General features: G+C 36.7%; 1 long non-coding RNA gene across 6 annotated transcripts; it reads left to right on the top strand.

Annotated features, from left to right (window-relative positions):
• Positions 1–23,067: 23,067 nt before the first annotated feature.
• Positions 23,068–67,233, top strand: LOC106895865. 6 transcript variants are annotated; one of them, XR_001413529.1, is made up of 7 exons: positions 23,068–23,194; positions 26,246–26,341; positions 42,181–42,391; positions 45,290–45,713; positions 51,567–51,738; positions 56,236–56,326; positions 64,612–67,233. It is a non-coding gene; the product is annotated as an uncharacterized LOC106895865 (long non-coding RNA). The 6 variants fall into 6 exon arrangements; XR_001413531.1 differs by lacking the exon at positions 45,290–45,713; XR_001413533.1 differs by lacking the exons at positions 45,290–45,713; positions 51,567–51,738 and adding an exon at positions 30,041–30,120.
• Positions 67,234–72,089: the final 4,856 nt, after the last annotated feature.

The raw sequence follows: 72,089 nt of genomic DNA, 5'->3' as shown, positions 1-72,089 counted from the left end.
AATATCTTATAGATAAAGGAGTAACTATCATCCTATCTCAGTTTGGAAACCACATTTCAGTGGTTTCCAGTGGTAGGATGAGGGGCAATGGGCACAAGCTGGAACATAGGAAGTTCCATTCAAATACGAGGAAAAACTTCTTTACAGTGAGGGGGACAAAAACTGGAACAGGCTGCCCAGGGAGGTCGTGGAATCCCCTTCTCAGGAGATTTTCAAGAGCCGCGTTGATGCAGTCCTGAGTGATGTGCTCTGGGCAACCCTGCTTTAGCATTGGGTTGGACTAGATGATCTCTAGAGGTCCCTTCCAACTGACAATTCCGTGATTCCGTGAAAAATTACAAAAGCCTGGTGGCAGTGAGAGAAATGCCTTAGCAGCGCTAGTTAAAGCTATAGCAGCTCTATATTTCTGAGCAATGTGATCTTCTCAGAGGGAATGGGGGCACCAGAGAAATAAGCCACTCTGCTCTTTGCTAAAACTATCAGTCTCCACATGTCTCTCCTCTCTGTTTTTGCTGTAGTTAATTCAAAACAAACACAAGAACAGCAAGTCATAGGTGAGATAGACTTTTTACAAAGCATAGATCTCTTCCAACCAAGGTGCTAGTCACTGCATTAACATTCCCCTCAAGCCAACTTTTAGAATTTGGGGTATTTTCAAAAGTAAAACACTTTAATAATTCATTGGGACTAGTAGAACAAACAAACAAACTTGGTTACTAAGGCAATTGTGCTAACTCATTGACCCTTTCTTTGTTTTCTGTAAGTATCCTGATGAAAAACTTGGCAGTTGGTGCCACTTAGGCCTGTAAAAGAAACACAAATAACTTAAACAGGCAGATCACCTGCTGTATTATGTCATCACTAAAGTACTTACATTGTACCCACAATCATAACTCAGTTGCAAGGGGAATTGACTGGCTTGGAAGTGTAAGGTTAGATGGAATTGGAAAGATTGGCTGCTGGATTTATACATGAACTTCAGCTGCTACACTGTGAGAACCAGGCCTTTTCTTCAAGACTGTCTCTATGAGACTTCTCTTCCTTCATTATTAATGCCAGGGAGCTACTCTGGTGTGATGCTCTAGCTCCCACAAGCAGCCTGGCTGAGCGCAGCCATGGGCCTGTGGCACCAGGCCTGGGGCAAATCTGCAGCTCTTGCAACGCTCAGAGCCTTGTTAGAGGCAGCCAGGAGCACACCACACATATCTGCCAGGAATTTATCACTAGCCAATTAATATTTTAACAGTATAACAGTCCACATTATCTAATTATTATGGAAAGGCCCATTAATCACCTCCTTAAATCTGTTTAAAAGAAAATCCTTCTTAGATTCTACTTTTTTTCTTCTGGTGTTACGCTCCTCTGTCAAGTCTGGCTTTTTCTGTTGACCATTTCAGCCTTCATCGGGAAGGCTGGGGTCTGGGGCACCTAGTCATGTCGCTGGTGTTCTGTGGTCTCCACTGGGATGAGTGGAGCACTTACAGCTGGTATGCCCCCCCTTGACCAGGGAAAGGGATGTTTCTTTTCTCTCCCTGCCTTCTGGAGGCCCCCTGGGGGAGATCGGCAGGTATCCATCCACACCATGACACAAAGGGCAATTGCTCCCCCTCTGCTTGTCTGCTGGCAAGAGATAATTACTCTGCCCTCCTTACCTGTCAAGACTTTTTTATGGAATAGTAAACATATCTTTCTCCGTAAGAGTCATGCCTTGCTTGTTTTCATGTAGCTTATCTGGTTAGGACTGTAATTGCATTTGTATATGCATGTATGTACTGAATCAGCCCAATAACCTATCTCCAGAAGTAACTCCTCATAGACTCCTATGAAGAGTAACAACTAGATAAACATGTGATATGGCTCCCAGTACCCTCCCCGTCTCAAACTATTTTCAGGTCTCAAATACCACCTTGAGGTTGAGGGTTGTCTTAGGCATATTAAAGCTTCTCTACAGTAACCCACATTTGATCAGTCCTTGAATACTTGTCCAGGTTTCTTGAATCTTGCAAACTTGAATCTCCAATACCACTTGGCAAAGTTCCATGGGCTATGAGCAGGCACTACCCTTCAGTATTTCTCTAGTCCTTGTTCTGGAAAAGACAAATTATCTTTTATCCACCCTCTTCATGCTACTCATTTCATAGAACTTTGTCACATGCTTCCAAAACTGGGCCACATTTGAAAATGCTAAGGAGATAGAAACTTTCTAGGTATTTAGAAACTGTTGTGCATGTAAGTCATGCCACAGCAATCCCACTAGACGACTTGCCGTATCTCGATATGCCTAAACACATAAAATCCTGCTCAAAATGTGTAGAATGATGAAAACCAAAACCATATCTCACTAGCAGTTCAGATTACTTTAAGCTATTACATTGAAAAGGATTTATATCAGCCTGACTGAATTTACAATGTCACCGAATGGTTGCTAGGATCAGAAAAACAATTATTTCCAGGAGAATACTGATAGATGCTATTTCTGAGCTTCCTTTTACTGCGGAGGCATGTTGGCTCCATATATCATTTATAAATTACATTGATTTGAAAATGAAACTGAATCATGACGACTAGGGTCTGCCATGCCTTAGTTCTCAGTGTTCCCTGACCTTCCAGTTTACCCTGCTGTCTTTCAGACATTATGAAGTGAATGAAAAACACTAATTATACGAGCATAATCATATGGGACAGAACTAACACAAGCCACTCCTGAGACATAAGCAAGTCCAAGCATAGAAGTAATCTAAAGTTTTATAAGCAAAATAAAAAAGCCTATGTAGTCCTGTATTTTCTAGTCAGTATTTCTTCATCCTAGCTATGCTTTTCTTTAATATGGTATCAACTCAGTATTTTACGGAAAAACAACTCTCTACATTCTTCATTTTAGATCATCTATGAAAAGGAGATGTGCACAAAACATAATTCAAAAAAGAGCAAAACAATTTTATTTCATAATGTAGCACACTGAGGAAGCTGAAAAATTGCACTGTAGAAGAACAATGTTACAGACCTATGAAACTACTTATTGTTAGCAGCCTAAGAATTCTGATTACTCTGGTACCATTATAAAATATAACTGATACTATTATTTTGGGGAGAAAGTGTTGTTTCATTTTTTGAACTTAGTCTGGCCAGATATTTAGATCTACACAATGCCAATACTAAGTCAAGACTCTAAATTTAATATAACTTTCTTTTCAAGACTTGTAATGGCTCTGTAGTCAGCATGTAACTTTCCCTGGGGCATCATATATCTAGAATCTGTCTTTTGTGCTTGTATGGTCCTTTGTACGGCCTTTTTTATGACTCAAATTAAGAATGACCTTATATAACCATTCCTTGTTTTCTTGAGAGTATAATGTCCCAAGTCCTACATTTTAAAGCTCCATGCACATTACCTATGCAAGTGTCATTAACCTTTCTTTCTGGGTAAGTTTTTTTTTCCATTCACTGCTTTTAGGCCTTTAATACCATGCCAAAATACTAACATCATTTCCAGTAGCAGACTTTAGTAATTGCCACAAAATTCCACATTACTTAGCTAATTGCACACTGTGGTAACCCATTTAAAATCACCCTTTTCTGTATCACAAATGTAGCTAAACCAATTTTTTAAAATCTATTTCAAGGAAACAATATCTATAGATAATGCCACTGCTTCTTTTCCTTAATTCATTTACTAAGCTTAATTGCCCTAAAATCTAAAAAAAAAAAAAAAAGAATATACAAACTGTTAAAATACATCTGTCACTTTGAATGTTTATAACCAAGTATATGGAATAACTCCAATAATATTTTCTTTTATCAGAAAGTACGTAGGCTTTTTTTACATCACTAATTAAGCATTGATAATATTTTCACTTTCCTCTTTTTTTTTAAGGAAAGCAGTGCTTAGTGCCCAAGACATTTGATCTTTATACACTCTGTCCTATCCTATGTATACAAAACAGAAGAAAATAAAACACAAGCTGAAGAAATCTGCACTGTCTGAATGAGTCAGGTGTCCAGAAAACCTGTTGGACCCCATGTGCCAAGAACGCGATCAATAGTGTAATTTCCAGATCATACTTAGTGAAAAGCAGAGTATCCAGGGGTCAATACTAGGGCCCATTTTGTTCAACATCTTTATCAGTGATCTGGACAATGATACCGAGTACAACATCAAGAAAGCTTTTAACAGCACTAAACTCTGTGAAGTGGCTTACTCAAGTGGCCATGTATCAATTCAGAGGGACCCCAGGAAGTAGAGGACTGGGCTGAGAGAAACCTCGCGAGGTTCAAGAATCATAAAATCACAGAACCATTTAGCTTAGGAGGGCTCTCTTGAAATTAGCTAGTCCAATGCCACCATTCAGGCAGAGTCAGCTAGAGGTACATCGTCTGCTGAGAAGAGTCTATCTCCCTCATCTTCATTCCCTTCTGTCAGGCATTTATACGCATGGACCAGATCTCGCCCTGACCCCTCCCTTCTCCAGGCTGAACAGTCCCAGCTTTCAGGCTCTCCTCATACAAAAGATGCTCCAGACCCTTACTCATCTTTGTGTCTCTGCTGGACTTGCTTCAGTAAGTGCATATCTTTCTTGTACTAAGGAGTCCAAAATTGGAGGCAGTACTCCCAATGCAGTGCCACCAGTGCTAAGCAGAAAAGGATTGTCTCCCCTGAACTGCTGGTAACAGTCCTCTTAATGCAGTCCAAGACACTGTTGGCCTTATTTGCTATGAGAAAGGATTTCTGGCTCGTGTTCGGCTGCTGTCCACCAGAACCCCAAAGCTCTCTGCAGAGCTGCTTTGCAGAGAGTCAGCACTCAGTATATCCCTGTGCCTGAATTCATTCATCCGAGTCACAGAACTTTGCATTGCTCTTTTTTGAGCTTCATGAGATCACCCTCAGCCCATTTCTCTAGCCTACCTAGGTCCCTCTGAATGGCAGCACAACCATCTGTCCCCCAGTTTTGTGTCATCTGTGAGAACTTGATGAGGATGCACTCTGTCCCAGCATCCTCATTAATAAAGTTATTAAATAGTATTGACCCCTGGTTTATGTCCCAGCCCCTGGGGTACACCACTAGTGACTTACCTCCAGTTGGACTTCATCATGCTGATCAAAATACAGTGGGCCTGGTCTTTCAGCCAGTTTTCAACCCACCTCAGTGTGTTGTTATGTAACTCATAGTTTGTCAGCTTAGATTTGAGGATGTTGTGGAATACAGTGCCAAACATTTTACCAAAGATGAGGTAAAATGCTGAATTTGATCTATATTGGAGACATTTCTTCTTTTCAGAGGAAACATGTCTCTCTTTAGAATTCTGGCTCTTTTATTGCCTTACACTTGCTAAATAAAAACTAAGAAACCTCAATCAGTAGGTGATGGAGAAACCTTGGCACAAGGTATTATTTTATTAGTAAAACTCTATCACAATTTGAATGTTAGTATTATAATAATAAAAAAGTATAAGGAGCACACTTTAGGAAAAAAATAGACCATTACATTTCTGCACATACGTGAATTTATCATCAATTCAAGGTGTTCATATCTCATCTATATTCAGGAAGAGTACAAGTATATTTCTTTCTCTTCATGTATGGTGTTTATGCAGGTATATGTCACTGGTCAAAGGTCCAGCTCACTAAATGTCATCCAAGAACACCAAATTCTGTGTCCAGTAAGATACACAGGATTAGATTTCTGTGCAGACAGACAGAGCTAAACATTGATTCCCTCTGAAGCTGCACACAGTGTGCAATTCATGTAGAATTCACAGTTACAGGGTGTTGTGAACTCTAAAAGTAAGGAATAAGTCGACAAATTGATGAAAGAAAAATGCAAGTGGCTATTAGGAATAGTGGGCAAAGTGCAACATCTTGCTCAGCAGCAAAACAAGAAACATTCCTCTTCCACAAGCTGGAAAGATATGTGATGTGCAGGATCAGTCTGTACATTTTGTGTTGGTTACAGTATTTTTTTAATCATCTGCTACCATCTCCAGTAACATCATTAATAACTTGAATATTAATGTTATCAGCATCCTGGCTTTATGTTAAAAGCTTAATAGAAGAGAAAACAGGTTTGAGCAATAAGAACATGAATAGTCCTGTTGAATTTAGTAGGACAACTCAATATTACAGGTTAAGAATGTCTGTAAATACTGTATTGGGTATGAGCTTTTTCTCTTGTTTGAAGTACAAGTATTTATTTGTTCAAAAGCTAGTATAAAGCAACATTTTTATAACATCAAAACCCTGTATCATAGATAGACAGTGCTCCACCTTATTTTTTTATATGAAAGTACTTTGACTTCAAATTAATATGTCTATAACTGCAGCTCAAATCACAAATTGATTATATCACATCTCTAGACAGTAAAAGAGTTTTTCAAAGACTAGTACCACAGATGGCTGAACTCCGAGTGGTTTGTACTGCTGTGTTGTAGGAATTCTGGAAACAATCATTACTTCCTGTTAACATTCTGTAACAACATTTTAGGCTGCCTTCAAGGTAAAGAATTCCATTCTCAGGAGGTGATTTGATTTCATTTACCAATTCATCTCCACATAACATTCCAATAGAAGAGTCTGTTCTAGAAAAAAAAAGTCTCCATTTTATTACTGTCATGTGCAAGATTATATACTAGATAAGGTGATATATTCTGTTTTTTAAAGAAAATTAAGAATGGTCAATGTCTTCTGCTCTATCAGCCATTAATAGAAATCTGAAATCACCATGAAGCTATATAGACTGATAAAAGAAGTGAAATTAAGTTGCAAGATTGCTTCTATTCAGATCAGGAAATCACTGAAAAATAAAACTTTAGTGTGAAAACATAAGGAAAAAATACTATAATTCTTATCTTACTATTGAAAGTGTTATTAAATGTAATTAATATGTATGTGTAATGAATATTTATTTACACTTAAGCCTACATATGTCATTTCAACTCGTTAAAATACTGGCATTATTTATATATTCATTACTGATGGTACTACTTTGGCAGAAGGAATAATAGCTGTCTATTCAAACTTCAAGTCACAGAATAGTTGGTGTGAATAATTAGTGACAAATAATTAGGCAGGTAGAGCCCTTTTTGTCTCAATGAGTCCCTTATGCTTTGATGTAACAGTTACTTTCATCATCATTAATATTATTGCAAATTTTCAGTATTCATAAATGATGAAATAATAGGAAGCTTCATTACAAAGACAATTCCAAATTATCCACCTCAGTTACTAATACATGAATGAATCATTCTTAGAGATTTTTAACTTCATGACAGATTTTTATAAGCAGAAGATCCAAATCAAAGGAGCATCAGTGCTGTCCTCTTTCTGTTGTTTACATTTTGTTCAAAAAAAGCAAACTGCAAGAATATTTTTTAAAAACAAAATGGATGGATGTTTATACGTAATTCAGTGGGCTTTGGCATGTTCAGTTTCAGCAAGAAATGTAGCTCAGCATATAGAATAAGAAAAAACAGCTTAAGGAATACATTTTCTGCCAATCAATGTGGTCACCGAAAGCTGATGGTTTATTACTATGGAAAATAAAAAAGTAATTCTTACAAATGCTCCAGAAATTGTTAAGCTTTCTATCCCGATATAAGGCTCTCCTTATCTAAACATGCATATTAATAAACAGGACACAAATAATACTGATCTTGCATATGAAACATAAATGGTCCAAGCTAATGTCTGGGCCACAGTAGCCCATTTTCCTCCTGAAATCAGGTGCAGTTTTGACTTTTTCTGTAATGCATCTAAACAGGCTCTAATCTGTCATTTTCTACAGTTCCAGAATAGCTAGAACAGTACATAAAGGTATGATTTAAGATTTGGGAGAAATAGAATAGTTTCCAAATCCCCCCCAAAAATATGTAGTTTTGCAATTGTTTATGGAGTAAGGAACATTCCTCACTACATTTACTTTTTGTCCTAACATGGGAAAAATTCAAATCATAGTTGAGAAAAATCTACCTTACACGGGTATTTCATATGTACATTTCTTTATTAAATGCTTAAAAACAGGTTTGTTTTTTTTTTTTCTCCTATCTGCAACGCTCAGATATATTCCAGTCATGTTATTTTTCGAATGCTTAAAAACAGGTTTGTTTTTTTTTTTCTCCTATCTGCAATGCTCAGATATATTCCAGTCATATTATTTTTCAAAATTATGGTAATGTCTTCCAAGCAGTTCTGAATTAAAGGAACCTTTTGTAAGATTTTGCACATAGTTTACTAGTCTGGGCAGGACTGAGTGTTGTTTCTTGGTAGAATCTTAAAAAATAAGATTGTGTGAGAGATATGCAAGAAATATGCACGTGTTTATTTAGGCCATTTAATGGGTTTGCACTTTAATTCCCTTCTGCATATCTGCTTGTGCCTCTAACACATAGCTGTAAATATTTGCCTACTGTTTTTGAACAGGATTAATTATTAACAGGAAGTCACATTACTTCTTTGCGTTCTTCATGACAGACATTGATTGTACAGAGTCCACTTACTTGGTCTTATGTTGTTTACAATTATTTCTCTGTAAGCTCTCCACATCAAAATTAAGACTTTGCTTGAAAGTGAATGTATCTAGACTCCTCTCTCCTAGATTTATTTTTTACTATAACACCTAAAAAAAAAAAATCCCAGAACAGAGCCTGCTAGAACTTTTAAGTCACTTCTCTAGCCAGTGATTGTATGCTAGGATGCTGTTTCCTGTCATACAAGTGTAACTTTTATGTTTTTCCTTGACCTAGTAGGTCATCTTTATTTTTCCAGAAGAGTCAAATAAGAGAAAAAATTCTCAATGGCATTATGAAATGGAATGTTACACGGGATTTTCATTTTAAGTATTTTTGTTTTGATCTCAATGAGACACACAAACTGCATTTCTTATTATACAGATACTAAATTAAAAATGAAGAAAAGAAAGCTCCTTGGAGCAAATATAAGAACAGTAGTTTCTTGGGTGAGTTCCTTACCTACTAGGTTATGCACAGGATTTTTCTTCTGTTCTCTTTTTATGGTCCCATCAATTTTGTATGCTCATCTACAACAGGAGAAGTATAGACAATCCTCAGTCCGTTCTTGATGATCTTCTCAGCCTAAACGGGGAGACTGTAGCCATAACCTACAGGAGGAAGGAGCAATTTAACCAGATGTTGCACTTCTACTCAAGTTGATACTAGAAAATGAAAGGAACGAAGGTATGCACTTTCCTTTTTGAAAAATGGAGAGAAAACTGTCCCTTTCTCTGCAAGAATGGTTATAACTGTTCATCATAATAAAAAGATTCAAGGTAGATTTTTCCAAATAATGTAAATGCCTAACCTTCCAGAAGAGGTAGTATTTCAAACAAACTTGCATGCTTAGCATTTCTTCTTGGCTGCCTCTAATCCACCTAATGTCTAGTATGTAGTTTGGCCAAGTCTGAGACATAAAACCCCCCCTCATGCAGTGAATTAGGCACGTAGGCAGCAGTGTTTAGACTCTGGATTATATTTTCAAAGTGTAGAAAATGAAGCACTGATTCACTGGCTTGGTGGCATCAACTTTCTCTTTTGAATGGAGCCCATGGCACGTTATAATGTTTTATCCAAATTTAATTGAATATGTTAAAGAAATCAAAGGCTACAATAGCAATTTGCATTTGTATCAAATCGTTGAATGAGATGGGGAAGAAAAACATTAAGTTAACTTTCATGATTTTTCACTTTCAGCTATATAACTATTTAGCAGCAGTGAATTATATAAGCAACATCCTCTGAAAGAGAAATGCTAATTTTCAATTTAAATGACAGAAAATCAGGATTAGATTATTTCAAATCCTGCTTTTACTTTTTTCTTATTTATATGGCCATATATCATAGCACCTTAAAAAAGTACAGTGGTCTTGGTCTCACTATTCTTTATTTTGCTTTTGAACATTTCTAGTTCCTTGCAGTTAGTTAAGCAAATCCAGAATTATTTGTGGTTCTGAGTCTCATGTAGCTGGTCTAAAAATCCTTAGTAAACTGTTTTACAAACACAGAAATGTCTGCGCTACTAAATAGTATGGGTCAGGGAGAAAGTTTGATCACTAGGCCTCTTGTCATGCATATAGCTGTTAGTCCTTGGCTGATTTAGATAAGTTATTTTGCCCCACTCAATAACTGAAAACACCTTGTGGAATTGTTCACCACAGGAAATGTTCCCAACAAGCAATAGGGATGACTCCACCAGTGCTGCTCCTAAATTGTCCTCTCACACTGATTCAACAGGCTCTCCACTCTCATGTGCTTTTACATGCCACCCTACCCCCAGAATACATAGCACATTATTTGTTTCACACTGGAGTGGGACACAGTGAAGTCCACACTTATTTTTTTTCAGCACTTGTAACTGAAAAAATAGTGATAAATAATAATTACACCTTCGGGCCATTTGGCACCTAGAAAACACCCCTAGAAAAAACTCCGAAGTTTGAATGAAACTCATCTGCTGCGTAGAGACCTAGTATTCAGTCTAGACCTTTTTGGCTGTGAGGTGAGCAATTAAACCCTCTTTTATTTACTACCATAGATGTAGCCTTCTGTGTAGTAGTATACATTGAGATCAGAACAAAGTTTTCAAGCTGAATACCCATGTATTTCTTGTGTATTAGAGCAACGATGAAAACATCATCTTCCTGACAGTTCTGCTGAGTAATTATTTGGATTACCTGCTCATTTTAATAAAATACAATAGCATAGAAGAAAGCTGAAAGGAACTGATGGTTACACACACATACATGCACAGAAGCAATAGAACATCCAGTATTTCAGGACCAACAGCAAGTAGAGTTTCAAATCTCATTCTGAATTTGGCATTAGACACTTGGGAATCAATAAGATTTTCAGTTAAAATGAAACTGACACGATCCAGTGAAATCCAGTATGAAAGCTGAAGCCTAAATCTTACAAGCTATGTAGACAGTTTCAAACAGAACTTTAAGATGTCCTATTCTTCCTCTGGAAGTTCCTCAAGTCTAACCAACTATGTCTGCTTGATTTGTTCTTATATTTTCCTGTTCCCTCTTCGACAATTTATGGCAGCCACTAGCCAGGGCATTCTTACCAGGACCCAGTGATTTTTTTTTTTCCACCCTAATCTTCTAGATAATTTTATTATGATTCCTGAAAAGTGCTCATATGCACAAGAGCTCCATCAGTTTTCAGGTGTACTGTTACGGTAGTTGCATAATTCAAATGACATTTTTATTTCTAAAATTAAAAAAAATACACACCTTCACTTCAAAGTCATCTAGTTCTTGAGGAGAAGAAACTGTGAGGAAGAACAACTGAATGAAAGGAAAACAAAAAAGTTTTCTGGTAGATTATTGCCATAGAGTAATTCAAAAAGACTTACTTTTTCTTTTTTAGTTGGTTTTATTATGTTTGATGTGTATCTCTCCTTTTCAAAAAAGAAAGTTTTTTTTTTTTCCACATCCACTTGGTTAGACGAATAGACAAAGCTTTTTTTCAAGTTTAACACTGTAACTTAGTCTTGGAATAAGGTTTTGGTTCTTTCTTTGATTCTTTGTCAGTTGTTTTCTGCATTGGTTAATGCCATGAGGAAAAGAGAAGAAAATTAAATCACCACCTGAGATAGGTTTCTGCCCAGCTGGATCTCAGATTGACCAGGGACACTGCCTATCAAAGACAAGACAGAAAAATTTGTCCTGAAACTGTCAAAAATCTTCGCATTTACAATCAGTCCTTGAGGGAGAATCCTTTTTTCTCTCTTTTAAAAATGGTTTCCTCTGGCCTTTCTTGCTAATATATGTTCTCAGATCATAGCTGACTTTGGAAATCAATTTGTAAAAAACGGTAGGAATTCCTTTTTGAGAAGGCTACGAAGAGTTTGCTGTAAGCCAGTTAACACTTCTTCCACTGAAAAAATGACTAAGAGAAAAATGTATGTTTGCTTCTATAGAAAGGAAGTTCATGAAGAGGGGTGATACTAATACTACCTGCTACAGAACAAATAGAAAATTCTTGTTGGGCAGATACTATGTGACATGATAGAGACACAAAAATAAAATTGATTGCAGCACTGTCTTAACTCAGCACTGGTGCGGCCACACCTGAAGTGCATCCTATTCTGGACTCTCCAGTAGAAAAAGAGCTATGGACCTGCTAGAGAATCCAGTGAAGGGCCACAAAGGTGATTAAGGGACTGGAGAACCTCTTCAACATGGAAAGAGTAAAAGATCTGGGACTGTTCAGCCTGGAGAACAGAAAGATCAGGGGGAATCTCATTAATGTGCACAAATACCTGAAGATAGAGCCAGGCTCTTTCCAGTGATGCCCAACAAGACGACCAGAAGAAATGAGCACAAACTGAAACACAGGAGGTTCCAGCTGAACATCATGAGACACATTTTCACGAGGAGGGTGACTGAGCACTGCCACAGGGTGCTCAGAGGGGTTCTGGAGTCTCCTTCAATGGAAATATTCAAAAGCTGTCTGGACATAGTCCTGGGCAACCAGCTCTAGGTGACTCTGCTTGAGGAGGGGAAGTTGCATCAAATGATCATTGAAGGTTTCTTCAAACCTCAACCACCCTATGATCCTGTGATTTTGTATTATTTTTGTTGTATTTCTAGAAATTTGTTTTGCCTTTCCAAGAGTTCAGACATATAGACTGAGGTGAAATGTTCTTTAAACCAGAGCTGACCAACCATAGTAGTTCAGAGGTCAGATATAGCTGTACAACAGTAGTTATCTAGTCTCAAGGAATGTGTCTCAGTTAGCTGATGCAATTGTAGATCCCAAAAACATGAATATAGAATTTCAGTGTATTATTAGCTGTACCTTTCATTTAAAATTAGTATGCCAAGAGATTCCAAAGAACTTACTTTCAAAAGCTAGGAGATATATAAAATAATATTTTAATTTACAGTAAATTTATATAAAATTATCTATTTATGTGTCACAGTTTGGGCCAGGTTGGCAAATGAAAAGATGAAAGATGTTCTCCCTCTGGAGATCTCACTCCAAGGACAGGAAGAAGAGACACAAAGAGAGTTAGGAGTTTAGGGAAAAACACTTAACTACTTTAATCAAATATTAATAATAAAATAATTTTAAAAAATAAAGAAATAGATACACTATATGCAAAATCATGTCAAGGTCCCAGGGAGATGTCACCTGCAGCCACCAGGAAAGTTCCAAACTGTCTCAGTGAACAGGAACTGGATTCCAAAACACTCCAATTAGGATCAGAGGCAGGCAAATTAGCAGAGTCCTCCTCAGCAATCAATCATCAAAACAGCCAAACCATTCCAGAGGAGTCAAACCAACCCCTTTGCTCCCTCAGCTTTTATACTGATCTTGGCAGATGGATGGAACACCCTATTGGTCAGTTTTGGTCACCTGACCTGCCCACCCCTCCCCATAGGTGCAACCCCTCCATGGGGTAAACAACCAAGTCAGCTGACCCTGGTTGCCACGGCAACGAGTGTAAGCAGGAGTCTCTCTCACTGAACAGAAAGTTGTCTCTGCTGCACCCCAAACTAGGACATTATGATAACAAAATAATTCTTCTCTTACTGAACATAAGGTAGAACAAGAGACTGCAGCGGAATATATGTATGTATATATATACACCAGTTAAGCAATTGCAGATCATTCTCATGGGAGTTTTTAGAAGACAATCAGGCAAGTTTCAAACTTTAAAACAAAACTTTATTAAATTCTCTTATTAAAAACACACTTCATTATACTGATTTTTTCTTACATGTTATTAAACATCATCTCCACATATACAAAACTCTTAGTCTCTAACAATTGTATCACAGATCACCTGTGAGTATGCGATACCACAGAGCCGATGTCATATAGTTAACCATGATGGCTATGGTCCATGGTGGGTCTTAGTAGCAGGATTCAAGGTCATCAGACCTGAGAACTCTTTAATGAGATAATTTCAAACTGAAATGGGCTTGTCTTTTTTAATTTCCATCTTCCTTGGGCCATCATTAGTATTTTATGCTTCTCACCCTCCCTCTCTCAAAGGAGCATCTCAATTGCTTGTTGTACTGATTGTCTTGCTTTCAGTTTTGCTGGTCACCCTTCTTATGTTTTCAGCACAACGTCCTGAACGTTTGCGTCACCGGTGCTTATGCCATATTCTATCTTGCAACTTTTTTTACCTGGATATCTCCCACATGCAACTACAGACTTCTTAGTTTGCCTCTGTTGTCATCACATTGCTCACATACTTACATAAAATGCTTATGGATTTTGGCTGGGTATAGCAACATTGTGCTACAAAATGCATAGCATTAGTGGCTGCACTATTTTAGTTTGCATGTAATTGTACTCAACAGAAGCTAAATTATATACTGATTAGTGCATTTTTAATTTATAGTTGACAGATGTATCTGGTTTGGCTACAAAGGAACTCATTACAATTGAGACAACTCATCCTCTACATGAGACAAAACAATAGGTTGGACAACAAAGGGATTCCTCCTCCCCATTATGTCTTCTTAGTTCAGCTGTTTTCATGATTTCTGTAAGGATGCCTAAACTCCAGTATTCTTTTCCAACTCGCCAAATCTTTTTTATTGTTCAAGACACTTAACTTAGCTCTGGGTTTACTTCCTAATGCAAGCAGGTGAGTGGGCACTTTCAAGAGGTGGCCGATTGTTGCTTCTGTTGCAGTCTTTTTGCCTGATATCTTATTCATTACCTTTCAGCCTGTCCTGAACCCCTGGAGATTCCCCAAGCCTAATATACACAGTTGCTTTCAGTTGAACTGGAAGGGGGTTCAGTTAGCCAAAAATGCAGTTTCTTAATAAAGCCAAGCAAAGTCTGAGCTTCTGTACCTTGCTATCTACCTCCCTTACACTGTCACCAGTCACCAGCACTTAAACAGTCATGAAATCCAGGAACTGACCCAGCCGAAAGTCAGCACTCCAAAAAGGTTAAAAAAAAAAGAAAAAAAAAAAGGGGGGATATTTCTTTTCATCCATAACTGATTCGGCTATCTTGCAGGCACGGAAACATTATTGTCCAAAAAAAAAGATCAGGGGCTACAGAAGGGGAAGAGGAAAGAACCACTTCTTAGCACACCAGTGCTAACCAACTGTGAAACAAAACGGCTAGTGTTATTGTAGCCACAGTGGGGCTATTCCTGTTGTAAGAAAATATGCTGTGCAATGAGCATGTAATAAGCCAGAAGCAGGGAATAAAACCTTCCATCACCATAGGAAGGACAATTTTATTACATTCCCAGACCCAAAAGAACCGTAGAGTCATGTATAGAGACATCCCAACGTGTACAGTCAGCTTCATTGTAGCAAGGCTTATTAGTTCTACCTCAGTTGCAGCTTTGCAGGGCTCAGACAGCTTCTTGCAGAGCAACTGAACTGTTTCTCCTAAGCTCCACAGAGTCAGAAGGGCTCATTATCTGGAACACTGGAAAAATACACAGACCCAGCTCTTGTGTGGTACTGTGACTGACCTAATAAGCTTGCTCAGAACTTGGTGCTCTGGAGACCATTGACAAGCACAGATAACACTGAACCAGAGCTAATAAGCTGTGCAACTTTGAAACTGATGGTGGTTTTGGATCTGTTTCTGCCATTCTTTTTCATTCTCTTCATTCTAGGAAGGCAGAAGAGTGGTATCAGTGGTTTTAGGCCTGAGCTATCTCTGGAAATAACAAATGAATAAGACATAATGAATGCATAATATGTTGCAGCTCCTTTATTAAACAGGGTAAGCACTCATTCCTGCCATTCCCAAATGCATATGCATATAGTCAAAAATGCTACGAGCTTGTTTGGTTGGTACTGTTGCTACTTCTGTGCTCTATTATACTCAGCAGTGCTCACTGCTGCAATAGCACAGTGCAGGGATACTGGAGCCAACTCTTCATTGTGAAGTTTAGGGGACGGAGGAATTATGGGCTCTCTGACATAGTATATATTGTTCCCAGTAACAACTGTTTTTACTGTCTTCCTTTCCCTTTCTATTACCTACCAGAGTGTTTTTTGCCATGTTTCTTTTGCACATTACCATTAGCCCTCTCACAGAGAAGGACAGAGGCAGGTGGAGTAACTGTCAAAAGAGGAAACACAAGAAGTTTCAGGAGATGGAAAAGGGGAAAAAATGTCAGAAAAGGGGAAGCTGAGCTGCCAAATAATTGTATCCAGAGTGAGAAACTCTGAAATTGGCATCTGACACAAGCACAAATATGTTAAAAAGGCAGTATTGGGTGACTGTAAGAGAGAAGTTAATCCCATATAATACCAATATTTCAATTAATGTGACAAGTCCTCATTAAGGTGATAATGCATTTAGCAGCTATTGTTAATTGCATGGTTTATTTTTATTTGTCTAAATACAATTTTTTAGAAGTTGCACTCATTTGTTGCACATAATCCTCTTTTCCTGGCTTTTAGAAATTTTTTTTACTAACCTTTCTTATTTGTTTTTAAACATCCTTGTTTTTATTTTAGAAATGCTCAACTGTGGCCATTCTAACTTTGTCTTTTTTTTTTTTTTTATTCCATGTTTTTATATATCAATTTCTTTTTCCCTTCTTTCTTTCCAATCATCACTTCTGGTCATCTGCCGCATCCTTTGTCCTAGTCTTCCTTCAGCCTATTGCTTAGGTCTTCTTTTTCCCTACTCCTCTTCATATTGAAAAAGGTTCAGGAATGAATTAGAATTCCTGGAAATGAGGACTTAGCATTACAAATTAAAGAACAAGGTGTTGAAACTGACACAGACATCTAAACTGACACAGATAGTTTACCTTAAAATGAGAAGCCAAAAGTATGATATCTCAGCATTCAGTATGCTACATGAAAAAAAATCCTTTGTGTAGATCCTTAGGAACTCAGAGCAGCAACCTCCCTAAACTAGCCAGTAGAGGAGTATAAATGAAAAGAAGTTATGTGAAAATGGCTGTATCTCTGCCACCTTTGTTATCACTCCTGGGCCAGGGGAACATCCAGACTCCTTAGAGTACATAAATATTCTGAGGAGTTATCATCTTCTCTTCCTCACTTATTGAACTTCCTCACTTTGTCACCACAGAAACCAGCTGGTGTGCACTAGCAGGCAGCAAGTGTGACTAACCAGTTAACTAAGTTTCAAGGGTGAAATTCAGAGAGCCGTGACTTAATATAAACATAGAGATCCCAAATTAGCTGGAAAGTCTGTGCTTATGAACTAAGGGAGTGAACATTACATACAAATATGTCAGTGACATTTTTGGCAATCTAGCAGCCCTGTCAAAAACCTTCCCACTGCTCTCTATGAGCTTTAAGTCAGGCCTCATAGAGTCAGTCTACCAAATGTACAGAAAAAGGCCAGAAGGAAAATGGTTATTCTGTAATGAAGCATGTTTAGGAAAAAAAAGTTTGGTATTTGAGAGTTCTTTGATCTAGAAGACAAAAGCAGAGCCAAATCCTGTGGCCAGCTGTCACTACTGAACTTGTTTGTCCTTGACATGAGTTATTTCAATCTTCATCAAACTTTGGTTCCAAGACTTAAGTATGTGACTGTGCACTAGATTACACTATGTAAGCTGTGACTTTTGGGTTGAAAGGAAGTATCACTGAATGGGAACACACCTGGGTCCAGAACTTGATGGACCCCTGGAGAATTATGAAATTCCAGGAAGATGCTTTTCTTTTGGAAATAGCTCACAGATAGCATCAAATAATGCCGTGCCATGTTCCCAGTGGGATATATTGTCTCCCTTTAGGTTATTCTATATTTCTGAAAACAGATATCAAATAAAGAAGCAAGCGTAACTGAAAATTGCTAAATGGAAAATTCCATGCCATTTATAAACACCTGAATAAGCTGAATTTAAATTTTATAATTTTCTATTTTCAAAGACAATAAGCAATTAAGTTTAAGAAGAATCAACACGAAGTTCATAAAAGAAGTGTTTCACATTTAGCATAGTATTAACCATAACAGAAGTAAAAGGAAGTAGGAATATATAGGAAAAAATTATTATAGTATACAGTCTAGGGAAAAAAAAAAAAGATACCTATAGTAATTAATTTACGCTATTATGGTCAAGTTAGATAAAGATATCAGCCAGGCTAAACACTGCCAGTGAGACTTACAAGGTGCTTAAGATGATGTAAAATGATCCCAGGGTCAATGGGATCGGGAGAAGATGTTAAATTGAGTAAAATGAGCCATGAAAGGACACTGTTAACAGCCTGAAGATGAAGGACGTTGCAAATGTTTTCAAGGGCAATGTTGGCAGAGCACTCCTTTTTTAAATTAGTGTTATTATCAGGAGATAGTAGGTATGGAAGTGAATCCCTAGCTGTATCATAAAAACTTTTTCTCAGTACCTCTGTAGGAAAATTAATCAATTCTGCTTACTGATAAGTCTTGAAATTATTAAATAGATTGTAATCCTTAAATTTCAAAGGTTAATGTAACTATAAATCTATATGGTATCACCCCCACTAACAGAAAAATAAAAATTAACACATTTCAAAGTAAAGATTAGACAAAATAAGATAAAATCAAGAGCAAATGATAACATCACATATTAGAAATACAGGAAACTTTCTACATCCATAAAATGGCTTGAAATAATATTATAGAGTGCTGTTGCAAGGAAAAAATAGATTTACCTTAGAAATGCCAAAAAAAATGTAATAGTAAATGAATGTTTTAGCATTGCTAATGGCTTTTTGTGGATGAAAAAAATTTATATGGGATATAATCTATTTCCTAATAGTTAATTAAATAATACAATCTGTTTTAGTTGTCACTGATTGCAGCAACATGGATGATATTTCCACAAAAGCCACAGTAATTACCAATATTCTTGCACAGTAATTTAAAAGATTAAATAGGTCCACACAAAGGTCATACTCTTAGACATATCTTGATTTAAATGGGTCAAATTATACCTGTGTTGTCACTGTGAGTGTTTATAATTAGGAGTTTCCATTGATCTAGAGCTCTCCCAGTGGAAAGATGAAGAATCAGGGATTTTATCAGAATTTAAGCCATCTGAGCTGACTACACAGGGAACATTGTACTTGTGCACAATCTAGGCACTTCAGTCAGGTGCTAGCGTCTGGTGTCATGAGCCTTATCTCAACTGTTCAGGGCAGTATTACAATCTGAAAACAATAGTTTTTACAGTGAGAACAGTCATTCACTGGAACAGCAACTATTGAGGCTTGTTTTATAGTCCAATTATTGGTTATAATGATCCCGTGCACATAAGGCCAAATTAGGAAGTAGCACTGGCATTCAAATTAAAATAAGAAAACCTTCTCTTTAAAACTGTGCTAATAGATATGAGGGAAAGACCCTGAGGAAGTAATGACCTTCAGCTCCTGCTCCTGTAGTTTCTACATACAATGGGAACAAAACCAGCTACCTTGGAAATTTTGTGTAAATAAATATTTACCATAATAATACTTTTATATTGTACACTTTCAAATATAGGTGCTTTATATACCTCATACCCTAGGACATGATAAATATGCCTTTTCCAGATAAACATCAACAGTGTTGGCTTTTCTTAATGATGACTTAGTTTACAGGACATTCATGCTTTGTTTAAACAGGAACAGCAATTTATATCGCTCTCTATCACTGAAATCTGCCTTACAAACTTTTATCCAGGTACCTAATTTTACCAGTGATAAGAGCGTTGTTAGATAATAAAGATCAGTAAACGTTAAAATGACTGCAAGACCAGGCCTGCCGTACAGATTTTAACTTACAGTAGGTAGAAGTCAATACAGAATACATATAGCAAGTTTCTGGGCTTTCTCTCAGTCAATATTGGTTTACTTATGTTAGCTATAATAACGAGTAACTGTGAGATTAGAACAATTGTGTATTTTGTCTCCATTGTTCTTTGTGAGAAAACGTAATAGTATTTTTGGTGAGTAATGATTTCGTAACAATAATTTTATGATTTTGTTATCTATCAATTTAATATCAGAATCAATTTACCAGTTGTTATGCTTTTTGCTCTGTCTTAATAAGCTACATCTCAGCTGATATCCTCAGTTCTTTGTATCAAGCTGAAAGAATAAGAAAAACATCAAATACAGGGTTTATAGCAGAAATGCTGACAAGCCATTGAGTACAGTGGTGCTGTTGGGCATCTCTCTTTTAGAGTTGCTCAGTAATAATTTGTCCTGTGCCAAACAGTATATAACAAAAACTAAATTTATTCAATCTGAAATGTGTCTGTTCTGATTTCAAAAGAGAATTTGATATCAAGACTGCAAAGGAAGCAAATTAAACCAAAAGATCACATCAAGGCAACTGGTTTGCTGTCCTTTCTACTTTTATACTGTTTGATGTTATATATAAGCCCAAAGCAATATTATAAATTGGAACAAACTAAGAGCTTTGTGGGTGTTTAGACTTTGGAATAAGTACATCTCAACAGTCTCCAGTTATTTTGTTTCACATTTTAAGATCTGAAAGACCTTTGGAGGTAGAAATTCATTATCCAAACCTTCCTTGAATCAGGCAGAGCCACTAAAGAACTGGTACTAGAACAGAATGAATAGGAGTCAGAAAGGTCTGAACAATTTTTGTCATTTCCTACTGGTCATAATCCCTTCAGCTGTCACTTTCTGATAGAATTTTTTTGTATAATTTTGAAATCCTCTTCATAAAGCAATGATGTGCTGCACTTCATGCTGTGATTCCACATATGCTACACCGCCAGCCCCATTAATCTGTCATCACTCCAGGTCTTCCTTACCCTTACCCTTTCCTATGCACTACTATTATTTCCTGATGCAGCTCAAGCTGGACTTCCTCCAGCCTGTGCATGTTCAGTGCACAAAGCACAACTTTTTCCTGGGTACCTGTACAGAAACACCAGGAAACCGAAAGACAATGCACCAAACAATAAACTTTTTTCTTTTTCTCTCATGGAGTCATATAGTTAGTGTCAGATTTTCCGACTCCTTAGACATGAAACACTAGTCACAGTAACAGCTACAATAGTATGCAAGCATCATAACAAGAGTTAATGAATTCTATTGCATGTATAAAGGAAACCTTGAAAACCATGTTAGTGTGCGATTTGAAGGTATTATTCCTATTTGTGGAAAGCAGTTTATTATGATTTTTGGACTAAGCTGGTAGAATTTCACTGACCTGAGGGACCTTCATTTCATTCATCTGAAGAACGGTTTGAAAGAACAATTTATTTACCAAATGATTTTTTTCTTCCTTCATAATGATGTCAAAAAGATAATAATTTTACACACATGGGAGCAGTATTATGCCTTATACTTTTCTTCTGAGCATGCATGTTATTATCATGAATCATCCTACACAATAGTTTTTTTATAGTCCAACCTCCTGGAATTTTAAGGGAATTAAAGCTCTTCTGCACTTATTTATTTATTTCTAAAGGAATAGCTGCGAAAGATATGCTGGGGGGAAAAAAGAGCTCTCAAGCATCTCAAATATTAGCAATTTAAAGAAAAAAAAAAACCAAACCACAACAACCAAATCTCAGAAATTAGACACTTCTTAATATTCTTACTATTTGATATTTTCAATCATATAGTTAAATACATCTCAAGTACTAAATCAAAATTTGGGAACATGTCTGGAAAGCAAAAATTATAGGCATGGGTTATCAAAATATTTTCATTATTTATTTTTCTTCATTTAATGTAGTTTGACATATGCAGTCATGTACGTTTCATATGTATTACTGGCCATTGTTGGAGTTATTCTTGAAATGATCTGATGTGGTTGCTTCCTTAAAATGCATTAGAAATTAAAGATTTCCTGTGACTCTTTAATAAAGATTTGATTTTAATTATATTCACTTACTATGTAAATTAGTTCCAAATTACTCAGTTTATTAATAACATATCTGGAGTTTCAAAATAAATGTCATTTAAATTCCATTAAACATGCTTGCAATTTTGAGCTGTTACAGAATATCCATACTTAATTATGTGACAAATTAACAGATTGTTTTACTGGTTAAAACAATGTTTCTTGTTAGCTGATTTAAAGATTTGCAAATGGGGTACAGATGTAGGCTTTTTTTTCTCAAAGCTAATAGGAAAAAAAGTCCAAGAAGTTCATTTTCACTTCAAAATGCAAATTAGCTTACTCTAATTTCCCCCATGCATTTGAATGTCACCATATGAAATTTATATTATGTTCCTTCATACTTTTCTGAACTACATTTTCTGATGCAAACTGCTGCTTCTAGTGTGTGAATCAACAGTTTCTAACATATTTGCATATTTGCAAAATAATATTTACATATTATTTTGACTTTTTAGAATATTTAGGACTGAATTTATTCAGACCTTCAGAACATTTGAGTTACGTGTCAAGATTTGAAAATGAGGACAAATTATATGCCAATGATGTAATACATACAATTCAAAATGAGAAGTAAATTGCATTTACTTATTGTAATCATGGAAAGAGGACAGTAATTCTTCTTAATTCCTAAAAATTGCCACCATTGTAGTTTCTTTTTAAAAATTTGAAAGTGCTCAATAAATATTAAGTAAACCTTTTGGTTATATTCCTGTTTTCAAAAGCCAGAAAATATGCTGAGAGAGGTTAAGAAATCACAGCCAACTACTATTAGAACTGACCATAAAATGTCCAAGCTCTTTGATCATTAAGTCATACAAATGTTCCCCCCAAAACAGCACAACTTTCTTCTGGTATACACAGACAAGGCTGCGCTTTACATGTTTGAATCTGTTCCAGAAATAAATGTAAATATTTTGTATATTTTCCCTTAACCCTTATTCTGTCTGTAATGTGGAAGATCTGAATCCTGCAAAAATTTTGTGGCAGGTGCACCCAACCTGATTAAATACCAGGGGTTTTAGGACTGCTGCATCCTCACTTTCTGCACCCTTGTTTTTCATGCCATTACATTATGGTCATGTACACCCCTCAGGCAATCATCACCTACTCATCTTGCTTCAGTGACTATGGTCATGAATACACCTCGGTCAAGGGACAAGGAAGGGATTGGCCCTCAGCCAATGGGAGCTGACATGACCATATACAACCACAGTTCAGATTTAACTTTGGTATGAATGGACCCCTGCCGGAGGGCAAATTGGTTTGATCCTCCTTGAAGCAGTAGATCTGCAGCTGGGGACTCTTTCCTTGAGATGCCACCCAAGCAAACTCCTCAGTGTTGAGAGCCCTCATCTTATAGGTGAGTGTCTGCACACGTTTTGGATCCTCATTTCTAAAGCTTAGGAATTCTTGAATTGATTGTGCAGTATTAATTCCTCATACAAACTGAACCTGTGTTTTACTAATGTTGTCGGAGTGTTGAATGGTTTTGATAAATCTAATTTTTAGTTGGTTCTCTGCTAAACAATTTTGCTTAAAGTTTATTTTGAGTTTATCACTTGTCTAATTTGATTTTGAAAGCCTCCATGACAGATTTCCATAAGGTTCTACACAGCAGGAAGGTTCTACTGCAGGAAGTTACTGGAGCAGCTGACAAATAAAGCTCAACATATACAACTCTTTTGTAATTAAAGCCATAGTTTTAGAACCCCTGTCTTCTTCTGTGTTTTCCAAATGACTTTTTTGCTGCTTTTTACAAAGAGGTTTTCAGGAAGTAGCTATATTATATTGAAATGATATTTAATATTTAATTAATTTCATTTAATTTGGAATTAAAGTTAAAAGTCTATTATATGTACCTGCATTAAATCAAATTAGATCATCATGATAAGTACTATTACAACACATGACTAACGAAAGTAGAATTAGAAGAGAGAGTGAAATTCTGGTAAAGTTTTATTTCCACTTTCAAAGCAAATGGAAGAGGCCTTAGGAAGGTTTTGTATCTCCATTACTAATATTAGCACAGAAGTGATAAGAAGTATTCAGCTATTATTCTGGAGCAGGAAGGTGACAGAGAAAAGCAGCTTTTCTCCTATCTCACAAAATACATCCCAGTCCCCAAATCCTCCCATTTCTAAAAGCTCTCTAGTCCTTTGATGTATGTGTGATTCTGTTGAGATAAAGGAAAGTTCAGTCAGGGCATGTCTGCCTAAAGTTCACCTAGTGTCAAACAGCTATTCAGTCTGCCTGCTTTTTCAGGTCAGCTAACTCTGTTAATTCCCCCTCTTTAGCTAAAAGCTAATTGTGTCACTCGGCATGATCAGACCTGCTTGTTCTGAGGAGATTGAACAGCTGCCTCTTGAAGAGAGCAGCACTGAAATTCATGTTTAGGAAAGCAGACACCTATTTTATGGGCTGTGATTTAGAAAAATAGTCTCATGGTAACACTGTTGATCCACAATGTGGGAAAACCTGAGTTTTCCCCCTGAGTTTTAGAGAGCCCGAAGACACATAGCAGAATAGTGACCTGGAGTTCTCAACAGCTCTCCCCTGAATGCATGTTACATTAGATGAATCTTGAAAAAGAGAAAAAAAACATTATCAGGAGTGAAACAGAGACTTAGACCTCTTTGACCACCCAAACAATTAACACTAAAAATTTTTGGTATGGAACTCCTGTATGAAACTAACGTAAGTATCAATAGCCTGGATTTCTATCTGTGTATCTGTTTTGTGTAATTGATATTGTTAAGCATGCTTTAGCTGCCAGGTGACAGCATGCTCAGGAATGGCTGCTGTCCTTTTCAAAATGGAGATTTACATTAATACGTCTTTGCTGAATGTCTTTCTCTTCCAACTTTCTTCTTCACAGTTCTGTTTTCCTGAAAGCAAGATCAGATGAAAGAAAAAAAAAATGTATCCATCTTAACAGTTGTGAAATTCCTTCATAAAAAGATTCTGGAAAAGATTTAGAAAGAAAATCGGGGTTTTCTATTTAGATTTACCAGATATAATTATTTCAGTTTTAACAACTAAACTAGTCAAACAATTTAAGAAGTTAAAGGAGCCATGACTGTCAGTATTAGTACAGCTCTAGGTTCTACACTGGAAAGTACCTTTCAAGCCACCAATAGAAAAAAATCTTGTGGCACAGCATATTATTAAGAAGTCTTTCAGTTGCTAAGACTGCTAATTTGCTACATATGCTACATTAGAAATAACTAATGTTAGAGCTGATTTTTTATTATTATTTTTTTAAAAAATTATAGCATCGGTAGCTTTCTGTTTATAGTTTGTGTGGAGTATGCTTTTTTAATTATTTAATATTTAATATCCTTAAATATTCTTAAAAAAGAAAACAGAAGTATTTTACATCATTACGGGTTAACAAATCTGATTACATACATGCAAATACCAACAAAAAGTATTTGCAACCAAACATTTCCTTGTCAAACTACTATTAAGCAGCTGTCATAAATAGACTTTTGAACTTATATAATTACATGTATATGTTATAATACTATATTCAACAAGTGCCAGGCCAGAGAATTCTTTATGCCTTAAATTGCATTTCTTGGACAGGTTATCAAAATAATTATATTCCATTAGGAACTCATAATCGGAATCAACACAAGTAAAATGCCCTCTATAGAGTTGAAGAGAGTTACTGTTTTCACTTCTGAAATTAGTCTTGCTCACTGTTAGACTGCTTATGGCATGTGCCCTTAGTCACTGACGCAGAACCTCTGCACAGACTTATCATTTGAAAGTGTTATATGAGAAGCAGGATGAGAGTAGATTACCATGAAAGGATGGCATAGCAGTGTCTTCTGAATATAAGCATATCAATTCTGAAAGGACAAAGCTGTGACCTAAAAATAACGTTAGAGGCATCAGGGAAGGAAACTCATTTATAATCTTTCTCAAAATGGGCAACCCCAAAGGGAAGGCTACAGAATGTGGATCTTCTTTGGCTTCTGTCACTTCATTCATTCAAAATAACCATCATTATCACACAATAAGGCACAGGAGAAATCCCTGCGCCTGTGAATTTGTAGATGATGCGGCTGCTCTTACACTAGTCCTGAAAATTATGGCATAAGGGACAAAGTCAGAGACTGGGCAAGGAGTTTAATGCAGTTGACTTCAACTGCTCTACAATGACTGGGATATAAAATGATCTATAACTGAACCCTGAAAAGCATAAACATAATATAAAATATTTATTTTGGTTTTTTGAGGGGTTTGCTTATTTGCTGGCTTACTTGTTTGCTTTTTAAATCAAATTCTGTCTTAGTTACTGTATAGGCTCTAGCACTCTGAGTGTAGTACACAACACTCTGTGTTGTAACTAGTTTGGTACAAAGATTAAGATGTTATTTTTCTGTTATTTTTCATTTACACACAGAGCTTCACAGCTTATTTGAAGTAGTCACTCATTACTTCTCCAGCACAGATGCAGGTTTTACAGCCCCACCTGGGACACCATTCTGCAATATTACAGGTATCCAAGCTATGCCCTTCATATCCTTTTAAACATTTCTTTCCACTCCCTGGTTTCCTCTCTTCATTCTAACACAAAAGCTCAGTTAGCTCAAGGGACTGGTCCTGAAATATAGAATCATATGTTTTCAAATGGCCTTCTTGCTGTTCAGTGATCTGTGTGAAGCAAACCAGTGGCTGAAATTCAATTCCTATAGCCCGAGTGCTCCATAAAAAGTAAAACTGTCATTAATTTCATCAGAGGGATTAGGCATACCCTTACAGCTGGTTTTAGCCCTGACATATCCTTCTGTTAAGCAACTCGCAATACTATTTGCTCTTTTTTTTTTCCACTACAGCCATGGATATTGCCAATCTGTCAACCTACAGAAGCACTACAGTAACTTTTTAATTATTATATGTCTAATATTAATAATCAGACAGCCTGATCAATATTTGCATGCATGAAACTGAGAGAGAACCTAAAGAATGCCACCAGGTTAATTTCTATGTTTTTATTGCCAAAATTACTTTTAGCATTATCCTTTGGGACACCAACAGTTCCAAAGACAGAGCCTGGGTCCCTCCTTCAGAGCCAGTTATAAGTCTTAGGAGCAGTGAAGCTACTGCTCCCCTTGTTGGAGTTTCAATAGGCATGCTTCTTCTCTGAGAACTCTGCCTTGCAGGGGTTCCTCTGGCACAGCCAAGGTTTGCTGTCTCCATCACGACACTGGGCCCTAAGGATGCTACTAGAGTGGTTCCATCATCTAACCAGAGTTTTTTGATATAGCTGTCCAAAGGTCTCCACGCACTTGGCTGCCCAGCTAGCTGCTACTTTGGAAGGGTGTGGAGTCTCCTGTAGATCCATATTATCTCCATGTGGATCCCTCAGAGATCTTAGACATTTAGAATAACGTTCAAAACAACCATTTTTAAGTAGCGTCTCACCTGGGTCTACTTTTTCATCTGAAATTTTTGAAAAAAGTTATTTTTATTTGGAGCTTTCTTTGCCATCTCTCTGCTTTTATGTTTTTCTTGATTTAGTTTTTTGCTGTGGGGCTCAGCTTGTTTTTGGTTTCTAAACGGGAAAAAACCCCTCTTCAAAGTTAGGATAAAAAGCGATGAGCGATGTGCTGAGAAGGCACAATGCATTATAATGTCAGAGTTCCAGACATCATCATTGTCTTTAAATTTTTCTTTCTGCTTAGTTTTAAGTTAGTTGGTCTGTGCATTTCCTGAAGGCTGCATTACTTAATCTAGAAATGTATTAACAGTTCAAAGTTTATTTGGCTTCAGTGATGAAGTATACGTCTTGAAGGCAATTTATCATATATGAGCTTAAAGATAGCTCTTTTTGTTGATAGGTTAGAGAGCATAAAACATGCAATGAAAAATTACTTCAGTGTGACTTTTGAACTATTCTGTCAAAATGCTTTATCACTCCGCTATTGGGAGTAGCTTTGCTACTGTGAATTAGCCCATCTTTTCTCTCTTCTCCATCTTAAAGCCTCATGATATGAAAGGGTGAATGTGGTCACATTAGTCATCATCGAAGAAGGGATCAAAAGCTTAATATAATATACAATGTGAGATACATCAGGGCATAAAGTTCTGTTTTAGCAATGTTAAAAGGAAATAATTTTCAATCATTTAAGTACAGGATAAAGCAATTTGGTAACTAGATAGCACTAGATAGCCTGAAAGCACGTGTTTGACTTGTGTTCTTGCCAATTTCTGTACTTAGTGGTCGTGTTTGATAGACACAAAATCATCTATATATCATTCATTAAGTATATCTCTATGTAACATGAGTTACTTTGGGGTTTTTATTCCTTTCTTTTTTCTGATTATTCATAATACAATTAAGATAACATAGGCATATTATTTTTCATAATTCTTTGAATATAATTGAAGCTCAGATTAGAGGCTATACTGTCCATGTCCCAAGCATGTGGAAGGTCTATGACTAAAATGTTCCATGAATTGAATAATATTACTTTCTATCACCCTGTAAACTAAATTGGCTATAGTATTGGTTCCTTACTTACTGTCGGATACTGTGCAACCTTCTTCTACTAAGATTTGTCATAATTTTCTCTCCCCCTTCTAGTAGGAGGGAATTTTTTTACTGATTTTTTTGAAGCTTCTCAGGAAGGCTAAGTATATACCAGTAAAATAAAAAGGACACAGCCATGGGCTTTATCAATAACATACAATTGTCCACTTTTGACTATTAACACAGGCCATAGCATAATTTTGGCCCATGCAGACTAGCATTTTGCAGATTAATATGTGGGAAGGTGTGGGGTTATCTGTTAGAACTAGTCCTAATAGGCAATTTGAGTGCCCTCCCCTATTTGGGAAGGGAAAGAAAATGTAAGCATGATATATATATATGTGAGCTGAATGGGTATTGGGCCACACCGTATCAGTTGGCCCCAGAATCAAAGAACGCTTCCTAGACCATATTAATAACTAGAATAAATTTACATTTTGGGTACTACATTACACATTATGAAGTATTATTTATATTAACTTGGAAAGTAAAAGCAGTTGTTGCATATTCAATGATAAATGTTAGCATTTTATTAATATTTGCATTATAATTCTTTAAACTATTAAAAATCAGTTATTAAAAAAAAAAAAGAATGGAAAAAAAAGAACTACAGCAGCACTAGAGGTATTATTCCTGCAAATAAGCTATGTAATCATTTCATCTCTTTGTTCTCTTAGGAATTTGTTTGCAAACAGACACTGATTTCTATGAATGTATTCAAAATACATTTACTGAATAGGTGAAATACACAATATATTTAATGAACACAATACATTTACTGAACAGGTGAAACAAAGTGCGATTTATGTCTTGACTAGTGTGCTGTTCATTAGCACATAAAAATATGACTAGTGGTTTGTATTAAAAATAACCAAGGGTATAGTACAATGAAAAGAATCTCTGCATTAGAGAGGAGTGTCATTGTAGCAATGGTTTACTGTCTTTATGTTGTTTAACAGTATGCTGATACAAATGCAAATGCACTCATGTGTGTTATGAAAACCATGCCCTTCTGCCCTTCAGTTAAATCTGTGATCCTATTTCCAGTTTATAATGATGAATTTGAGGTATCGCTAATTTAAGAGTCCATGACTGGAATTTAAAATCTCATTTTAGAAGGGATAAACTGAAAGAGTTTTTCTGTATGTATCCTTTTGTGATAATCCTTTTATTCTCTAATGTTCATAAAGTTTAAAATTGAATTTAAAATGTACAGGGTTGAACTCAAAAGAAGAAATTCAACAAGAAAGGATGAAAGTTTCTCATTTTACCTTGACAGAAGTGACGTTTGACCCCTCACCCTCTAAGGAGCCAGTGTGATACTCTGCTTGTACATCTCCAGTTAAAGTATTGCTGACCCTTTAAATATTTTTTTTTCTGATCCAGCTCGCCTAATTTCAATCCACTAATTGGGGTAAACCAATAGAGAGAGATGGGCTTTTTCACAGGGCAACTCAGCCAAAGACTATTCTGCCTGGATTTCCACGAATCATTTGCTCTTAAGCTGATGAGAAACTTCAGCAGGGACTTAAAACCTAGGGGATTAGCTGTGACTAGAAACATGCATCTTCTTGCTTCCCTCTTTGTTTACTTTTCTACAAGGCTTGTTAAGTAGCCTGAGTCTGCACTAATCCTTCAATATCTACTTTTGACAATTCCTGTCAGGGAAAGGACAAGGATGAAGATAATCAGTGGCATCACTGGCACCACCCCTGAATAACAATCTGTTGCTCCTCTGCTACCCAGTAGGTGAAATTGCTGAAAAACTTAACTGAGCCAATACCCAGGAAGTTAAATACATTATAATCTGTATCAATTTTCATATTTTAGGCACAAAATGTTCCCTGTTATTTCTCTTGTTGGATGACATTCACAAATTCATGTACTTTTAATGAGACTGCAAACAAATTTGAGAAGTATTGGGGATTTTGACTAAAAAATGCCAGTCTTTCCTAACCAGAAGTTATTATATAATCTCACATCTAGGAAGAGCTTTTTCCTTCCTCACATCTTACGTTTTCAAAGCAAATTCTACCTTTTGTCTTCCTACATAGCATTTTCTTCACACAAAGAAAATGTATGTGAAGATGGAAAACACATCTTTTCTGGAATCTAAAAATATATATCTTTCAATAGTTGTGAGACTTAAAAAAAAAAAAATCCACAAGCAAATATCACACAATAGAAGAGAGGCAACAGATAAAATGAGGACTCTTCAGAAAGAGATGGTGGGGCAGCATATGATAAAGAATGTTCATGTTCCATAGAAAGCAGGAGTAATAACAGTTTTGAGATCTATTCTATTTACACTGAACTATGAAATAGATAAACTATCACTCTGCTGAAGGAAAACCCATAGAGATCCAGGGAAGTGTCAAGGCTGAATAAAGTGTGATGCTAGAATGAGACTCAGTGCCATAGTTCCATAAAACCTACATATTTTGCCCCAGGATAGGAAATCTGTCAAACAGACACTATCATTCAGGCTGCATAAATATTAGTAAGTTATGTATAAAGGAAAATAAACTATAGGTCCAGAGTATTTGCAGATGAATCCACATGGGGAAGACATAAGAATCCCCATAAGGAGCTGAATTCTTGATGAGTTATTTCTTGAGGAGTCCGAATAAAACTGTGTCAAACAACAGAGTATAGAATTAAAAGGAGTTTATAGGATTCTTTTTTCAGTTGTTTTCCTGTAGGCACTATGTCATATGGCCAATTCCATAACATAATCTATTTCATATTTAAAGCTGCTAACTTTCCATTTTTTTTGTTCTTCCACCATTGTGTTTGGAAGGCTGCTTAAAAAAACCTACTCTTCTCACTATTGCAGATCTCTTTTTTTCCTCTCATGCTCTTACTTTTATATTTGTCACTAACTGCCTGGGTTAATCAAAATCCTCTGGAAGCAAAGCAGCAATAGACAAATATTATATAACTGTTGCTGATTTCACACTTGATGTAACACACTTGAAATAGGAGACCAAGGGGGCGACAGGAAATCTGATGACAACTGCTAATTGGCCTTACATGTGTAGAAAATCCAAAAGCTTGGCCTGAGGGTACATAATTAGTCATGCCGTTGGTGACTTAAGCCTAAAATCTAATTTAGAAAACAATAAATAGTTAAAACAAAAGGTGGAGGAAGGAAGTGGCTCCACACATTGGTCACCTGACACTATGTCAAGGGCTTATTCTGAGGCAGATCCCTTAGGCCTAGGGAACAAGCCACCAGGCGAGTTTTGGACAGGCCTTTTGCTTCTCTGGTCTTCTTATTTCCAGTTCTACTTTCAATTACTTTGTTGTGAATGTGCGTGATCAGACCTGCAATGAACCCATCTGAGAGGCTGACCTTTTCCTAGGGAAGAAGGTCTAAACTAGGTCAAGCAACATGCAGGAACAGACAAATAATTCTGAAGGGCCAGCAGAACAGTGGCTTCTTTTATCACAAGTTGTTCCAGGGAATGGGTACTGTATGGATCTAACATGCAGACTGCTGGACGCGGCAATATGGGCAATATAGAAGAAATAGCTAATTCTCAAGTGGTTCAGTTGAATAGTGGAAGATCTTTCATGTGATAATAACTCAATGAGAGATGCAACTGAACTATTCTTGTGATAAAAACTGAGGGATTCAATTGAACTGTTCTCTTTTCCTTCAGCACTAAGAATTCTCCTCATTTGAATAGACGTATCAATGTTTTTGCTTCAAAAATTAAATTAGGTTTAAACACCGTTTTGTCATATAGAAGTAAAAGCCACCAACTGGTAAAAGCATTAAATGAATGAGAGTGAGACGATTATGACAGAAACCCAAAACATATTAGTTATTGCCAAAGCTGAGTAGTTGTGTACACACTCATGGGAAAAAAATAGCTAGTTTTTTCCACCCTGGTTATCTGGCAAATACTTAATATGAAAAGGAGCACTGTCAGTTAATCATAGAAATATATCTTTCAGAATCAAAAATTAAGTATGTCCTTCCTTATGCTATGTAGGACAATATAGGAAAAATTTAACACATTGACTTGAAGAAATTAGCGTTTTATTCAGTAACAGTTTTAGAGCCCTAGTAATTCAGAAACTGCACACATTTCATGATAGAACTACAGAGAAATTGCCTGTTCATCTAGTTTTGTTTTGTTCAAAATATGGCTGCTACAGTGTCATTGAAAACGTAACAGCATATATAACACCAGTGTGGAACACTTCAGTAAGTACCCTCTGTAAAAAAATAGAGAAATAGAAGGTGTATGATCTATCAAGTAAATACAGGAAGAACACATACACTACACAGGAGTCTCAAAGTATTTCTAAAAATATGCACAGCCCCTCACCTGTGCCTCACAAGTTCCACAGTAACTCATAAGGCTGTTGACAAATGTACTTAATCTACCAGAGTATCAAAAAATTCAATATTCATCCCTTTGTGAATCCCACAAGTAGTTGACACGTGTCCCTGTTTGACACTTCTACCACTTCTTTCTGAGAGAATGGAAAGAATGGTTATGGTTAATCGCATATTTTTTATCCATAGGTCTCTCTCCCAAAATAAATTTATTGTTTGTTTAAGGGATTCACATAGGTGTGTCCACAATGCTGCTCATACCCTTCTTTTTTTCTATTCCAAGTAAAATATATAAAAAAATATTAAAATATTCATTACTTACAATGGCTTGAGGCCATAGAAAGATACTACTAGGAACATCAAGGTTATGTTCCTAATAATATAAGATACTATTAGAAACATTATGTTGATGAGAGATAACAGCTAGTCCAAAGATCTGCTAACTGTATCTATCCTTTATAGCAAGCATGCATTTCCCTTCTTTCTGTGAATTTTTATATTTTATTCTTCCATTTCTGGGGTGTGTCCCTCCAACTAATTTGTATTGCTTTGGATATTTAACATCAGATAATTTGGATATCTTGACTATCTTTGGATAGATAGTCAAGAGCTAACCAGTCCTGACATCACTTCAACTTAGTGGCCTTGTATAACCATTTCACCTTGTATTGGATGTCTACCTTCCCCAGCAAAAAACCCAAATGTACGAAATACTTTCCCTATGCTCTGTACTGCCATTCCCACATTCTGCAATAAGCATAGAAAGTATATCATCAGTACTTCTGCTGTGTTCTCAGCAACTCAACAAACCTTTTTGCACAAGCTTCCCCATTATCTGTGCATTACAGCTATGAACAATCAACAAATAAACCAGTGTCTGTGCTTTCAGGAAAAAAAAAAAAAGGAAAACAAAAACAACAACAACAACAACAAAAACCCAGCAGAAGCAGTGCTCTCTAATGAGGAGTTAGGTTCTCATTTTTAATAGGATAAATGTTGCATACTAACCTGAAATGTGTGATAACCAGGTAGCAACTAACCCTGCCAATCTGAGAGAAATACACGGTGCATGTTAAAGCACAGCAAAAACTCTTATACATCATCAATCAAAAGTTACTTTTAATTTATTCAGTAGGATGCCATGGTTAATAAAAAACCAAATTATTCTTTAATATCCTACAGCTTTGAGATGTGCCTAAAGCCTCAGTAGAGATATTCACCTGATAATATACAGTTCATGGTTTATTCAACCACAGCAGCTGTTGTAAACCCTAGGTTGTCATTTATTTTCCAGCTATTGAAAAAGATTTATAATCTGATTTTAAATGCAACACATATTTATCCCTCAGATCTGTAGCAAAAACAGTCACACTGACATTTTACTAGACCCAGAAAAAGAAAGGGGGAAATACCTTCATGGTAATAAAGAAGCAAAGTGAAAATAACTGGATTTTATTTTTAATTTTAATTTTTAAACACCTCTTCTAAAATCCTCAGTAAGAAGAGAAAAAAAAATCCTTATGTATTCCTTTTTCCCTGGTTAGAATTACTTCTTTTTGTCAATCAGGGGCAGGCAAATAAAATCAGAAAGGCCTAGACCATGCACTGATACAATTATGCTTCTCATCATTCAATCTGATTGAATAAGGATACACTTTTCGCCAAATAGCATGGTCCTGAATTTTTAAATTTTAGAAATTGACACCATATTGTGCCTTTGTCTAAAAGATCTGCACCCCAATTACTTATACCTACAAAATTATCTTATGTTTCCTGAGAATAATATGCTATTTCCAGATGTTTTCCCAGCTACCACCATTCCACAAATGTATTAGAGGCAAATCCGTGTTTATACTGCATGGGTCTCTAACTCTATACGTAAGCCACTTTCTCCACTATTTCTAGTGTGAGGTTGCCACCGTAACAGTCTCCTTAATGTTAACAAGCCACCATCTGACTCCATCCTGTTCCTGCATATACACAGGTGGTGACACACTGGAACAGGTTGACCAGAGAGGTGTTAGATGCCCTATTCCTGGAACCATTCAAGGCCAAGTTGGACGGTGCTCTGAGCAACCTGATCTACTTGAAGATGTCCCTGCTTATTGCAGGTGGGTTGGGCTAGATGACCTTTAAAGGTCACTTCTAACCCAAACCATTCTGTGATTCTATGATACATGAAAGTGAGTTTTACTTCTGCTATAGAACCATAGTGGTTTCTCCAGGATTTAAAGTATATTGAGATATTACCAGAATGGTTTATTTCACTTATTGCTGTAAAGTACTGAAGAATATGTTAAACAAGGATTTTCTCTGTCCCTCTAAGCGATGGAGAGATGTGTTCAAAATCGCAGTGATTTTGAGTGCATACTTGCACTCATTAGAAAGAGAAGAGAATTTATATATTTTAAATAATTTTTTTCTATTTTCAAATAAGAATTAAACCTCCATCATCTTCTCTGATGCTTTTGTAGAATTTTAAAGGTATTTTGAGGAGTAAAGAGACTTTCTCTAAGACTATTTTAAGAGGGCAGCCTTTCTTAAACTGAGCAGGAAAGATTTAGTTTGAGAAAAAAGATGCCCTGTCTGAAATAATACGTTTGTGCACAACTCATAGGTCAAAATTTGGAACCAGTAGTAGAATAAAGAAGTAGCATACTATGAGCAAGTCATTACACTACTTATAGCATATCCATCATTGTGTATTGCTGCATAGTTTGTCATTCTTTCAAGTCTTGGCACTCTGGTTTTAAAAGACCAGACACACCAGTTTAAAAATAACAAACTTTTATATATTTATTGACCAGTTTATTGCATTAAAACATTCTGTTGAGTCTAGGAACAGGAAAACGCTAACGGGCACAAATAATCTCCTTTTCACAGGAGGCAGTAACCTGCTGAAAGACTAGCCAAGGTGTGGAAACTGGTGCTGGTACAGAGTGCTCTCTGTGTGGAAGCCCCACCCGTAGGCTCATGTCCCATGAGCCCATGTCCCCCTCATGTCCCAGCCTCAGCCCACCCACGTCGTCAGGGAGGTGCCCCCAGCTGCCCTGCTCTTGGCTGGGGTGGTGGGATGGGCTCTGGCTGCCAGATCCTGCCCCCCCACTACCCCCAGGACACCAGCATGCAGCCAGCACACAAGGTACCTGATGGAGCGATAATTACCCTGACAGAAGGCAGTCTGTATTTTAGACTACAGATTTTGATTACAGGATTCATAAACCTGCAAAACAGAGCTAAATATGTGCGGATTTTTTATGTTTATATTTAAAAAGGATAAATGTCTAGAAAAGTCATCATATCAAAACTTCCCCAAAACAAGCTTTTTGCTAATGTAACTAGATATGCCACTATAGAAAAGCCGTGTGAATACTGACAGTAACTGTCAAATTTAGTTTGGGTTCAGTACTAAAAGATATGTTTAAAATAAAAGTATTTTCATGTGAAGGACATGCTTAAATATTCTTTCTATGTCTACCACAAGCTACAAATGTATAACTTTCATCTATATCTCTAATCACCCAGTCTAAGCCAAACCTCAGATCCATCCATTTGAGTGACTCATCTCCTTCCTCAGGCCAACAGAAAGTTGATAGACACCAAAACTTTCTCTTCAGATATGCGCAGTCACAATTCTGCCTCTTCCTGTGCATCCCTAAAGCTGCTATGGTTTAATTAATACTTCTTATTTGAGCCTGTATAGTTTCTGTGGAGCAGTAGCTCAATAAACAAGTTACCGGGATTTGTATTCATTTTCAAGAGGCAGAGGTTCAATGGGTTGAAAGAGTAATACACAGCACACATAATAATTTCTCACTATGGTTATACATTGAATGCTTGCATTTAGGCTTTTAAAAAGTTATTTAAGGCCTCTAGATAAACTGCTCACTTTCCAAAGCCACTAGCGATTCTAGTTATGTTGCCACACTATGAAAATCAGATCACTAAATTAGGAGCTTAGATATGAATATACAAGCCAAAATTGTAGAATGCAGTCATGAAAAACTAAACTGTCACCTTCCTTCACTGGTTTAAAATAAAAAATATTTTCAGAAAGTTATTGAACTATTTTATCAACCATGAACGTATTAGGCAATCTGGTGCTGGCTCCCCAGGTTATTCAATGTACAAAGTTATGCTCATTTTAGTTACAGTATTTTCTTCAGCCTGTTAACAAATGTATATCAAAATTGCTAATTAAAATAAATATGTAACACCGCAGATTGTCTTTCGCTTATTGGCTTCAGCTACTTCACAAACATTTGTCATCAAATTACTTTTTTATCCTCATCTGGATAAATTGTTTTATTGTCTGTCTAGGTTCTCTTGTGTCTAGAAATTCTTATAGTTCTTTACTGAATCCACATGTATTTCCTGTATTTTTAACATGTGCAGCCACAGTACGTTCACCAGGACTAGAGACAGTGATAATCATAGAATCATCAACTGTCATAATGACACCTTCCTAATGTTTTTTCTTCAGTATTATCTGCTTTCATATTTATGTTTCTTAGAGCACCTGAGTGGAAACTATTTTTGAAGTGACTATCGACAATGTTAGTAGCCCAACAGTTTCCTGTTTTGCACATGTGATTATCATCATTCTTAGTTTGGATCTTAGAAATTTTAAGTCAATTCTAGGTTAAATTTCATCTGTAGAAGGTTAGATCTGGTAAACATAATGCTTCTAGCTTTCCTCTAAACTTCTGAATGAATACAAAAGATGAGTCACAGGGAGTTAGGATAAGCATAAGTATCCATCTAAGTATACAGAATCACAGAATAGATTGGGTTGGAAGGAACATTTAAATATCATGTCCAACCATCCTGCACTGAGCAGGAACATCTTCAACTAGATCAGGTTCCTCAGCACCCCATCCAACCTGACTTTGAATGTTTCCAGGGATGGGGCCAACTGCCAACTCTCTGGGCAACCTGTTCCAGTGTTTCACCACCCTTATTGAAATTTTTTTTTTCCATATTTCCATTTTTCTAGTCTAAATCTCCCCTCTTTTCGTTTAAAACCGTCACCGATACACGTAGCAAGAAGTAGTACATTTCTTGCTGTATGAAATAATGCAAATATGATATAGGGCTTCTACGGCAGATACTGATAAATCCTATTCCAAAGATCAAGATTTGGCAAAGATGTCAGTATTAGGGTTATAACATTAGGTTTATAATCTGTAACACAGGACTGAAATTTTGATAACTTCAGTCCTTCAAATGACCGTGTGTGAAAGCCTACTACCTTCAGTAGATTTCAGTATATATACAGTATCAGGACCTAAAACGTTCAAGTTAGCAGAAGCCATAATCAGTTGATGCTTTAGAGATGCAGCTACTCCCCAGGTCTCTAAAGTGTGAAAGAAGTCTGTGTTTGACAGGTTTCGTATTCTTTTCTTTATAGAATAATGAGGGAAACCACAATTAAATCAGCCACACTCTTCAGTAAAAAAGTAAGATGTATTTTCTGATTGATTCTACCCTTATCATCCTGCTGAAACAATTGTGCCCTTAGATGTTCTCCAAGTCTTAAATCAATATCAAAGCTTAGTGCACGTAAGTAGTAGTTCTTATCTCTTGCTTGTCCGGTTTTGATTATGTAACAGTCTTGTACAAGACTTCTTTTCTAGTGTCTTAATTAGTACATATGTATAGCTGGTTTTAGTGTTATCTTTTCCATTTTTTTTTTCTCAGGAGGGCTATTCTGCTCTTTTCACTTTTTTTTTCTAAGGTATCCTGGGTTATTCTCCTACTGTATACATTATTTACTTCATTTTCTGATTAGTATCTTTTATGTACATTTTATCTCACTTTTCTTCCTGCAAACTTTTTTTTGCTTTTTTTTTATTAACTAGTAACATGTTTACTTTCAAGATCCTATCTCTTTTTTCCTCCCTCAAGAGCTATAGAATCACTGTATTTTGGAGGGGTTGAGGGAGAGGGAAAAGTGATTAGTAAAAGCAAAAGGAAAAATCAAAACTAAAGTTAGCCTTTAAAAGTCCACTACATTTTTTACCCTACTACACAGATGTATTTTTGCTGTATTGCTTTAAAATGAATGAGTCTCTATGTCATGGTCCATGTTGATCAGTATATAATTCCATTCTTTGTCTTCACTAGATCTTCACTGTATTTTTTTTCAGGACTGCTCTGCTATATGAATACCCCAAGATTTTTTTTTCTATTTTTAAATTCTTTATCATTATTGTAGCATATGAAGGCACGGATCCCCGCCAGTGATGCAACCAGAATCGTTTATTATAACAAACATGCCGCTTATATAGTACCAATGTATCTTCTGTCCCAACCGACACGCCCCTGCAACTCCCAACTGCCAGGCGGGCGGATTTCCCCTCAATCAGTCAGGGCCGCCATTGTTTATGGGTCATCTGGACTTGCTCACGGGCTGTCCCCTGCTAGTGTTCCTGCTTCTTACATTTCTGCTTCTGGTCTCTGCTTCTTCCACAATCCTGTTAACATCCTGTTCTCCCACATCTCCCCCTTTTTTGTTTAACGTACAGAATAATGCTTGTTTTAATATACATGTATATTACATCCTAATGACTACATTGAACTCTCCTCATAAGACTTACTCTCCAGACCCCTCACCAGCTTTGTTGCCCTTCTCTGGACCTGCTCCAGCACCTCAATGTCTTTTTTGTGGTAAGGGACCCAAAACTGGACGCAGTACTCAAGGTGAGGCCTCACCAGTGCCGAGTACAGGGGGACGATCACCTCTTGGGTCCAGCTCACCATACTGTTCCTGATATAGGCCAAGATACTGTTGGCCTTCTTGGCCACCTGGGCACACTGCTGGCTCATGTTCAGCCAGTTGTCGACCAACACCCCCAGGTCCTTTTCTGCCAGGCAGCTCTCCAGCCACTCTGCCCCCAGCCTGTAGCGCTGCCTGGGGTTGTTGTGACCCAAGTGCAGGACCCGGCGCTTGGCCTTATTGAACATCATCTCAGCCCATCAATCCAGCAGAGGGATCGATCCAGATCCCTCTGCAAAGCCTCTCTACCCTCCAGCAGGTTGACACTGCCACCCAGCTTGGTGTCGTCTGAGAACTTACTGAGGGTCCAGATCATTGATAAAGATATTAAAGAGAATGGGTCCCAGTACCGAGCCCTGTGGGACAGCACTCGTGACTGGCTGCCAGCTGGATTTGACTCCATTCACCACCACTCTCTGGGCCCGGCCCTCCAGTTAGTTTTTAACCCAGTGGAGAGTCCTCCTGTCCAAGCCATGAGCAGCCAGTTTCTCCTGGAGGATACTGTGGGAGATTGTATCAAAGGCTTGCTAAAGTCCAGGTAAACAACATCCACAGCCTTTCCTTCATCCAGCATCTTTGTCATAGAAGGAGATCAGGTTTGTACAGCAGGACCTGCCCCTCATGAAGCCGTGTTGGCTGGGCCTGATCACCTGGGTGTCCTTCATGTGCTGCATAATGGCACTCAGGATGATCTGTTCCATGACCTTCCCAGGCACCGAGGTCAGACCGAGAGGCCTGTAGTTCCCCAGATCATCCCTCCGACCCTTCTTGTGGATGGGCGTCACATTTGCCAGACGCCAGTCGGCTGGGACCTCCCCAGTTTGCCAGGACTGCTGGTAAATGATGGAGAGTGGCTCCGCAAGCACTTCTGCCAGCTCCCTCAGTACCCTCGGGTGAATCCCATCTGGTCCCATAGATTTGTTTGTGTCTAGGTGCTGGAGCAGGTCCCTCACCACTTCCCTTTGCATTACAGGGGCTTCATTCTGCTCCCTGCCCTTATCTGCTGGCTCAGGGGTCTGGGTACTCAAGGGACACCCTACTCCATTACTAAAGACTGAGGCAAAAAAGGCATTCAGTACCTCAGCCTTCTCCTTCCTCATCCTTTGTCACTACATTGCCTCCCATATCCAATAGTGGATGGAGGCTGTTCCCGAGTCCTCCTCTTGCTACTAATATATTTATAGAATTTCTTTTTGTTGTTTTTAACATCCAAAGCCAGGTTGAGTTCAAGCTGGGCTTTGGCCTTTCTTATCTTTTCCCTACATAACTTTGCTACGCATGTATAATCTTCCTGAGTGGCCCGCCCCTTTTTCCAAAGGCCATAAACTCTCCTTTTTTCCCTGAGCTGTGACCCTATCTCTTTGTTTAGCCAGGCCAGTCTTTTCCCTTGACGGCTCGCTTTTCTGCACACAGGGACGGCCTGGGCCTGTGCTTTTAAGACTTCCTCCTTGAAAAACATCCAGCCTTCCTGGACTCCTTTGCCCTTCAGGGCTGCCTCCCAAGGGACTCTGTCAAGCAGACTCTTGAAAAGACCAAAGTCTGCCCTGTGGAAGTCCATGATGGCAGTCCTGCTGGTTCCCCTTCTCGCCTACCTGAGAGTCGAAAACTTTAACATTTCATGGTCACTTTGCCCCAGACGGCCTCCAACCGTCACATCCCCCATAGTCTTACCATAAATAGCTGTAACAACTGCCCAAGCAGACACTTGTGAAATAGAAAGTTTTATTTTCATTCCATTTGGATTAAATGCAGAAATTAATTAAAATGGAGGGCTTCCATAGTCTGGTTTCCATCAGAGTAAACTTGTTTTAAAACCACCTACAGGAAACCAATGTAAACTCCATGCTCAACAAAGGTCCACGTTATACCACTTCTAAATTAAAATGTTATGCTTCTTCTCAACTTCTCTTGTAACTTCCAAAAATACCAAATAGAAAAACTTCCAATAATAGAAAATAATCATTTTTTAAATTATAAAATTTTAAGTTCAGCAATATTGAATACAAAATGCAAAGTAGGGGTGACATCTCTCTGTAACCTCAGTCTACACAGAAAGAAAAAAATCTCACTGCCATAAAGTATCTGTGGGAAAATTAAACACAACTAATACTTGATTATTTAACTCCTTTCATTAAGAATCTCATGTACATTATATGTTCTAATTTAAGTGTATATATTTGCAAACAAATTTCTAGATATATAAAATAAAATTTTAAGGAATAGAAAATAAAGCTTGGACTACCATGAATAACACCAAGTATTTCCAAAATACTTCATATCTCTGTATTTAAAGGATACTGACAAGTTTTAGGCTCATTTATTATTTAAAAGAAGGAAAAAACAACTTCATTGATCTGAACTTACTGATGCTCTCAAAAGGAAATTTACTTTTCCGTAATCATCTTGAAAGTATTTCATTGTAACTGACAAAGTTATTGCTGGAATGATGTAGCTTTCTCTAAGAAAACTTCTTTATCAGTCATCTTAAAATCAGGTTTCCATGGCTTCCATTTCCCCAAAATAAAAGCAGCTAGTCAAATAACATTCAAAGAGCACTCTCTCTCAAAAATAATTGCTAACATGGAAAATTGCTTTGAACAGTTCTAAGCTTTATACTGTCAATAAATTCACATGTTTTCTCACATTTAAGTTTATATTCATTGCTTTTTTCTGTAGGCTTACACAAAATGTCAAGAAAAATCAATGGGACAAAATCAACTTGAAGATGAAGACGGACAATTTCCATTGCAGTAAAATGAAGTCATGTATTCATACCTGAGAATATAAATTGGCTCACTGAAAAAAAGACCACCAACATTATGACTTTGCATGGACTATAGAAAGTAAAGTAGAAGCTCTCACTCCTTTTCCATATTCCATCATTAAGGTAATATGCTAAATAAGAGGGCAGAACTGTGATGAAATTAGCATTTCACAGTAAATATTGTATTGTTATACACTTCCTTAAGCATCTGTTGCAGGTCTGTCTAAGGATATAGACAACCTAAACATTTAGTCTGAAACAATGAAGTAATTCTATTACTTTTATGGCCAAGTACTCAGAAGTCAAGAAGTGCAGTCGGTTTATTGTGCCGCTGATTTCATATGAGAACGGTTGAAATGGAAGAGTGCATTGGCAGATGTTATTATACAGGATTGATGAGGGAATTCAGGAGGAAAGTAAGGACCATTCAATTGCATTTAGAAGCCAAAGAGCACAGAACATTGCCTGTGAAGCTGGCCAGAATGGCTCAGATGAAAAAGTTGTCTGCTATGTATTACTTCTGCTGAAAATGGATGAATTCTGCTATGGCATGGAATTCTATTTCTCCCAGACACAGACTATAAAAAGCAAATAGGATTATTTTAAAATGTGCTTTAATTTCTGTATGAGTCTCTGACATTTCATCTACCTGTTCCTTAAATTTTGCAATATGTGCAATCTCTTTGCAGAGCTTTGGTGTCCTTTTCCACAACATTATTCTCCTGCTCTATAATTAACCTTTTGTTTATCAATAGCAATTATAATTAAATTATCATGCTGAACTATATAATATTTCATGCTAAGCCTGCAGCTGTTGACTGTAGTCACTGTACTGAAATAGATTTTGCCCATATCATCTTATTAAAATAATTATAGGTGTCTTTTAAAAAGTACAATCTTTATGAACTTAAATTAACTTTTAATTTGAACAACTTATTTTTTAGTTAATATATTACAGATGCGGTGGCTCACCATAACACATCAAATATTTAAGGAATTAAATGGAACACAATTTTAATTAGTTCCTACGTACCAAGATGGTATTCAATGTATTCTGCTTTAAAACACCTGTTAAATACACTGTTTGGTTTTTGCCTAACCCCTTATAATTTCTCATTGTTCTTTCTTGTTCCCATGTAGTCTTCTTGACACTTGCCTTTTTCACAAAATTGTTCAAATGTCTGTTATTAAGACTGTGTCCCATAACTGTCCAGCAAGTTTATATGCTGAATATTCAGTTCTGCTACATCAGATAAGAGTTCTTATTTCTCACAGGAGTCTTTATTTCAAATCTGTTTTATTTTATATCACCTCAGCTGTCAGTCACAACATCTGTCCTCCAAAGTCATGTGCTTCTACAAGAATTCTAGTTCTTTTCCCATTCTAGTTTTATGAATGCAATATCTGGTTTGAATGAGCCCATTAATTCATTCTCAACTTTTTTTAATATAATGTTATATCCCACCCACAGAGGGTTACTATAATCCCTTCAAGCATTGATCTGGCTGTCACATAGCAGCAAACTAAGAAATATGAGGGCTTACTGTTAATTACTAAATATGTATTCCCCAAATGAAACCTTCTTCTGGTGTGTAATAATGCTGTCAGCTTTCCAGTTCTCTAAGCCAATCCAAGTCATCCCACAGTTACCTACTTTGTTCTTCTTGCCGTAATAAATTTCTTCTCTTTAAGCTTCTTGCTTAGCTGAACCTGTACTGAGACCAGCCCTCACTTACTGACATGAAGCATGTAATTGATCTGACTAAACAGTAAAAAACACATTTTGAAGGGGTGATTCATCTCATATTAGTATAGAAATCTGGAATAGGTTAGATGACTCATATTCTATTTCTCCCATTCAATACAAAGGGACAATACATGTTACTTGAATCACTTGGAAGTGTTCTACTTTGGCTAATCCCACAGTAGTATTTATCTGCTGGAAACTTTTCCACTGTGTGGTAGGTTGACCACAGCCAGCAGCTAAGCACCCACACAGCCACTCACTCAGTCCCACACACTCCTCTAATGTGATGGGAGAGTAATAGTCAAAACACTGATGTGTTATAACACTGTTTTAGTCAGAAATCCAAAACACAGCACTATACTGACTGCTCCAATAAAAGTGAACTACATCCCAGCCAGGCCCAGTACACAGAGCTATCTCTCCCAAAAACAAACAAACAAACAAACAAAATAACCCAAAACTTTTGCCCTTAGTAGCAAGTAACTACTATTCTTACCTCCTCTACTCTTCCCTGCATCAAACATATCAAAGGCAGTAATAATTATCCAGTTTTCATACTGAAAAACAAAGCAAGCCTCTAGCAAAGTCATCAGAGAGTTCTTTTTTACAGGGCATGCTTTCCATATAAAATCAACTATAAACAAACCATCGAAATTAAAAGCAGGCATAACAGCTGCCCATAGATGAAACTTTTCAGACTTGTGCTTTCTGTCTCTATTTGTCTATGCATTTTTTCTGTGAAGGTGCTTACTAAAGCATCTCTGCTCCAGAAACAACTCCACAGCACTCCAAAATGACACCATGCTCTACAGTATTTTTTTCAGTACAACTGTAGTCTTCTTTGGGGATAATAGTGCTAATTGCACAAAGCCAAACTGAGCTCTGTAATTCCCTTTTCTAACTATAAGTCTTCAGTGGACTTGATGACCAGCCTAAAATAAACATGCAGCATCCACAGAGATAAGTGCTTAATGTCTTTTTTTTCCCTTATGGAAAATAGGATGCCACTGAGAACTTTGTTTCAGTTCAGAACATTTGCATATTTGCTTAACTTTCATTTCACGTAACAGCCTAATTGAATTCATATATTAGCACTGAAATTCAAAAATGCCTTTCCAGTAGGTTTTCCATCTCTGTGCAAAAGTTTCCTATCTCCTTTCTTTGGATGTAAGTTACCCCCTTTATTTTTTTTTTAAGATTTCTTTGGCTTTATTGCTACATGCCTTATTTTCAGACATCTAGTTGTCTAATGGAGTTTATTTTTATACATCCAGGTTAACATTCAGGCTCTGTATCCAGTGCATAAAAAGAGTTAATTGGTTAAGAAGGCAAGAAGACTCTACATGCTGCAAGACTCACCTAGATGGGACAGTAGGAATGGAATTCATCTGCCTTATGCCTGAGCTATCCACCCATTATAATCACTAGAGAGAAAGAGATACTTTCAGAGGCTAATTCACCTGTCCTGTCTCAGCATTTTATCTTCTGAGATGAATCACCCCCTAAAGATGAAAATTTCTCTCCTTTGGATGCAAAGCTTGACTGGAATGACCTGCTAACTTTTAGACAGTGAATCAGACAGAGGACACTTGGGCTTAAGGATATACTTGGGTTTAAGAATATACATTATGCTCTCATGTGGATACATAGAATTCACAGCTTTAAAAGCAGGACAGCAATTAATCCTTCTTCTAAATGGTGACTTATTTTTTCCAAAATATTGCAGGAGTAGTTAAAAGTAAGATTTTAATTCCATTCTTTACTCCTAAAATATATTCTTGTCTTTTCATTTATGTGCACACATAAGCACACATATATAGAGAACTTTGATTAAATATATAATCTGCCATAAAAACAAGGACTTGAACCTGGAAATCACACTCTGATAGCTTCGTGAAAATGCTTCATGAAAAGTAAAATAACCTTGACAGTATGATTCACAATAGGTTTATAACACGGTGTTCTGCTAGATAAAGCAGATTCAACCAGCCATAGCCCAAACCGGAAACTGGACTCCAGGTTCTGCAATTTAAAGTCCAAATATCCCTTTAGCTGTGGCACATTTCGTACCAAACAGACCTGTTCCCCAGAACAAAGCACAAATCTGAATGTCAAAAAGGCTGTGTTGGATGCTGCTCTACTTTTTTCTATTACTGGCTCTTTTTCACTGTCTCTCTTCATCAAAAGCCTGTTTTATTAGCATCCGAGAACACAGGAGAGATCTGACTTGGCAGACAAGATATGGAAAGGAGCAGACTGGAGATATTACCATAGAGGCAGACCTATTCTGCAGAACTAGAAGTGAAATGCTTCTGGCACAAGATTCTGATATTAAAGATCTCTCTGTTCTGTAACAATAAACATTTTCAGAGACTGTCAGCAGCTAATGAGGGTTGGGATGCAGGACTTAGCAGTTTTGGATTAGGAAAACATGCAGAGATAGTTAGATATCTAAATCTCATGCTAGCCCCCATGAGAATCTAGCCAGTAGGCATTTTTAAATATTTAACACATAGAGTCAATTGGTTTTGTTCTATTGACTAACAGTTTATCCATTTCCATCTAAAGTACTCCACACAAGGACTAATTCTTTTGAAGACATGCACAGTAACCACTCTGCCAAATGTTGAATGACAGCCATGCTAGCCAAGGTCATTTTCTGAGCACTCTTTCTAAAAACACTTCAACAACTTGAGCCTCCACCTAAACACCCACAAAATTACCAATGTGAGTAAAAAGTAATGTTAGCACAGAAAAATTGTTTGGGAATTACAGCTCACATATAAAACACTTAATCATAGAATCATTCCGTTTGGAAAAGACCTTTAAGAACATCGAGTCCAACCATTAACCTAGCACTGCCGTGTGTACCACTAAACCATGTCCCTAAGCACCACGTCTACCCCTCTTTTAAATACCTCCAGGGATGGTGACTCAACCACTTCCCTCAGCAGCCTGTTCCAATGCTTGAAAACGCTTTCAGTGAAGAAATTTTTCCTCATATCCAATCTAAACCTCCCCTGGCATAACTTGAGGCCATTTCGTCTTGTCCTATTGCCTGTTACTAGGGAGAAGAGTCCAACTCCCACCTGTCTACAACCTCCTGTCAGGTACTTCTAGAGAATGATAAGGTCTCAGCCTCCTTTCCTCCAGGCAAAACAACCCCAGTTCCCTCAGCCACTCCTTGTAAGACTTGTGCTCGAGACCCCTCACCAGCTTCATTGCTCTTCTTTGTACACACTCCAGCACCTCAATGTCCTTCCTATAGGGAGGGGCCCAAAGCTGAATGCAGTATTCACTTGACCTCACAATGACAAGTACAAGGGGACAATCACTTCCGTAGTCCTGCTAGCCACACTATATCTGATACAAGCCAGGACGCTGTTGGCCTTCTTGGCCACCCGGGCACACTGCAGGCTCATTTTCAGCTGGCAGTCAACCAACACCCCCAGGTGCTTTTCTCCTGGGCAGTTTTCCAGCCACTCTTCCCCAAGCTTGTATCTCTGCATGAGGTTGTTGTGACCGAAATGCAGGTCCTGGCACTTGTCCTTGTTGAATCTCAGACAATTGGCCTCAGCTCATTGATCCAGCCTGTCCAGGTCTCTCAGTGGAGCCTTCCTACCCTCAAGCAGATAAACACTCCCACCCAACTTAGTGTCGTCTGCAAACTTGCTGAGGGTGCACTAGATTCCCTTGTCCAGATCATTGATAAAGATATTAAACAGAACTGGCCTCAGTACTGAGCCCTGGGGAACACTGTGACTGGCTGCCAACTGGATTTAACTCCATCCACCACAACTCTTTGGGCCAGATAATTTTTTACCCAGCGAAGAGTAAGCCTGTCCAAGCAGTAAGCAGCCAGTTTCTCCAGGAGAATGCTGGAACTGCTTCAGTTCCTAGTTCAGTGCCATATTCTGCTTGAGACCAAAAGCAGTTGTTGGAGCAGCACCACATTCTCCCCGCCTTGATCCTTTCCTTCATCACTCAAAGGATTCACTGCACCTGGAGTATAAGGAGGGACTGTTCATCTTTGCTTTCAAAGGCATCAAAGGCAAGCCTTCCCTGCCCCAGCCAGGTCCATATTTTCTAGGCATCACATCACAGGATTTTCACATATCTCACTGAAAAATGTGAACATACACTTTGAAATACTTCATGCTACCACTTTGGGTTAATCTATTCATTAATACATATTAAATGTCATCCTTAAGTCAGATTGCTCCAGATATATTATTAAATATTATTTAGAATTGTACAGTAGTCCTGTAGCTCCAGTGACTTGCTGCAATTATTCTTGATTTAGCTCAGAATGACTGAATTTAAAAACAATCTAGGATACCAGCAGTTTTAAAGGCCAGGAGGACAAAACCCTATTATCGACAAGTTCTTCAAAAATCAAATGAGCAACATTGTTTAGGAGAAATTCCCTTAGTAGATACTTTTAAGAATAATTATATAATATAGATAATTAGGACTGATGTTTGTATAAATACTTGAGGTTAATATAGCATTTCACACTAATTATCTCAGTTCAAGCTAAGAACGATTATGGAAAAGAAACTTAGCTTTTTAGCTGGTACAAGTCATCATGGTCCATTAATGCAAGCACAGATAACTCTGTACAGATTGCCAGATTTATACCAGCTAAGAATTTTAATTTGTTTTTTTCTCCCTTCCCTGGAGTGGATTGGTGGTTTGGATAGATTTGGGGTCACTACCTAGCATTGCCTTGTTTTCTCTCTGAAGATGAATTGCACTGTACAATGAAATTATGCTGATAAAAACGTGACATCAGGCAGCCCTGAGGGAAATTGCTTTGTCATGTCACCCAGATTTAATTAGGCAAAACTAGAAGCTTAGCTGACATTGAATGCCACTCATGTATTTCTAAGATTAGGATTCCATGTGACTTGGTAGTGAAAAAATAGGAAGTCATCTTATACTTAATTATGATTCAATATTAAGGAAACTTTTTTTTTAATGTAATTAACTGAGTAATGAAAAAGATATTAATCAATTCCATGCTGAAAGTGTTTTTGCAGCTCTCAGACTCTTTTGGTTATGTTGCCTTTGGTATATGTTACCATTTCCGGGTTTTAGTTGTTCCCCCCCACCGTCTTTTTTTAGGATTTAGACAATACATGCCGTGTCTACAGAGATAAGTGGTTAGTGTCCTTTTTTGCCCTTATGGAAAAGGGTGCCACTGGGAACTTTTTTCCAGTTCAGAACATTTTTATGTTTGCTTACATTTGGTTTCACATAACAGCCTGACTGATTTTGTATATTAGCACTGAAATTCAGCGTATATATTGTTTTAGTGATGATAGCTATGCTTCAAAAAACATAACATATCCTTATACAATGGTGGGCTCTGAGCTGAGTACTGCTGCTCAGGGTCAAGATCACAAAAAGTACAATGAGTGGTTCTCTGAAAAGGTCTGCCTAGTGTTCACTAGTAATCAAAAATTCAACTGAACTTTAGGAGTTTCTAGGAAAGACAACAGATAACAAAGAAAAAACATGCCACTGCAAATTCATGCTGCTTGTTGATCTTTAATACTTTGTACAGCTCTTTTCCTTCCATTTCGAAAAGGTTGTAAGAAAATAGAGAAATGTTCAGAGAAGAGCAGAGAGATCATCGAAAAAGAATTTGGAGAATCTTGGAACTAAGAATCTTTAGATTGGAAAAGTGAAAAGCGGAGAGAGAGATGATTATGATAATGATGATGAAATCTGTAAAGTCATGAACGGCACAAAGAAGGTGAACAGTGAGTGCCTGTTCATTGTATTAACTTTTCAAGAACTAGAGGTACCTTTGACCTGGCTTTGCTATGTCATGGTATCATTCACGATCTTGAGCTTTCCACATAAGGAGGTGGGTGGGCGGAACTCAGGAAAAGAATTTTCAAAGAAAGTGGTCTAAATTTCTAACTTGTACATGCTAGGCAGAACTAATTTTCACAGTAGATCCACTGGTCTAGTAAATACTGATATTTGACTTATTGGAGAGCTGTACTTCTTGAGTTCATTCAAACACTTGTCAAAGTCTAACCTTTTTGTTATGGAATTCAGATCACAGATTTCAGATGCCACAGGAAATATGAAGGTCTTATACCTTAGAATTAAATTTTGGTTAAAATTATTTGCAAGATCTTTGTTCTCTACAATCTGTTCCTTGATTTCTGAAAGCAATCAAGTTGTGCCCTTTCAGTCAAACATTGTGAACATGAAAAATTTTCATATTACATGATTTGGCATAAGGTGCCAGAAGTTTGGACATACTAGAGGAATAGTAAGGAAATTCTGGAAACAGATAATAGGATTAGAAGTGCTCTGCATACGAAAATTATTTTTCTTTTATTATTCCTTTACAAGCAGTACTCCTTGTCATGATTATGGTTCCCAGATCACTCTTCCATGCTACTAGGCCAGATGCTGATAGAATTCAGATTTACTTAAATCACAATAATGTAACAGTTTCATTTTCCAGTACTAAAATAGCTTTTTAAGAATACAATGTTTCATGTTATATGGCTGCTATATGAGCATTTTAAGAAACACCTTTTTTTCATTTAATTATTTTCAATGTGGAAAAATTAATGAAATAAAACTTAATATTCTAAGTTGTTAAACTGAATGGTTTCTGCCATAAGCTACAGAAGTTGCTAGATGGATAATGCAGTAACAGCCATTTTCATGGTTTCAAAAGTGCAAGCAAAACAGTTTGCAGAGGGGGTCTGTTACAAGAACTTCCTCATCATATTCAAACACTTGTGGTTTTTTGTTTGTCAGAGTAAATTTTCCGTGCTGTGTACCCCATGGTTTTCACATAAATAAAATTCCTAAAAAGCCAAATGGACGTTTAATATAGTATTATTCAAGAACATAACCTTCTCACTTTTTTAAAAAATTATTGTGAGAATCAATTCTTGTAACTAAGCTAAACATGACCATTTTACTTAGCATTTTCCTTCATTATATTACAACATCTTCTAGAGAAGAGGCAATGAATTATTGTGAATTGTAAGTAAACAATGTGGTGCATCTACTTTTTTTTTTTTTAAAATGGCACCTATATGCTTACTGGACTGCCCCTTTTGTTATTGTCAACATTATCTAGCGAATAATTTCTGTTACTTTTAAAACCCATAGGAAATTAGTAGTTTTGCAGTCCAATAATACTGCCTTGAGATTTCTTAAAGTAGGTGGCTGTTTTGTAAGCTTTCCTTGCAAATTTTGCCAGTATTAGTCCATCTGGAGTGGCAGCCCCAGAGGCTTGTTTATGTGCTCAGATTCTAGGCTGTCCTCTCTATTTAAAAATGAAAGCAAATCAGAGATTTAGACATGTGCATAGCAAAGAACACTGTTGACTTGATATGCTTGCATAATTGGGAGGAAAAAGCCATGTGTCAGTTTAACTAAATTTTATTAATCAGTCTTGTAGGCTAAGTTGTTTTATGCAGTTTTGAAGAAGATAAATTCTGCAAGTGTGTAAAGCTTCTTTGTGACTGATTTTATGCTGGTTTTCTGCTCTTCCCACATTCTTCATAGGTTTAAACAGATTAGACTGATAACTTCCGTTTTGAGTAATCCAAGGGTCTGCCTCTTCTGTTAAATAAAATACTCTCAAGCCTGAAATGCTGATCAGATCCACACAGCATTTACAAACTAGATCAGTCCCTTGATCTTTTCTGGGGTGCTCCAATGACTCTGCTGTCTCCAGGTAGGACACATTCTGGACAAATTTCATCCCACCCACTGCCTCAAAAAGGGCAGCTTGGAGAAGGCCAGTCCAGTTTTGATTCCTTCTACCCTCAACAGCTCTCCACTGTAACTCCAGAAATTTTTGTGCCTGCAAACAGCCTGTGTTCCTTCATGCCACACCAGAAAGCAATGTTTAGTAATTGAATCCAGCCCTTCTTAAATTCGGGGTGGATTTGAATTCACGTAAATGTAGGAGATTATGTTTCTATTATACACAGTGAAAATCTAATAAGTACTGTAGGTGGAATTCAGATATATTTATCATAACCTAAGACAGAATTTTGTTATCTGATTTTTTTGTTACCTGAATATGGACCTCATGATTGTGTTGATAAGGGACTTATTTCTGTTTCCTAAACATGGGAGTCTAACACTGTATGAAATACTCAAAGATACCCAAAACATCTGCCTGGGGCTGACAGACATAAGACGGGACCTATAGGATGCCTATGCCTGTAGGTGGGCCCAGCTCAGTGGTGCTCATGCTTGGGCAGGGCAGGAATGTGGGGAGATGGAGATCAACCCTGCTACAGCACCCCTGGGGCAGGGGTTGACAGCACTGAGGGGGTGACGTGAGGTCCTGGACCATGGGCAGAATGAGGCACCCCCAGTGGAGGCTGGGCTGGAAGAGTGAGACCTGGTAATGCCCTCAAAGTCCTGACAAACTGAATTTTAATCATCAAGTGGTGCTGAATTGAATAGCATGCTAGATGTTTCCAGTTAGGTAATAGTCATTGATGAGAACTTCCTAAGTGTAAATTTTGGATGTGGTATTTACAAACATTTGAATTTAGTTATTTGCATTTTGCCCAAACATAAATAAAAAATCATAAATTAGAGCAGATCTAATGGAAAAAACTATGAAGTGAAAAGAGATAATAGCTCGAGGTTGTAGTAGTATGAGATTCCCATCAAAAACAACAGAAAGGGATCAGAAAAATCTCATTCAAGAAACTCTGAGATGGCTAAAGAAGACACAATCAAATAAACCAGAGGAACCAGACTTCAGACAGCTAATTCTAAACAAAAATGTCAAAGCACATAAGTCTTAATATTTGACCACACATATATAGCTGGTCTATATCTCAGTCTAAATTAGCTATAAGATGAATGCATGTCAGTCAGTAGAATTAAGGATATTAAAAAAAAATCTATAAAACAGTTATATGATCCTCATATTAATGTAACAATGATCAATGGAAAGTTAAAGAGATTTGCTGATGTAAGATTGCACATGCTTAGATTCAGATGATAAAATTTTAAGGCATGTTTTAAGGCATGTGTAGCCAAGATTTCCTACATATTTTTCAAAAGCATTAAAATCATTACTAATTTCAGAGGGACCAAAATGATAAATGTTAGACAAATCTACCTAGAAGCTCCCTTATATGAATAAGTATCTTACTCAGTGACAGATCCACAACGTTAATAGTTTTGCATTAAGACATTCACATTCTAAAAAGATTTTTGAGGTCCTGAAAGAGTTCTACAACAGCCAAAAAAATAAATCTTTTTAAAGCACCCACAGACATGAGAGAATTAAGCAAAAAGCACTGAATTGCAAATTTTACAGAAATACCCACTGTGCGTATTTGGAGATAATTTATGGCTTAGGGAATACAACTAGATGAATTTGAAAGGATCTGGAAGCAATTTCTAAAACACACGTGAAGGGATTCACTTACCTCTAGATCCAACACTTAACTGCTAGCATATGGCTTAACAATTTGTTTAACATATGCAGGTGCTGACTGACTGAGATAAAGTAATTTTTTTATTTTCTATTCATTTATGACCTACCATTTCTTTTACCTTTCAATGTGTACATGGAAAAGTGTTTAGCACAATCCAAAGAAGATACCAGTAAAAAATATGGTTTTTATCATGTCAAGACTTATTCATGGCAGTAGAGGGTTAGTTGCTAGCTAGACAAAATGAATACTAAGAAAGCTTAATTTATAAATTGGAAGTTCAAAAATATTTACTTCAATATAAACTATTATGGCAGCTGTGATTATTCTAGCTTATTTATAGCTAAAACACCGTGACTTTTATAAGGAACCTTTATTTCTGAAAATATTAGTGTAAATTTCAAAACTGAATATTTTATGTGCTTCTTTTTGGTTGGGTTCATACAGTGTCTATATAATTTATAATGCATGTTTTCCACTAATTCTAGTACACTTGAAGTGACTATAAGATTGTATATGTTATACCTTGTTTTCCATTCAATATTACTCTTTCATGTTACCTGAAGTCATTCTGACCTCTGAAAAACTCCGACAATAGACCCTGAAGAACTTATTCTCTTATTATAAGTAATGCTGTCAATTTAGGGAAAAAAAAAAAAAAAAAAAAAAAAAAAAAAGAGAGAGAACCAAGAGAACCAAACAAAAAACAACAGACCAAAGCCATGCTATCTTGGCAGAATCATATTCAGGTACACTGCATGCACAAAAGCACTGTGTATTTCTGTTACTGTGTCACAGCAATAGCAGTCTCTTCCCAGGGCTAACGGGGGAAAGGAATTGTAGTTTGCCTTAGTATTGCTTGCTCTTCTGTTGATTTTTTTGTTGTTGTTGTTAAAACTGCACAGGTTCTTAAATATGGAAGATTGCTTGTGTTTGCAGGAAAATACAGCTATAATGCTTTCTTTAAGCCTTATTCAGTGAGTTGGAATGAATTATTCTAACAAAACGCCAGGTCTTGTCCAGATGAGGACATATAAAGTGTAGGAGGTCTCAACTACTTGGTTATTAGTCTCTATCAGAACCTGCACTTTTATATATTAACTCTTCTAATTTCAGTGAAATCCATCACACATGATCTATATTTTTCCAATAATTAGTGTTAAACTATTAAGTCTCATGTTCATTTTAAAAAGGCTAAATAAAAGAAGTAACAACTTAGTTTTCCAGACCTTGGCTGTGCCATTAAGATTTCATATTGTCAATATTTTTACTTAATTTTCTCCTGTCTCTTTCATCAACCTGAGTATAGCCTCTTCTGATTTCATCAGATTACCAAGTGATACAGTTTTATACCCCAGAAAATTTCATCTCAGACACAGCCTGAAGTTTAGCTAGGAGCAAAAGTTCAGGTTCTGTTATCTCTTTGATAAAGTGCTCCTTGATCTGCTTAAAGTCACTTCTCCAAGTCTGTCCTGAAGTTAAGATCTTCAAACTAAAAAACCCATTTCACTGAAATGATTTCTCTCTCACTTCTGACTGCCTATAAATCGGCTTGTGGCACTAGTATTGATTAGTGTGTCAATAAGTATTTTACCTGACTACCATTCACAGTCTAATTGCCAATAATGGCAGATGAAAGGATATTACAGAACAGAATGGAATTTCTTTTATATTTAGACTTCCTTATGAGTATGAGATTTCTCATCAACTTGAACCCCAAAGATTTGATAAGTGAAACCTTACACTGAAATTATTCAGCTAGCCAGTACATTATGTCATTTTTAATAGCATGTTCAGTCAGGATACATGAATAATTGGGAGTGGGGTTGGTGGGGTGTAGGTACAGAAACAAATAAATATGAAATTCTTCTAGATGTAAAAACATATTAAAACTTTTTTTTTTTTTTTCTGCTATAGGAATATGGATAGATATTACAGTGGTGTCTCGAATCTGACCTCTGGAATAGATTTTTGAAATCTGAGAGGAGCTTCAAATAGATCTTGCTATGACTTGGCTTCTCTTTGGTACGCTAATAGGAATAATCAATATATTAGGGTTTTTTCCCAGGTTTTACAAGATTTAAAGTATATTTCTTTCATCACTTTTTTATAATTCCCCATTTACTCTCTATCATATTTCCAGATGAGTTTTTTCTTCAATTATGACATTTTAGGGATTTGAGGGTCTCTCAAAAACTAGACTAGAGTTGTAGACCTGAAACTCACTATCACAGAAATTGCTTGGCGATTGTCTCTAGTTTTGATCAATAGCTAATAAAGACGTCTTTTATATCTTTTAACTATATAGTACAATTCAAACATAGATTTCAGTATGTAAGGTATACATACATGATAAACTGACAGCAGAGTCTTCTTTCCTCCAGCTTGATAACACGTAGTTTTCACAATGTGTTAGAAATTTGTTGCAGCCCAGGCAATTGCCAGGACAATTATCAACAATTTTAATCTGTAATCAGGATGGGAGATAGATCTAGTTACTTATGCCTAACTGACATTTACAGTGGAATGATAATGTCATTTCTGAAAGATAAGAAATGGTAGTGAATAATATTTCAAGAAAGCTGCCAGAACAAATATTCAGGTTTAGTTATGAGAATCTGTAGGAAGGATTTTTTTAATCTGCGCATACTGTGATACATGAATTTTCAAATTCAGATTTTATTCAGTGAAATAGTACATAAGAAAAATACTTTATTTTTTCTTTTTTTTTTTTTTTTTTTTTTTTTTTTTTTTTTTTCAAACAGGGGTAAGGTACCAGCCTCAAGGATTCCTTGTCGTCATTCTGACTACTTGCTAGTTGATGAAACAAAAAAATAAACTTGGAGCTGATGTAAGGTACAGGTAGCTATGAGCTTGATTCTAAACTGTTGGTCAATAAAGTGTAGAATAAAGTATTTTTTTATTTCTATTCAAGTTTGTCTGGTCCAAAGTATAATTTCAGGCTAAAATAGCCAGCAGTGGTACCTTCCATTTTCCATGTAGGAAAAACAAAACAAGACAAAACCTAAAAAACAGATTGCAAGCCACCTTTTCAGCCTCCAGCACCCCACAGCAATCATTGAATGTCACTGTTTTCTTCTCCTAATAATCACCACGGATCATTTTGTGCAAAAACAATGTAGCACACTGTTCTTAAAGTGATGCTTCCCAGCACCTGGTCTTAAACTGAGTTTTCAAATGTGTAGCTGCATACTGTGGAGTATTTCTAATCAAGATTTCCCAGTGAATTTGTAACCCAAATCAAAACCAACCAGCTTTTTTACTGGTTACAAAAAATATTTCTTGGAATTTCTTTTTTTCCTTTTAAACTGTTAGTTCTGGCAATGTATTCTAGTATATGAAGTTAAGATGGGTTAATTATCTTATACATAACTCTCATTCTTTTTTACTTAATTTCTCTATAGTTTAACAATAAACTCTTTTACCAAACTACATGCCAACATAACTATGTTGGGATTACCACGACAGAATTGTGATGTATAGTGTTGACAAAATCTCTGAGCACAATAAATGGTTAAATTCTCCCAGCACCTTCAACATTTCCCTTAAGTTTCTGTTTTGACTCAGAACTCAACTTCCCAGTCAGCAGCAAAAGCCTAGCTTAGTATAAAATTGCTTAGTTCAGTTGTGAATTAAATTGTGCTTACAGTTTCCTTTTTAGGCAATGTAATAAATATGGTTGACAATATTTTCAGGTTCAGCAAGTTCTCTTTCAAGCCGCTCCATGAGCTTCTGCCTCTACTAGGCTTTAGTGTTTTCAGAAACATCAGTACCATTGCAGAGTTACACAAGTTGTAGTCTGCCCTTTGTCTGCATTCACAAAAATAATTTTCCCAAACATGCCATATCATTCATTATTTTTTTTGTAGTCTTGCAAGCAAAACTTTTTGAATAACTCATGTAATTAAAACTTGAAATGCTGCCTCTGCTACAGAATTTATACCATTGAGAGTGTTGTGTCATTTTTCAGCTTAGTAATATGTATTGTGATAGAGATAGTGGCTTTGAAGTCCCCTGTTTGAACATACCATAATATAAACATATACCTTAAAACATGAAAATGCTCAAGTTCAAGGAAACACGATAATTCTACAAAAGAAAAAATAATTGTTAGAAGCTATAGGATTATTTTTTTCACATGATCATATCTTAATGTGCTATTGCACGTGTATGTACATTCATAACAGTCTGTAGGTTCTTTATTTAATTAATTAGTTTGGTGTACCTAATGGATCAGATAGGCGATACTGTACAATTTTACAGATTTTAAGTATGAAATGCTCTCTTTGTTCAAAGGGAGAAAAACTTATCCAATTGACTAAAGAGATGCTGATAAATCATCATGTTCACTGAAATGAATTATTCAGCTGTCTGCGGGAGGTAATCTTACTGCTCTAATGTTGTAGCAAACATAGTAAAAATACTACAGTGCTACTAGTCTCACACTAATCTTAGAAACAAATCTTTTAGATCTACCAGAAACCTATCTCTGAATTTCTTTTCTGTGAAACCTGAAGAAAACATGCTTTTCATAGCAAGCTCCAACTCCTTTCATACATGTTAAAGCACAGATTATTTGCAAGAAAAATTAATACAGAATAGATCAGCTAAATTACTTGTGTACAGGACAGAAAAAACAAAGATCTTTAAAAAAGTTGTCACAAATGTTCCATAGCAGTTGGAAAACCGGGAAAAAAAAATAATTAAAATATATTGATGATTTTTCATTTTACTCAAAGTAGATGATAAGTGGATACTTTTTAAACAAAAATAATTGAAAGATGTTGTTACAGGCAACTATAACACTAACAAATAGCAAAATCTAAATGAAAGAAATCTCATCATAGATACCAAAGTCAGAATAGGAACATAAGCATAGGTGCAAATTTTAGGTTTTTAAACTTTTTGTCAGAAACTACAGTCTGGGATGCATTCCAGCTCCAGACTGAGACAGCCACAGTCATGTTTTTAAAAGATGTAGCTGAACCTCACAGTTGGAGTTTTAACTCAAGCACAGCTTTTTTTGAGGTTTCTTTAGATTATAGGTATAGAATTTTGATTTTTATCCTTGTATATAGTTTTCATAGGGCATGGCTACAGATCTGATTTTAGTAACATGGTTTAGTTTGTGTCACAGAAACACATACTACTGTCTCTAGCAGTCCTGAGCTCAAATTCCCAGTGTTTGCCAAGATAAGGGCTGATACATACAAACTTGTGCAATGAGCTTACATGTATGCCTTGGCTTTGCAAATTTATGTAAATTTTTGCAAATCTATTCTTTCAGCAAAGCTAAAGGTGAGACTGCATGGAAACAATGTAATCCAGTTCATTTAACATCTGAAAAATCATTCAAAAGGTTTTTCACCAACATACAGAATTTATTGCCACTTTACAACATAGTTTTAGTTCAGCAAAGTAATTTAAGGAGATAGTATTATTAAAGACAGGGCCAGAATACTTACAGAAATGCTACTCATCCACACCTACAACTGTGCACTGAAGTGCAAAGTACTGAAAGAGAAAATTCCATCCAGCTTTACATCACACCAATATTCTACCACATCTTCCTAAAACATTATTAAAAATGCCTGCTAGCAACTCTGTTTCTTTCAGAATGGAGCATCCTCAGCTTGAACAAGCCCACTGATTGATTATGGTAATCAGCCACAGGCTGAGAGCAGTTAGTACATCTCAAGTCATTACATTTTATTTAACATGTGGTTTGAATTTTGTTTTTGCATTTCTTATTAGCCATAAATTCATTTTTCAAGTTCACCATAAATCAAAAATAAAGCATAGGTTAAAAAACATCTGTAGCTTATCTGTATGGAGTACATGAAAGGAAACATATACATCATGTAACAGTAGTTGCAGTACTCTTGGCTAGGCATTCATCAAATTCAAGGAACATCAAGCTTTTAGCTTCCCAGAAGATTACATAGAAAAAGTGGAACACACAAACTGAAAATTAATCATATAACTTATTAAACACACTGAAGAATAATGGTCCTCTTACAGGATATGCACCAGAAGCCAGATTTGGGTACCCTCATTTTCGTTACATAAATCTTCACAAAAGTCACTTAATACTAGTGGTGTATTGACCCATCACACAAAATTATTCAGAATGTACCTTGATAGATGCAAACGTGCAGCAATGTAAACTCAAGTTTCATGGATGTAGAAAACATGGATTGGAGGCACCATGCAACAGTACCAAACTTAATTTGATCCCTTGTAGCTGTGCTACCTGGCTAACAAAAGTTTATCAGCATCACTCTGCAGTGTCTTCATATTTTTTGCACTTGTGACACACAGCCTGAGTGTGTCCCAATATAATCATTCCAGGATGAGGTTTGTTATTTGCAGTTACAATGCTGACAAAACCTGATCATAACAAGATTTCACAGTACTAATGAGTAATAATGAAGAGAAACACAGTTTGCACAAGAGTTTGCCTTTTTTTCTTCTTACATTTTACGTTATATATATTAGATAAAATATATTTAATTTCAGTAATATTCACTTAGCTTAGGATAGACTACCTCCTATTTAATATGCCAACTATTTTAGGTTATTGTTTCTTCATGTGCGTGTAGAACTCAGGTGGAATTTGCTTGAGATTGAGACACCTAAATCTAGATACCTACATAAAGGCACTCACAGTAATCAGTGGAAATCCGCTCGGTCATGCGGACACAGACCCTTAGTCCCTTCTGGGATGTATTGAAGCGTTCAGGATGTCTGCACAAGCCAGACAGGTAGACCAGAGAGTTTACATGGGTTCCCAGTCTTTGGAGTGGTAGCTGGAGGCCAGGTGAGGTACTTTAATGCATGTCAAATGTCCCTAAGTGCCATGCATAAGCAACTGAATCCCACCCTAAAAGCAGTAAAATGAAAGGGTGACCATCAGTCAGAGCAAGGGTCCAGGGGAGTTGCACAAGCACAGGCCAGGCCATGAACATCATCTGGAGTGCTGGTTACCGTTCCTGACTCCTGGCTGGTATTGCAGATGAACACAAGCCACCCATAGAAACTTTGTCACACAAAATCCCCATGCATGTATCTCAGACATTGAGATACCATGCACACCCACCTTGCTTTTGCAAGGAGGAAACCAGTGCAGCCAGGCCAGTAAGGACCCCCGTATGGTCCTAAAGATGGGATGTCAGGGACAGTGAGGGGTCTGGGAATCCATAACTCACTCCAGCTGGTATGTGCAGCCTGGGTGCTGGTAAAAGAGTGCACAGAACCTCCATTGTCCTCTTACGCATCCTTTGAAGCACATACTACAGTAAATACCAGTAAACGTTACACAGATTATGGATATAACTTCTAGGGACTATTGCTATGAGAAAATTCATAATATAATTCTAAAATGACCTCCATAGATTCATTTGGAAAAAAAAATGTGGATTTATTAGCAATCAGAATGAGACCTAAAGGATGATGCTGATCTCTTCTGAATATTTCTATAACTTGTATCATCTTTTTTTTGTAAATTCACAGGGTGGACATTAAGGAATGACTGCAGTCCTCAGTGACACAGACAGCAGACTAAACAATAACATTAAATTCCAGCTATTAAATGAAAGTATATGTGCAAGGAATCAAGCAGAATATAAGCAGGATGGTGTTCAAAATTGTTAAGATTTTTATATACATGCAGGAACATGCTGACAGTATGCTCAGAAATAATGAATTTTCTGTCTGACAAAGATATTGTAAAAGGTATATGTAGTCGAAATATTGTTTAAAAAATCACTTAGGAGTCTAAACATATAGACTGCTTAACATCAGAAAAATGAAGACAGGAAATAACAGATCATAAAAGGGATTCAAAAGAGCTTAGTAAATGTATTTTTGTATTTAGATCTTACTATGAGCTCTTTACAAATAATGCAAGATTAACTAAGAGTAACATAAACAACTGGAAGAACAGAAAAAAATGCAATTTTTTGCAACTACCTGAAGTCCTGAGAGTTCAGTGTGCATTACTGAATTTTTGCCTAAACCAAATTCTCCACAAATATTATCTGGCCAGTTTTTTATGGTCTTTGCATTCTTCAGTGTGCAACAACAATAGAGACTATCATTTTTGCCTTTCTCTTTGAATACCCTTTCAGCCTGTCATGTTATTGTCCATGCTAATAAAGGAACTTAGGTAACTAAAGGTTTTCTTAGGTTCAGCTTCTGAACCAGAATTTAAGTAAGATTATGATGTGATTGTAGTGTGATTTAAATCCCCAGACCCCTAGCTAAATTTCAAGCATGTAATTCTATGTTAAAGATGGCCAAAACCCAGTCTTTTTTCTCTGCAAGGCTGCAGTCTTTACATATATTTCTTTTGTAAGATCTGTTGTTCTACACAAATTGAGTTTACTTCTAAGTTTTCCCAAGAAGCTTAATCTCAAAGGTATTATATTGAATCCGGCATGCTATAGACAGTGTTTAAATTGCTTTTCCTTTTCAAAGAACTGATGTTTCTGCCTCCCGTTTCCTAGGAGCTTGCCCCAGCTTTGTGGGGTGGCTGATTGACCATACTGGTTTTGGCTGGGATAGAGTTAATTTTCTTCATAGTAGTTTCTATGGTTTTATGTTTTGGATTTGGGATGAAAACAACTGATACCACACAGATGTTTTAGCTGTTGCAGAACTGTACTTACACAGTGTCAAGACCTTTTCTGCTTCTCTACCCTGCCAGCAAGCAGGCTGGGGGTGCACAAGAAGCTGGGAGGGGACACAGCTGGGACAGCTGACCCCACCTAACCAAAGCAATATCCCATACCATATGACATCATGCTCAGCAATAAAAGATGGGTGGGAAGAATGAGGAAGGGGAAATCTGTCTTCCAAGACAATCATTATGTGTGATGAAGCCCTGCTTTCCTGGAGATGCTTTGCTTATGCTGCATAGCTTTTGTGTTCCCTCTTAAACTGCCATTATCTCAACCCATGTGTGTTCGCACTTTTACCCTTCCAATTCTCACCCCCATCCCACTGGGGAAGGGTGACTGAGTGGCTATGTGGTGCTTAGTTGCTAGCTGGGGTTAAACCATGACATTCACTTTGTGTACAAGTGATGGTTTACTGAGCTAAAAGGCAACTGAAATGAAATACAAGACTGCTACTTCCACCAAGAGTATGGGCTACGCACCTGTGTGGAAAAGTGCATCTAGATTTCTGTCCCCTCTCCCAAAACTATTGATGAAGTCTGTGAAGTGTTTAGGAGCGGAGGGATCAGTGTGGTGCTTCTCACTAAATGGGTAGCAGAGTGGTAACAGAAGACCTTGGAGCCTCCAGAAAAGATGGAGCCCTCTGTGCGGACAGTTGATTGGATGCATCAGGCTGCGTTCTTGCTCTGTTACAGTTTAAGATAAACGTTTTTAAACTGAAAACACCGATTATGTAAATGACATCAGGAGGGAAGGTAAGATATTTGGCAGGAAAGATTACCCTACACAGTGCCAGAAACTGCAGCGATGTCTTATAGAAGCCAGCAAGGAAAATCAGAAAGGAACGACACAAAATGCCTCTGTTTTGTAGTAAGGAGTGAGCTGGGATCTTGCTGAATGCTGTTTTCCACTTCAGAGAGCTGGCACAAAACAAATGTTCTTTTAGGTGCCGAGCAGACCAGCAGACATTGGCACATAGATATTACTAAAATAAGCAGAACAAAGAACCATTCTCTAGCCCTGAGGCCAAGAGGCATGGTGCGGCCACCTCTGCACAGCATAGCACTTGGCTACAGACCTTTTAGAGACCTTATGCAGTGCATTGCTGGCAAGCAGACCTGGTTGTTACTTTTTATCTATAAGTTCAAAATCTCTGGAAGTAATTCTACAGCTGACTCTGAGATTACATGATACATACACAGATGATCTGCAGCGTAACATAAAAATATGGGGGTGAGGATGGGGGGGACAGAGGGGTTGAGGATTCAAAGCCTGCTGAGATAGCTCTAGAGAAACAGAACAGAGGGACCTATTCTCTTGTGCTTAGACAAAATTTGAGAGAACTCTGTTTCTCTGTTTGGCACAGCCAGAACTGTACCAGTGATGACACTAAGAATTAAGCAGTCAAAAAAATCACAGATTAGTGCTGAAGACCATCTTCTTGGTACTGTTAATGGGACATAACCAGAAGGACAGACTGGATACATAGAGTTAGCTAGTGTAGGCATCAAGATGCTGGCCTTTTCTCACAGTGTGTAAATGCACAGTTGTTTCAATGCAAAGAGGTCACACATATAAAAAATATTCTCTTCCCCTTGTTCTCACGATGATGTTCTCAACTTTGCACTCTTGTTTTATATACTCTATGTGTGAAAAGAGTTTGTTCTGGATCACAGACTCGGACCCACCCTCTATTAAATTTAGCCCATATAAATCTGTGTAGCAATGAAACAAAAATGAGGTGAAAAGTTTTTCAGGGAGACTGTAAACTCCATCTGGATTTAAAGTAATTGTGGGAATTAGTTGGATGCTCCCTTCACTACAGACCAAATGGACAGAACTGAGTATATCTTCTATGCAGATTCTAACATGCAGTGTTTGAAAAGATGATACAAAGCTTTTAGGACTCGCACAACAAACTCAAAAAAGAGCTGATCTACAGCTCTAATACATATTGATTCATCACATGCTAAAATGACAGCTGCAGTAGAAACGGTTTTTGATTTGAGCTGCTCTGTTAGGTTTTTGGGAAGATGGATGTTCTGATAACACATACTATCAGTGCTAGTTTTTTACCCCTCTTAAAAGTTCATCCTTATTTTTAAAATCTTAATGTAAAGAATCTGCAGATTCTAAAAGAATTCTTTATCAAGATTCAGGTCTTTATCACCAAATGCTTTTCCCTCTGCAGTAACTGTCCTTGCAATTGGAAAAATTAAATGTTTTGTTTGTGGTTTAGGCTGGGCTGGCCACTAAACCAATGAGAGATGGTCTCTTTAATTTCTGTCTCTTCCCAAGAGAAGGAACAGAGAATAAGGGAGAGCCACTTAAGTGTTAAGAAGAAAACCAAAACTACTTAGTGAAATATCAATAATAAAAATAAAATATAATCATACACAAAAAAAATATATCCAATATATGCAACCTTTATTGAACTTGCAGGATGACAATCCCATTACTGGAGCCACTTGGAAAGTCCCAGACTGGACTCAGCGATGGACAGGAACTGAACTCAAAAACCGGATTCAGGAAGACACAGATCAGAATCAAAGGCAGACAGACAGAGTCCTTCTCAGATGCTAGCCATTGAAGAAGAGAGGGCTGACCCTTTGATCCCTCAGCTTTTATACTGAGGATGATGCAGGTGGGATGGAATACTCTGTTGGTCAGTTTTGGATCACCTCTCCTGTCTGCTCCTCCCCATAGGTGAGATCCCTCTACGCTTTTCTCCTGCTGACCCTCCAATGGGGCAAATAACAAATTTAGCTGACCTCGGTTGTTATAGCAATAAGTATAAGCAGGAGCCTCTCTGCATACCATTCCCTGGTATTAGCTATAAACATCAGACATTATCTGCTAGAAGCAGACATTGTTTGAAAAATACACCGTTAATTTCAGAGAGTTAGTTAGTTAGAAGAGACTTAACTGGAAAGTAAAATTACTGAAAAGACAATCGGTTCTGTTCTACCACAAACCAGGACATCTTTGCATTAGCCCAGCTTAAAGTAGTATGAAACATTTTTTCCTCTTTATTTAGCATTCCCAGAAGATTTCTTGTTATTAATTTCTTAGTTCAGACTAATTAGAATATATTTCTCTAACATCTCTCTGCTTTAGCTCAGCTTGCTTTTCAATATTAGCAAGTAGCACGTATTTCAATAATAGTTTGGCCCTATTAACTACTATGGCTTCTTTTCAGTTGAGCAACAATACACCTCTGATTTATTCTTTACATTTTTCTTGTCCTTTTTCTTAAGTTATAGCATTTTATTTCTTTTGTCTATATTCATACGCAGTTCCTCTAGGCTGAGTGTCTTTATTTTTCTTCCTCTGACAAAGAACTACCCATATCATTTTCTTTTTCATGTACTTCATTAAGAACAACTAGTGTTGGCTTTTAAAGCACTAGCATACAGCAACAAGTAATTATAAACAGTCAAGCTGCTTTGCCAAAGGACGGGAATTGCTCTGTTAAACCAAAGAAAGAGACTATGAGGGCAACTAGTACTGCATAAGAAGGTTATCTGTAATATTGCTTGAGATCACTTCTACTAAATCAAAGTGCTAGCATTTTGGAACAAGGCATTTGGCCTTCTACTTTCTCTGCTTTATCCTCAAAGAAGATGAAAACCATGAAAGATGAAACCCAGCACTCCTGCTATGCGTACCGATAGCTGATTGCTTGGAAGTACATCACATGTCCCAGAAGTCAGACAAGTCAATTCCATTTAATAAATACTGATATGAGCTGAAGCTTTTCACAGAAGCCATATATACTGTCTTTCAAAACATCCCTCCATCTCACCTTCATGCATTATCATCCCAGATTCCTCATTAAGATGTTGAACCCTGCTCTGTTCCTATTTTTTCTAACTATCTTTCCTGTCCATTGACAGCAGTGCCTTTTAAGACTGCATGGATAAACTAAACTCCTCCCAATAAAAGCAGTTTTTGTAAATTTCACAACTGCTTTGCCATTTGCCAGTAAGAATGTGAAAATCTTCCCTTTATCTAGTAATAATCTTTTGTTGTTTCTTGCTTGTCATGAACTGCTGTCTTATTCTGTTGTTCTCCAAGGTTTAGATCTTAGAAGCAGCTCAGAAGCTCTCCTGATTCAAATGACACCGAGATACAAAGCTCAATAGAGAGAACTAAACACAGGCTCTGTAAGGCAGTGATTACATCAGACTCAGGTCCAACAATGTTCCTTATTTCCACACATTTCCTCCAACAGTTGAATCGAAGTATATGGATTGGTGGCCCTAATTGAGCAGGAAGGTTGGACCAAATTACCTCTAGAGGTTGCTTCCAACTTCAGCTGTTCTATGATTCAGGGATATACCTGTTTGTTGACTCTGGGTTTGTGTGGCTTGACTATAAAAAAAAATCTGTCTTAAAGAAAAATCAGTGAAAGACAATCTTCTAGATGACACTGGATGATAAGAAAATGGGGGGTCTGGTTCTTCAAAGTAAAAAATACTTCAGAATAAATTTCTGGAACAGAGATGGATTTTTCCCCTAGCTTGCTTTCTGTTGACAGTAAATAACTGGTGAGACATAATTTTACTGGAGCTTTTGAATGTGCTTTTCAGCCAGCACGTGAACTGCCTATTACAAGTGTCCTCTGTATTGGAACGCTTTCTGAAAATGACTGGATTCTTTCAGAATCTATTTTTAAGCTTTATGGGTATTTGAACTTGTATCCACTCAGTCCAATCAATACCAGTGGGATATCCCACAAAACTTCCAAAATGTGTCATTCAACTGTGGTACACTCTAATAAGAAAACTGCAGCAGAAGGCATTTAAATCAGTGCTAGCGTGGAAAAGGAGCAAGAGTACTAAATAATACTTGATATAATATGGCTGATTTATGGTGGATTTGTTAAGTATTTGTATGAGCTGGTTCCTCTTTTTCTTCTCCAATCAAATTTTACCTAAACTGGAAATAAGCTGGTATTTTAGATTTATTGCTAGCAAAGAATAATCTGGGATACATGTAAATATTCTGTGCCATTCCTACAAAGCCTGTAAAATAAAACAGTAAAAACTGCAGAACTTTAAATGTCTTAGTAATGGGCCTTCTCGTTGAGATTCCAATAAAATATTAGAGTCTCAGGTTGCAAAATCTTAACCATACCGTTTCTCTTATAAATAGAGATAGACTGTTTTTCTTTCTTTCTTTCCTTTTTTGACCAGATTATTTCTTTTCATTATTCCTTTGGAGTATAAGGAAGATATAACTGTTAGAGCATGTATTGTGTTCGGACAAAATACATTCAGACTTCTCAGATAAGTGGCTTATATGTAGGAAAAAAAAAAAAGACAAGATTAAAAAAACCCAAGGACAAGGAGAGGGAATGCATACTAAGTGGTTTTGCATTGCACAGGAGAAAGAAGAAATCTCTAAAGCCTGCAGAATGATACTTTGAGGAGTAATAAAACAAACAAAGAGTAGAGTGCACAAAAGTAGAGTGCACAAATGGCATGAGCAGATACAAATGAAGAGAAATTAATGAAATGTTCTCCTAAAAGAAACTGACTTATAAGTGCTATTCATATTTCTAGTTATCTCTGAAGAGAGCTTACTGGAAAGGAAAAGTAACAGTATGGAACACAGGGTAATATAAGAACTCAGGCTGTTATAATAACTATTCAGGCAGTTTAGAGAAAAGTCTGTATAGGAAAAAAATGTGGGGCTGGCCTATTCTAATTCTGAAAACTGTTGAAATTACTCTGAAACATAGTCAGGGCTATTATGTACTAACACCAAAAAGTTACAGAGAAAACTTCTTAAATATTACGAAATGTTTTCAAAGTACTTACACTCATTTTTGAACAAACATGCATGCACTATTACAGAAGAATAACCCAGGATTATAGTCTACAGATGCATACAAATTGCATGCTTCTGCCTTCAGATGCCCTATGTTTCTAGGAGTCTGCTTTAGAAAGATCTAGCTGCCATTTTGTGTGTAACAGGGGTGTAACGTGTTAAAGAGAGGATACAGAGAATGGGTCCATACCGTATTACATGCGTTTGCAGACTCATTTGATCTCAGGCCTCAAGCATGTAATAAGGAAGACGGTGGGTGACTGAAAACTTCCCCTCACCCCACACACCTGATGCCTTACCATTTGAAGAATAGAGTCTGAGGTATGTCCATGCTCCCCAATGGAGTCCTCTGCTTACTAATGTCTACTGGTTTGTCCTATCATCCTGTCAGTGCTGGGGGAAGCCAGTCACACAAATTTTCATCTGTAAGAGCCTCCAGCATCATCAGATTTGTAAGAAGGGGCATTTCATGCATGTGAGGACATATTGACCATCTGCAGTGATAAGCAGAAAAATAGCAAGGGACGATCCTAAGCGAAGTGGCATCAACTCATTTGTATCCACTTTGCTTTGCTTTAGATCCCTGTAGACAAGTTTTGTCTTGGAGAGAGCCAGCCCAGCCCCGAGCCAGGTAGCAAGCTAACATTAGCTAACTGACCACTCATTATCTGGTAACACACACGTACTCTGGGGAGGGCAGATCAAAGAGGTAACCATTAGCCTTATTAACAGTTCATGTAACTGAAGAACACTTGCAAACTTTAATGTTTCAGCTGTGCTGTATCACAGTGTCTTTCTCTTCCCTTAAAACCATAGGTTTTCCTTCCTTTCAATGTATACCAGTTTACAGACAGTTTTTTCAAACTTGTATCACTTTGATGAATTTGTGACTAGTAGAAAAGGAGACCAGAGGATCTATATTTGAAGATACTGAAAAATAAGTTGATTCAAACTAGAGGAAGCTAAAGAAGTGGATCCCTATACTACCCCCATTAGAGCTGCGTAGTAAGTTGTGGTATGGTATAGAATCACAGTGGCTTTGAAAATGTAAAGTGTCAATGTGTAGTTGAAATATAAAACTCTTCCATATTTAATAGAAGAAAAGAAAATGTAGAAACAGGCTTTGTTTTTATGGCCTTCATCCAGAATTTAAAATGGACACAAAAGTTCTAACATAGGACATCACTAAAGTGCATCACTTTATGCACAAGCAGAGCATCATTACCTGAAGGAATAAAGTTGACTATACTCTAAAGAGTCTGTCAGGCTTAATAAGACAATATGATCAATATTTAGAGACAGTTTTCTTTAGCTATTTAGTTATTCCTAGAAAAAGGCTTTTTTAATTTTATCTGTGATTCATCAATATCCTAGACAAAACAAAAATTTGAGCTCGTTTTTTACCCCAAAAATATTCTCTTTGAACTAATATAAATTCGTGTATGCAGTGTAAAAGGCAATTGTCTCCACTCTTTTCAGTTCCAGTTCTCTATAGCACATGATTAATGATCTGAAGTACTGACCAAGATTCAGAATCTTGCTTTATAAATTCAACTTCAATGTTTTAACGTAATACCATTTATATTCCAAGCACTCTATAAAAAAAGATTAATTATTACCCATTATTATAAAGATAAGAGCTTAAAAAAATATTTATTTTTCATGAGATATAACTGAAACTGTAGACATAGTTAATCATTTCACTGTAGATTGTAAGCAAAGCTTCAATTTTATTTAAAACAATGATCCCATGAACTTCAAAGAGATTATTCTTTTATAGAAAAATATGTATAAGCTTAAGTGTTTTTAGGATTGAGGACTGATTCTGTGGTTTTTTGATAATGTTTTTCCTTTTCTTTTTGTTTTACTCTTTGCTTAGTTGCTTTAACAGGTGTGTTTGCTAATCTTTTTTATATTTGATAGCAGCAAATATATATATACATATATCAAAACAAGTGGAATTTCACAGTGCTGTAAAAATACCATGGATTTTACTACCTGTCCATGGAAAATATGAAAGAAAAACAATTTAATTACATCTTTATCCCAAATGAAAGTTGGGGGAGGGGAAAAGATTGCCATACACATTATTAAACAGATTCCATCACTGCAGATTTAATGAAAGATGCACCACACTGAACCCTAGCATTTCATTACTTACAAAAAATCCCATATGCTTACACGAGCAAAATCAATGAGACTGAGACAGCCAATAATACTGCAGCTTTAAAAGGGCTAGAGGAATAAAATTACTTTTATTCACTTCAGTCATATGTGCATAATACTGGCTTTTGCTGATATTTTATTAATCTATGCTTAAAAGAATTCATTTCCCAAAGTGATAAGGACAGCGATTGTTTTCTATCAAGAGTGAAAACATAATAAAATGAGAGAAAAATACATAGGAAAAAAAAGCAACAGAAACCTCAGCTAGTACTCAGAGAACATGTTGCTAAAAAAAAAAAAATCTATCATTTTGTTGGCTGCAAAGCAGCTTTCTTGAGCAGAAAACTTGGGTGAGGATATCTGTGTGATAGGGGCTGAATTTGTTGTATCTGTTGCCATGTACCTCTTTGTCCTTTTTTTCCAAGGCAGTATGTAGAATACACGGGTAGAAACTGTGTTGTTCTCTACTCTTAAACAGAATATTTGGTAAAATCTTTCTTATTTTAAATAAAAAAAATCATTCCCCAACTGAGGACTTGAATTTGCTCTTGTGGTCTATGTTTTAGCTGGCTGCTTCTGTAGTAGTTAAGAAGCCCATGGTAAGTCGGTAGAAAACAAATTTTTAGGAAGTTATAAAAATGTGTTGAAAATTATACCAGATAAAGGTGATGCCTTGGAAACATGTACAACTAAAATGATGCTTAATAAAAACAAAATGCATTTATCAAGGGCAAGTAAATAACAGATATCTAGAGAGATAACAGCAAGGCTATCATTAACGTATAACAGTAATGGAGAGAAATTTAATCTCTCTACCTTTGTGCATAAAATACTTAGTTTGAATATTCTCAGAAATAACTACTACATCAAACCCTCTAAAGGATCAACACTAATTAAAAACCAACCAAACAAAGGTCTGAAATGGTGACAATCATTTTAGTGACTTTCCAAACAGCAAAATAGGGAACCATGATATAATATTAGATTACGCTGGATTCCATTTGATTTTTATTAAAAATTAAAGAAAAAAACCCAAAACCAAAATACATATGAATGGCAAATGCATCATAATTTTATGTAGCTGTGGTAGAAAAATAATATTTTTAAAAATTTGAATTTGTGATTTTTGCGAAAGCACCTGGAAAGTGGACATGTGGAAATCAAATATGCGGTGCATTTCCCGTAATAGCCATTATGTTGTAATGCAATGTATGTAATGCCATCTCATATCTAGATAAATATATCCTCACAAAACATTTGTTCAATAACTTGAAAATGCTACAGTATAAGAAAATAAAATCCAGACAACTGGAAGCTAGACTTCCTTTTGAATAAACTGAAAAGATTGGCAAAGAATTTTAGCATTTCTAAACCTTATCTTGCCATCAGTTAACCAATGCTATCAGTATTATTATCACTAAAGCTTTTTAAGCACCCTTGATCTCTGAAAGTTTTAACCTGCAGTGCTGGCTCAGGTACAACTTGTGTCAGAGCAAGTGTGTAAGATTGCATTCTTCTTCAGCAACTTTGTCCAGCAGCTGTGATTTTGTCACTCTTCTGATTTAAACCCAAGATACATTAAAATTATGATAAAATTTTTAGGCACAGGAAATATTTTTTCCAGTGCTTTATTACTGTTATTTTATTAAAATTTATTACTTCTTTTGTTTTGATATAGCATGCTTGTGTCTTGATTGTTCAGTCACACTGTTGTTGTGTGTTTCTTGGATTTCTCTGGCTATTCATTCTCAAGCTTTCTTTTGACCCTATAATAACCTTCCTTTATTTTTGTGGAAGAACTTGCAATGATTTGATAAACTATCATGGGTGTCTACCCATTACAAAAAAAAAAAAAAAATGGGAATAATCAATTGCTAATTGTATGGAAAATGTGGGTCCTTAAACATTGACACTTCACC

This window comes from Calidris pugnax, unplaced genomic scaffold, assembly GCF_001431845.1.
Source record: "Calidris pugnax isolate Ruff unplaced genomic scaffold, ASM143184v1 scaffold153, whole genome shotgun sequence".
In the NCBI taxonomy this organism is placed as follows: domain Eukaryota; kingdom Metazoa; phylum Chordata; class Aves; order Charadriiformes; family Scolopacidae; genus Calidris; species Calidris pugnax.
The sequence above is the reverse complement of the archived record's forward strand: the minus strand, read 5'-3'. Positions and strand labels throughout refer to the sequence as shown.